We start from the raw sequence: 51,819 nt of genomic DNA on the forward strand, positions 1-51,819 counted from the left end.
TTTAAAAATAAGCAATACAATTTTTTAGTATAAGAAATATTATTTTAAATTGTGAAATTAAATTCCCAATTATATTTTAAATACTTTCCAAACACTAAAATGAAATTTCAATTCCATGGATTAAAATCCATTTCCAATTCCCCTTCTAAATTCATTTTTTATATATCCAAACACACTCTAAAATTGGGATAAATTCAGAAACAAAATTGAGATGAAATTATGTATAGTTTCTATAGATGGAAATAAATATAAATTAGAAATGGAATTTGAGACCACACTATTTCTTTTTTTAAAAAAAATCGATTTATAAAAATAAAAATTTTCAGGCTTAAAAACTAATTCATCTCTAAATTATTTGTACTTGGCCCAAATTTAGGATGTCAACATGACAGGCCGTTTAGACTGGGTTTGGCCAAATCTGAGACGCGTCTCACATTAAACTTGACCCACCTTGTAAACTCGACAAGTCCAATCTGAATTGGATCTCTTGGACCCGTCAAAATAATATCTTTGTTTTAAAAAAATTATGCAAAATATTTTTTTAAAAAAATATTAAATAATTCCTAAAATTATTTTCTAATTTTATATTAATAATATTTTAAAAATTATTATCATAAGCAAAACTCTTTAAATTTTTATTCGATTAATAATTAATAATAGAAGAAAATGTGTAATTATATATTTTTGTATTAAATATATTATAATAAAAATATTTCAATTTCAAAATATTATAAAATAAAGTTACGAATAAAATATTTATTATTTCATATGAGAAAAAATATATTTAGGCACCGTTTGGTTTGTGTGATATGATAAGTAAATGATATATAATAAGAATGATTATAAAATAAAATGCAAGGATAAACAACACATTATGATCAATTATATGATGTTTGACATGATTTTAACTTGCTTGATTATTTTTGTTAATTATTTACTAAAATTCTCTCATCATATATTAATTAGTAATATATTCTTAAAATGATTGAAAAAATAAATAAATTTATAGAATTAATTGATTTAAAAAATTATAAATAAAATTAAAATATTATATTAATTGTTAAATTTTCATTAATTCCAATTTCCGAAAAAAACTAAAAAAAAATCGATTAATATTATAGAAAATAATTAAATTTTGATAATAACATAAATAGGCATTTAGTGTGATAATTAAAATATTAATACAAATTTTAATATTAACTAATGGTTAATAAAAATTATAATATTATGGTTGAAAATAATATAATAATAAAAATATGATCAATAATAATTAAATTATTTATAATATTAGTCAAATTTAAATATATATTTAAATATTATTAATTTTTTTGAATTTATAATTATTTTAAACTTTAGGATATTAAAAGAAAATTTCAATTAATCAATCATCATCCCTTCTCCCCAAAGGATTATATAATCACCAACAAGAGGATAATAATGCATACACTGCGGGCCGGATGCGGGCTGAACGGGGCCTATCACAATCTTAATCATGCACACCAAACACATGATAAGTAAATGATTAAAAATAAATCACTCCTTATCATGCACACCAAACAATGCCTTATATTATTAATAATATATTTATATATACTTATATAAATATAATTGTTCGGCGAGTCTAGCTAAACTTGAGACTTACTTGGATATGCTTGGAGACCCATTTAACTAGGTCTAAACACGTCGCGGCGGGACATGTTTAATTCTGGACCGATTTTATACTCGGTTCATTGTTTTCTCTATCCAAATTCGTGTCACCAAAACACTTTTTCTACATGCCTCTCAATTCGCTCCTCTCACCTAAATCTCCAAACCAATTTTCTATCGGCAAAGTTGCGAAATTGGCTTAATAGATTTTCGTAAAAGAGTTGATCAGAAAAGGTAGATTCGTGAGGGAACGATTTCTACGGAGAGAACGAATGTTTCGTCGATATTTTACAGAGATTTTCAAGTAAATCGAGATTATATTCAATGAAATAATCCAATAGATTTTTATCATTTTTTTAAGGTTGGGTTATCTAGTTATATAAGTCTTTCAGATACTCGATTTGTTCAATATATTTAGGTTTATGTGTGTTTTCAGACATTTTATTCGTCCAATATATTATATTTAGACGTGTGTTTCTCAATTTTACTGTGAAATTTCTATGTTTTAATATGATAAAAAAAATTGTATTTAATAAGGAGGATAGATCTTTTAATGGAAAGAAATTATACTACGTACGAAAAGAAAATATAATATTTATATTTACGAGGTTGGTGTTGGTAGGTGCATTAAATGCACAAGTGGCGGCAAAAGAAAAAAAAACATGGGCTGCTCAAAGGTTTCGTGGAAAGATGGAAGACGCGTATTATACGCGTCTTCACACGGTCAAGGGGCTCTATAAATAGAGCTCCCCCTTCATTTAGAAATTATCCCCTCTTCGAGTTTTTTCTCATCTTATAAGCATTTAAGTGCTTAGTTCTATAATATTTGTGAGGTGTTTTGTTCTCCTGTATTAAGAGAGTGTGTGTTCTCTTTGGAAACACAGTGAGTGAGTTGTACACCACAAAATATTATAGTGAAAATCTTTTCATCTTGCCCGTGGTTTTTACCCTAATAATTTTTAGGGATTTTCCACGTAAATCTCGGTGTCCATTTTATTTTTTATTTTCGGGTTTTATTATCTCAAATTCCGCACATAGGACCAACAAGTGGTATCAGAGCCAGGTTTAAAATTTCTTAAAATTCTGAGTATGCTCTGTGGTTGCAGCCTAGACTGATCTTCCACATCAGAAAAGATTTTTTGAGATTTTTTATTTAAGGCGGGATTATTTTGTCCGGTCTACTAAAATTGTTGTAGACATAATGGCGGGAAGGTACGAGATAGCAAAATTCAACGGAAGCAATTTTATGCTGTGGAAAATAAAGATACAAGCAGTTTTAAGAAAGGAAAATTGCTTGGCGGCTATTGGAGATAGACCGGTAGAGATTACAGATGATGGAAAGTGGAACAAGATGAATGATAATGCTGTTGCCAATTTACACTTGGCTATAGCAGACAAAGTTTTGACAAGTATCTCTGAGATAAAAACAGCCAAAGTTATCTGGGATACTCTGACAAAGATGTACGAGGTCAAGTCGCTACACAACATGATTTTCCTAAAGAGAAGGCTTTATACTCTTCGGATGGCGGAATCTTCATCGATGACCGACCATATCAACACACTAAATACTCTATTTGCCCAACTCACTTCCATGGGGCATAAAATAGGGGAAAATGAACGTGCGGAGCTTCTACTTCAAAGTCTACCAGATTCATACGATCAACTTATCATCAACATTACCAACAATATTCTGATGGGCTTTCTAAGATTCGACGATGTCTTAACTGCGGTTCTCGGAGAAGAAAGCCGGCGCAAGAATAAGGAAGATAGATTGGTAACATCGAAGCAGGCAGAGGCTTTGCCGATGATAAGAGGAAGATTTATGGACCGTGACTCCAGTGGGAGTCAAAGGCGAGGTAGATCAAAGTCAAGAAGTAAGAAGAAAAATATTTACTGCTTTAAATGTGGCGGTAAAGGGCACTTCAAGAGAGAGTGTACGAGTATCGATAAAAGTTCTCAAGGAAATGTGGCCAGTACTTCAGGCAGTGGTGAAATATTATTCAGCGAAGCGGCAACAGTTGCAGAAGGCAGACACAAATTTTGTGACACATGGATAATGGATTCAGGTGCGACGTGGCACATGACGTCTCGGAGAGAATGATTTAATCATTATGAACCAGTCTCAGGAGGATCTGTATTCATGAGAAATGACCATGCCTTGGAAATCGCTGGGGTCGGTACTATCAAAATTAAAATGTTTGATGGCACCATTCGCACCATACAAGAGGTACGACATGTGAAAGGACTGACGAAAAATCTTTTGTCCTTGGGGCAATTGGATGACATCGGGTGCAAAACTCGGATCGAGAACGAGATCATGAAAATTGTGAAGGGCGCGCTTGTGGTTATGAAGGCGGAAAAGGTTGCTGCAAATCTGTATGTACTTTTGGGAGAAACACACAAAGAGGTAGAACTAGCTGTTGCATCAATTGGTTCAGGAGAAGAATTAACAGTGTTATGGCATAGAAAGCTCGGGCATATGTCAGAACGAGGGTTGAAAATTCTCTCAGAACGGAAGCTGCTGCCGGGACTTACAAAAGTGTCACTACCCTTTTGTGAGCACTGTGTTACCAGTAAACAACACAGATTAAAGTTTGGCACTTCTACTGCCAGGAGCAAAAGCATATTGGAGCTGATTCATTCAGATGTTTGGCACGCACCGGTTGTATCCCTAGGAGGAGCGAGATACTTTGTCTCGTTCATTGATGATTTCTCTAGGAGATGTTGGGTGTATCCAATCAAGAAGAAATCAGATGTTTTCCAGATCTTCAAAGATTTCAAAGCGCGGGTTGAACTTGATTCTGAAAAGAAAATCAAGTGTCTGAGGACTGATAATGGAGGAGAATATACCAGTGACGAGTTTGATGCATATTGTCAACATGAGGGCATCAAGAGACAATTCACGACGGCTTACACACCTCAACAGAATGGAGTGGCAGAGCGGATGAACCGAACCTTGTTAGACAGAACAAGAGCTATGTTGAGGACTGCAGGTCTAGAAAAGTCATTTTGGGCAGAAGCAGTCAAAACCGCTTGTTATATTATCAATCGTTCTCCTTCAGTGGCGATTGATCTGAAGACTCCGATGGAGATGTGGACCGGGAAGCCGACAGATTATTCTCATTTGCATACATTTGGAAGTCCGGTGTACGTTCTGTACAATGAGCAAGAAAGATCAAAGTTGGATTCGAAATCCAGAAAATGTATCTTCTTGGGTTATGCTGATGGAGTAAAGGGGTTTCGCTTGTGGGATCCTACTGTTCACAATCTTGTCATCAGCAGGGATGTTATCTTCGAGGAAGATAAAGTAAAGGGAGACAAAGGCACACTGAATTCAGAAACTACTATTTTTCAGGTGGAAAATAAGACGGACGAATGTCAAGTTTCTTGTGAAACAGTACCAGAGCACGAAGAACAAGAACATGTTGAGTCTGAGGTTTCCAATGTGAGGCAATCAACTCGAGACAGAAGACCACCAGGTTGGCTTTCAGATTATGGCACTGAAAGCAACATTGCATATTGTCTATTATCAGAGGATGGTGAGCCATCAAGTTTCACGAGGCTACTCAAAGCTTGGATGTATCCTTGTGGATGATAGCAATGCAAGAAGAGTTGGAGGCATTAGATAGGAATAAAACTTGGGATCTTGTTACACTACCACGAGGGAGAAAAGCCATTGGAAACAGATGAGTCTATAAGATCAAACGTGATGGCAATAACCAAGTGGAGCGGTATCGTGCTAGGTTGGTGGTAAAAGGATATGCTCAGAAAGAAGGCATTGACTTCAATGAAATATTTTCTCATGTGGTTCGGCTTACAACAGTCAGAGTGGTGTTGGCATTGTGTGCAGTGTTTGACCTACATCTAGAACAGCTAGATGTGAAAACGGCGTTTCTTCATAGAGATCTTGAAGAAGAAATCTATATGCTCCAACCAGAAGGTTTTGCGGAAAAAGGCAAAGAAAACTTGGTTTGCAGGTTAAAGAAATCGTTGTACGGTCTCAAACAGGCGCCGAGATGTTGGTACAAGAGATTTGATTCCTATATCATGAGCCTTGGATACAACAGACTGAGTGCAGACCCTTGTACGTATTTCAAGAGGTCTGGTGATGATTATATAATTTTACTGTTGTATATGGACGACATGTTGGTAGCAGGCCCCAACAAAGATCAGGTCCAAGGATTGAAGGCACAGTTGGCTAGGGAATTTGATATGAAGGACTTGGGACCAGCAAACAAGATTCTAGGGATGCAAGTTCACCGAGACAGAAGTAATAGAAAGATTTGGCTTTCCCAGAAAAATTATTTGAAGAAAGTCTTGCAACGCTTCAACATGCAAGATAGTAAGCCAATATCGACCCCTCTTCCTGTTAACTTCAAGTTATCCTCCGAGATGTGTCCTAGCAGTGAAGCAGAGAGGATGGAGATGTCTCGAGTACCGTATGCATCAGCAGTGGGAAGTTTGATGTTCGCCATGATCTGTACAAGACCAGACATTGCTCAAGCAGTGGGAGCAGTTAGTCGGTATATGGCGAATCCTGGACGAGAGCATTGGAGCACTGTTAAGAGGATCCTTAGATACATTAAGGGTACCTCGAATGCTGCATTATGTTATGGAGGATCGGATTTTACACTCAGGGGCTATGTCGATTCAGATTATGCAGGTGATCCTGATAAGAGGAAATCTACTACTGGTTATGTGTTTACACTTGCAGGGGGAGCAGTAAGCTGGGTTTCAAAACTGCAGACAGTTGTGGCATTATCTACAACAGAGGCAGAATACATGGCAGCTACTCAAGGTTGCAAGGAGACAATATGGATTAAAAGGTTATTTGAGGAGATCGGGCACAAACAAGAGAATGTTCCTTTGTTTTGTGACAGTCAGAGTGTCTTGCACATCGCAAGGAATCCAGCCTTTCATTCCAGGACTAAACACATTGGAGTACAATTTCACTTTGTACGGGAAGTAGTTGAAGAAGGAAGCGTGGATATGCAGAAGATCCATACAAAGGATAACATAGCTGATTTTCTGACCAAGCTAGTAAACACTGATAAGTTTGAGTGGTGTAGATCCTCAAGTGGTCTAGCAGAAACGTAAGCAGAAGGGAATGACAAGATTGAAAGGATGTGTGGAGATGTGTTTGATTCTCAATCAAATCTCCAAGTGGGAGAAATGTTGGTAGGTGCATTAAATGCACAAGTGGCGGCAAAAGAAAAAAAAAACATGCGCTGCTCAAAGGTTTCGTGGAAAGATGGAAGACGCATATTATACGCGTCTTCACACGGTCAAGGGGCTCTATAAATAGAGCTCCCCCCTTCATTTAGAAATTATCTCTTCTTCGAGTTTTTTCTCATCTTATAAGCATTTGAGTGCTTAGTTCTATAATATTTGTGAGGTGTTTTGTTCTCCTGTATTAAGAGAGTGTGTGTTCTCTTTGGAAACACAGTGAGTGAGTTGTACACCACAAAATATTATAGTGAAAATCTTTTCATCTTGCCCGTGGTTTTTACCCTAATAATTTTTAGGGATTTTCCACGTAAATCTCGGTGTCCATTTTATTCTTTATTTTCGGGTTTTATTATCTCAAATTCCGCACGTGGGACCAACAGTTGGTAGCAAAAATTTTTTTTTAGTTACAACACACGCCGTGGAATTCGAACTCGGAAAACTTGCTAATCTAATAGGGGTGAGACCACTGGGCTACAAGCTGGGTCTCGGTGGGTAGCAAATTTCTAAATGTATTTTCAGAAATCTTGCTGCACATGTTTCAGATCGGAATGAAGGATTCGTTTTTTTATTTTAGTTTATAAAATTTAAAGTTGATTAATTTTAATTTTTTTTAAATAGATTAATTTTAATTTATTTAATAAAAAATTAGGTAATTACTAACATGGCATTATTTTTTTAAGGAAAAAAAAAGGAAAAATAAAAAAGGGGATAAAATTGTTCGAGAGGAACACAAAGAAGCTGCAAAATTTGGGAAGAAGCTTATTGTCATCTCCGTTTGTAATTTCCGTCAAGCAATCTTCCATAATCCAAAGCCTGCAAGGTATGAAACGATGATTCTTGTTTTTGAATTCACTTTGATCTTGTACTGATTTTCTTCAAGGGATTCTGCTGTCTGCTGGATTACTTGAGCTCGTAGCTGAATTGAGAAAATATGACAGTATATAGGATTTAATTGAATTAAGTGTAATAGACAATCCTGTCGTATGTACAAATTGAATTTGATAATTTGGAGCTGCCGTAAATGATCGTTTAGTGCTGTTACGATGGCCGATTTTAATTTTTGGCTGAAAGGGCAACCTAAAATATGCAAATCGGATTTGGCAATGTTGCTACGTCATTCCGAACATGATTGCAAGATGAATTGAGATTTAGCTGCTGAAAATTGTCCAGGGTAAAGCTGTTTTTGGGAGGATAATTGAATTTAGCTGTCATGGTTGTTTGAATTGTGTTGTAAAAGTGTAGATGAATAGGTAAAATTTCACCCTTTGCTAGTTTTCAGATTTGAAGACTGTTTTGGGGTTGGTTAGGATGATTGATACACTGTTAATGCTTTCAAGATCTTCGCTATAACTTGTACTTTGTTGGTTATGACCTTTCGGGCCTGATTTTTTAGAATCACTTTCTCTTATCATGACTGTGCTTCCACTCCTATAACACGACTTATGAAATAGTTATTGATTTGGCGCAGCATATTAAGATTTTGTGGTCTCAGCCTCGGTATTTATTTGTTTTGAGGATAGGGAATTATTTTTGGCGATAGTGGTCTGTCTGATTGATCTCAGGATATGGAATTTGATGGTTTGGCCAAAATGCAACTAATATATTACCCATTTGACTTTTGATTGCATGGGCTAGACAGTTGAGGCAGATGGTAGTTTATGACAATATTTCAATCATCCTAAATCACATCTGTGTCAAGTTTATGGTGAACTGATCCCTGGGACCCTACGTGAAACAACTACCCAACGATAATTGCTTTTCCTCGTTCGTGAAAGGGAGCCATTTGTTCAAGTTGTGACACAGATGTGGTAGAGAGTTGAGGCAAAATATTGCTACTAGCATAGAAATAGTGGTAGCAGTACAACATTTATATCTGGTGCAATGTTACCATGTTTATCTCAATTTGCACCAGATTCATACGACATAGTCCTAATTGTGATATATTTGTGCCTTGTTTTGGCATTGCATCACCATAAATTTTAACACCATGTACAAATTAAGGCATGAATTAGTCCTAAAATTTGAATGCATGTGTAGAATTGTCGATCTCGATCATACGCAGTTACCTGCTATGAATACTTTCATCTGATCCATCATTTGTACGACATTAGTTATTTAAGATATATAAAATAATTAGATAAATATTCCGGTTATAAAAATTTCAAATATTATTCATTTTATAGAGCGTCCATAGTGAGGCTTCAACTCAAAATATGGACACTGTTTGAACTTTGACCTGATAAAACTATTAATTGGTTATTTTTTAGGCAGATGGAGTGTGATAAAAATGAAAATATAAATATCGGACTTGTTGATCTTACCTCGAGGATGTCGGTGGACTTGAGTGGAAAAGGATAATTTTGAGGTCTATAGATTTTTATTTTGTTAATTTTATAATCATTTTAGAAAATTTTGAGTTAAGGTGTTCACAATGGGGAAGACATTTAACCATGTTCTGAATTCTGATTAGACTGAAAATTTTTGATGGATTTTGAATATTTGAATTATTTGTTCTTATATAGTCTTAATGGTATGTACGTGTTGCAGAATTATCATGGTGAATGCCATCAAAGGATTGTACATTTCATGGTAAATATTATAATTATCATCTAAAAAGGAAAACATTGTTCTTTTTTCTTTTCCTATTTGTTTTAATTTTCATCTTCGAACTTGATCTGTCGTTGTGCAGTGACATTCCAATGGCACAATTCATCATCAACATGAATGCTTCACTGCCTCAATCCCAGAAGTTTATAATACATGTTTTGGATAACACACATCTTTTTGTGCGTTCGGATATGGCCGGTATGATACGAAGTGCAATGGCAACATTCAGAGAGCAGAATACATATGAGAAACCAGCTTGATTTACATGGAATTCGGTAATGTTTATGAAGCTAATTTGGAGTCACATTGTTGTACACCGTAAGTGAGCGAAGTTTATGCTACATCAATAAACACGACAAGTGTAGTTTTGATTGTTGGATCATCTAATATTCATATCATGTTTGCGGATAGTAATAATTCAATAATTAAGCTACATCCCCTGTATTTTTCTCGGTCATCTATATGACAGCAGTTAAATGAAACCATGTATTGAAGTAACTTATGTGGAAGTCGCTCTTGTGTTCTTATTCTCTCCCATTTCTTTTATAAGTTTGTCCTCCAACATGGAATAGAATATTAAACATCGTGCATCAAAGTCGAATTTATTTATTTATTTCTTTTCATTCATCCTAATGAAGATTTTCCAAGGGGAAAAAAAGAGTCCACCAGAAATGTAATAGGAAAGCGACATGGTAATTTGTTCCGACATGTGGTGGACCACATTCCATCTATTTCTAATCTTTAGATCATGTATATATATATTTTTTTAGATTTTCATAGTTGTAAATAGATGATTCTACCTACAAATTAAGTTGAGAAATATGCATGAATTTGTGAGTAAGTGAATTCATCTGCATGTGATATATACAGATTTTGATCCATCCAATATTATACAACACACAATGAGTATTTAGACTTGAATCAACGATATAATATTGTCTCAGCTAGTCATTTTCATTTAATGATATTTTACTAAATTCTCTTAGTTATGTTTGTATTTTTAGAGCATTATTAATTTATGTTACAAACCATAGATTTACGCTAGGATTTTTTCGAAAAATTATTATCTTATTAATTTATCGAAATTATTAATTTAGCAAACTGACTTCAGTCGGGATTGACGAAAAATATTATTTTAGTTAGATTATTAATTTATGGAGTATTGATCTATAAAGATTTTATTGTAGATATGAAAACATTGTTCCTTAATTCTCATTGTTGGGTAGATACATATTTACATTGATGAAATCATTGTTTGATATAATAATTGATATAAGCAAAGCATACGATCGGATGGGATGGAAGTTCATGGCCGCCATAATGGACAAGATGGATTTTAGCAACTCATGGATTCGGAAAGAGATGGATTGTATTTCGAGTGTTAGCAATTCCTTTGCACTCAATCGGGAAGTTGTGGGCAACCTTAAACCGAGCCGGGGAATCCGCCAAGTAGACCTTTTGTTGCCATTTCTGCTTGCAATTTGTGCCCAAGGCCTCTCAGCCTCACTATCCATGTATGCAACTAGGGGCCTTAAAGGGAGTTCGAATTGCTTCAAGATGGCCAGTGCTAACCCATCTCTTCTTTGCAGACGATAGCCTCATCTTTTTCAGGGCCACCATGGATGATGGCGGTAAAGGGAAAGAATGCATCTATGCATATGAGCTAGCATCGGTGCAGGTTATTAATTATGAAAAATCAGCACCATCTTTTACTCCCAATACGGAGCCAGACTTGATAGACAGGATTAAAACTCTACTAACTATTCCTGTGGTCCAAGGGCATGATACGTATCTCGGGTTGCCAACGTTCTCCCTTCGCAACAAGAAAATTCAAAAGAACATATATCTGCACCTATATATCAAGTGTGAGCCTTGGTACGGTTGGTGTGGCATTTTTCTATTTTTGGTTTTTTTTTCCCCTTTGATTATTATATATTTATGCATTTATGGAAATGCTACATTTTTTTTCCTTTTGATTATTATATGTTTATGAAAATGTCACTTCCTTTTTTGTCATTTGATTGTTATTTATTTTTGAAAATGCCATTTTGGTGAGTTATCAAATTGTAAAATGTTCCACGTTAGTTTTACAATTATGATATTATTTGTTTTATTATAAATCAAATTAACTATAAAAAATATATATAAGCTCGCATTAAGCATTAACATATATTAGACACCAAAATGGTACGGTAAATATGACTTTTTTTTAATTATATTTTATCATTTATTTTTAACCCCAAATTTCTGTCTTTTTTTCCTTCTCATTTCACCTTTCCTTTTTTCTGTTTTTTCTTTTCTTTTAGCCATGCACGTTTTAAACTGTTTTGTTTTTGGTTATAAGAAATAGATTATATAAATACGTAACACATGCACAAGAGAACAAATACATTATAAAACATGAAGATTTTACCCAAGCAATTTTTGGTATGGTCTATCATACATTTTTTTTTAATACTAATTTTGCCCCAACCTCGTTTGTTATATTTAGATTTCATTCATGTATTTGATAATTATTTCAGATTTTTCACTAATTTTTCACATTTCTCCTCAACCAGCTCCATCATTTTAGATAAAAACAAATCTCAACTCAATCAAGTAGTTAAAACCTTTTATTTTCATGTATATATATCTCTGTGTGTGTGTGTATGTGTGTGGATAGTATTCATATATTGTGCATTGCATAATGCATGTGCACTTGTGCTAGTATGGATAATGGTGTGATATCAATGGATCAAATCACCAAATAAGCATAGAACAGTGACCAAAAAACAAATACGGTCAAAGCATAACCTTGCTTTCTTGTGCAACCTACATTTCTAATCTAGGTGCATTTCTTGAAATTAAATTTAGTAACATTTTAGTCTTGAGATCCTAAAGGAAGTCTACTATTTACAATCATTTTACATTTGTACAGATATTTAATCTTCTTCTCACATTTTCCCCATCCAAAATGAAGGGAAAATATCAGGCATGAGCATGACATAAAAATTACCATGGCTCAGTATTGTTGAAAAGGGCACTTCTGTTATCTGACTGCCTACACCAACCTTCCTCCATCAATATCAGGTTCAGACGAATTATTAATTTCTCGACAGCTTCGTCTTCCTCCAAGTTGCTGGCTAACCGGGATTTCAAATCAAAGGTGGGAGATTCCTATGATACATTTATGATTTATCAGTAAAATCGAAAGGGACTAATTCCAGTGTTATGTACAACATTTATATATACACTCTCACACACGTGTATATATACCTTTTTATCTTGGTAGAGCTTAAGGTACTGAAGTGACTCGACATAGAATCCACAATGGTACAACAGAGCAGCATAGTCTCTTAGTTCTTTTGGATCAATTTGGAGTAAGATGAGCCGTTCGCATGCTGTTAAAAACACATTTAATGAGAGCAAAAAATTAGAAATCCGCACAAGCATGGAACCAACTTTGAACCTTGAAATAATTCTAATACACTAACAGTGCAATAATGGAAGAAAACAAAAAGAACTGCAAAGCCAAATTGTTGATTATGTGTTCTTCAGAAAGTAATCACGCTAAGACTTCGGATTTCAGTTCCAATAGAGTAAACCATCATTTTTCATATTCACACTCTCTAGGCTGTTCTGAATTCTCCTAATCTAGTAGACATATACCAGAATTATACAAAAACATCGAGTTCAACGTAGTCCGTGTGCTAATATTGAATATTGCAACCAATCGAAAGGACAGAGAGTCAGAGACTGAACTCCAAGTTATCTACAAACCTGACAGAGCACGGCGTATATCCCCAAACCGAACACTGGTCCAAACACCTCGTTGCAGCCTATGCCTAGCAGCCTTGGCAGATGCAAGCTCCAACGCACTGATCAAACAAAGAAACGGGCTCAATTTTCAAAAAGACAATCCGAAACGTTGGAGGGTGAGAAAATTTGAATTGGTCTTAAGAAACTACACATCAGTACCTTTCTTTATTTTCGCTGGATCCGTTGTAACAATGAGCAGCATATGCTGCCCTTAGGAAGAGACTTCTAGGATGATCAAGCTGAAATGGCCAGAAAGCATGCTTCAAATCTTGCAATATCTGTGATAGTCCACGTTACCAGATAATCAACAAAATAAATATGGGCAAGTAAAGGGGCAAAGTTAATTGAAATAAATTTGAGTATCACATGTTTTTCAGAGCTAAGAAAACTTTATAAACCCCAAGTAGACTTTTGATGCAGTTCAAATGTATCTAATCCAAATCTCACAACTATTATCGTAATCCACTCAGAAAATCACAATTGCACTGATTTAATGCAGAACTTACTAAGTTGGCTCGAAAAGACCAAATAAGTCAAACTCAGGATCACAGGCTTTTCAATTTTATTATAGCATGGTTGCATTAAATTCATGGATGCTATAAGAAAGCACATGACACATTTATTAGTCATAAATTTCATGAGATATAATGAACAATTAGATTGGTGGTTATAGATGACTAAAGCCATCAGATTGAAAAGTAATACACAAATGGAAAGGTAAGCCATGTCTAAAAGATGTCCAGTGCACGCTGAAGAAGCAAATATATACATCAACAACAAAGTAGGGACAGGCATGCCACAAAATGTAGTGGACAAGCAAGAAATATTACCTCCACCAGTAAAGCATGTGATGCCATAACATCTAGCTGATCTGATTCTTTGCTTTCTTGTTTGTGATAACAACTGGGAGAACCATAAGAATCACGTGGGAAGAAAATTTCCACATCAAAATTTAGGACTCCCCATAAACGAAGCATCTTTAGAATCTCCGAGTAAATAAGAGAAAGCATTGGAACAGAACCCGAACGATGTGTTAATACCTGGCGGCCAAAACAATCAGTACTTAATATAGAGTCATAAACTATTTATCGTATTTACAACAAAAGTAACCATGACAGAGATACATACTGAATTCAGATAAAGAGCACGCTGCTCCACCTGATTTTTCGCACTTGATCTTCGAAAAGCCTGAAAATCAAAAACCAAAGTTGCACTCAGAGGTAAATTCTAATAGCAGCAAGAAAACTATGGAGTTAACTAGTGCCATGAAAAAGAACAAGATGATTCCCAATACCGAGAAGGAGAGAGCCATGTTGCTTCTCAGGGTGTATGAAGACCAACTCTTGAACAATGATAGTAAACAACAAGAGTTCAAGCATCAATGATTTTTTATTTTTTCAAAACACATACGGGTGAATATTCAAGCGCTGCACTAGCAAACATTTTAACGGGATAGCCATTTTTCCTCCAAGCTGAACTAAAACCATCAGCATTAATAGTTATTCCTCTTTGCATAATGCCGTCCAAGAATTATATCAGAAACCTTTACCTGTTTTCTCTAAAATTTTAAAGTAAACACTGTAGATGATGCAGCATGCCTGAATTCTTAAATCAATTCAGCACTTGTATTTTAAACTAACAAGTAACACCTCTCTCCAAATAAAGGATAGCATAGATGAAAAGAGAAGCTTTTAACAGCTAAGGATAACAGAGAATCAGCTTTTGACCTTAGCATAGTTATTAACTGTCCACATAAAATAGGCACATAAACATAATATTCACGAAATATTGTTGATAAATGGAAAGAAATCGGACTCACTTTGTTCACATATAAGTATCTATTTAAACACTCCAGAAAATCCTCAGGGGAGGATCTAAGAGAAGAGCTGTAACGAGAGCAATATTCCACGGCAAGACTGTCCAACCTAAAAAGAAAATCGTCAACTGGAAGCGGAACAGAAGAGTGTGATATAAGGGAGTCATCCTCAGCGGCTATATGCAGAGCAGCTCTTCCCAAATCAACATCTTTATTTACTCTTGTACTCGTCTCTCTCTCGATATCAGTTAGTTTTTGAATCTGTGAGCAGAAACCTTCCCTTGCTGCCTGTTCAACAGATAAAACATTTAAATCTTCTTCCGAACATTAAAATACATTCTAGGAGGAAAATCCATTGTTGCGCTAGAATATTCTAAGTTTAGAACTAGCAACAGAACAGATTTAAATTCTTACTAATTTTACCAACAAAACATATCAAACTCGAGAAAACACGCCTTTCAATAATATGTTGATGAAGCCTTTTGACCACAGTATTTCAAACCATAAATGAAAGTCATATGTTGAACAAAGTTATTGGTGATCAAAGATCAATGTAGTTCACATTGAAGAGTGAAAATAATCTGGAGGAAATAATGTACATGGCCCAAGATGGTTTACGCCCAGTCTCCATCCAGATTAGCTCATGCAACCTATGAGAATTAGGTACAGAAGAAATCCTCACTTCTCTTCTTTCTTTTTACCTGCTGAATATACGTCTCCAAAAGGCAGTCATAGACTAATAATGTGAAATTTTATGGACATCGTTTCTCTCTCTCTCTTTTTTTTTGAGCATATTCCCATATCTAAATTCATGTCATATGATTTGATATATTAAAAATAATTGTAAACTGTAGCAACTAAGTTCACATCATTTTATCAGACTTCCAAAAAAATAGTCAAGTCGACATTTTTACTGAAGTGATGAGATATTCAAAAGAGCGATAAATTATTAAATAAACACCGTATTTCAACAACTATAAACCAAAAAAAAAAAAAAGAAGATGATTTATTGTATATAATTATGTAAACGCAATCACACAGCTCACTAACCTAGATGATTTAATGTATATAATCATGTAAATGCTAATTTCACCTCATATAAATCTAACAAAATCTAACAACTTCAACCAAACAAAAATCTTGAAATCACAAAAAGCTAACAATCAAAAGAATAACCTACCCGAGCATGAGTTGTATCGATGCCAGAAGAATCAAGAGCATCGTGGAGCACAAATTTCAACCCATTATCCGATGAATTCGATTCACATTTGCAGCTGCAATTCAAAATTCCAGCTGAAGAAGGATGCGCCCGGAATTTCGGAATCTTCCAAAGATCATTACGATCATTAGATGATGATGAGAACGCAGAAAAGGTGTTCGGGGAAATCCACGCAAACGCCATAATCAACCGATGAATTCCAAAGAAACAGCAAACAAATTTATTCTATCTGCTCGAAAATGGAAGTATCCCGGTTGCAAGGTGGAAGTTGGAATCGCCATTGTTGTGAATATAAAATATCTGATTTTTAAAAAAATATATATAATAGAATATAAATATAAGCTGATTCGACATCCATTTTAAATTTTTTATCATTATTTTTTTTAAAGTTATAATAAAAAATACATCAAGAAATAATATTGATAAAACAGAATAATTTAGTATTATATTAATCGTATAAGTAAATTAAAAATATTAATACTGTCAATGAAAATAAATATTTAAATAATAACAATAGTAAGAAATAAATTAATAATTAATATTTAATTTTCAAATTTTGTGTGTTTTTAATTCCTTATTGATTTAATCTTTGTAAAAAAAAAGCTATGTAAACTTCTAAATTATTATAAAAATAATATAATGTACTTTTTTGGGAAAAGTATTTCTTAAAATTAGATGTCATATAGAAACAATAATTTTGACGCTGTTTGGCTGAGATGATTTAAAATATAAAGATAATATAAATTATTATTTTTAACTCAATTTGAGTAAAAACGAAATAGTTCAGGAAATTATTTAACTATATATTTTACGCATATAAATATTAGGTAAAAATTCATGTGAGACGGTCTCACGAGTCATATTTTGTGAGACATATATCTTATTTGGGTCATCCATGAAAAAGTATTACTTTTTATTGTGAATATCAATAGGGTTGACACGTCTCACAGATAAAGATTCGTGATATCGTCTCACACGAGACGTACTCTAAAAATTATTAATGTAATTATGCACGTCATAAAGTTATTGCAATCACGTACATAAGATTTCGCCTTCGCAATATACTGTTAAAATTCTTACATAATTAAATAACAATTATATATTATCTACTTAATTTAATCAAATAAGTGATTCGACTCAAGATTTATATTTAATTATGGAATTTAATATGTATAAACTTTATACTATTTAATTAAGATTGATGAGACTCTAGTAAATGTAAGGGTCATTGATGGATGTTTTGAAAGCAACATTTGTAAAACTCGCAAATTTCAAACTTGATAATTATTTATTTTTAATTATTCGATATTGTATTGGATAAGTTTTCAAGTTTGTTTGAGATTGTGTCTGAGAATTCGAAATTTCAAACAGATAAATACATAAATTTTGAAATTGATGTACATTTATCAAGACATATATGAATTGTTTCAGTTATTGAAAGTTGCATTCGAGTATGATTACTTTTTTACAACATATTTCCTTGACGATTGGTTAAATTTTATGTTCAGTTCGATTGGATTTGAGAAATAATTTCCAAATTGACTCGTATATGATGAAATTATAACCGTTGTACGACCACACTCCTTATAGGATTAACATATAAAAAACCGATTTCAGTAAAACCCTAAAAAACAGATTAACTTTCGGTGCTTCCACGTGTCATGTTTTATGCTTCATGATTCTCATTTCTTGTTTAAAGTGCATGTTGTGCTCATATCCAAGATATGTTGTGCTCATTTTGAATTTAATGGCATGCCTATACAAGAACATATCCATGCATAAATTGAAAGGAAACAAATCAGCAAATCATGCACAAGGAATCAATAAGGTTTGACCCAAGATTCAGCAAATCCTCCCCACCCTTACACCTAAATTTCGAACCAATCAAGGCTATTGGATTAGGGAATGATTGGAGTCAAATAAGAGTGAGGTTTGGTGATGAAATGGAAAGAAAATCGGCTGATTTCGATGCCATATAGGTAGGATTTGGCTGACATATTAAACCTCCTTCCCTCACCTATAAATAGGCCATCTTCCCACGCCTCACCACACCACACCACAATCTCGAAATACTTAGCTGAAAGTTTCGAAATTTCCAGCAGCATTCCCTAGCTGAAACCCTGCTTAAAAATTGTCCCAAAGTTAGGCAAGAAAGTGAGCCTGAGTACCGCCCGAGTGAGGAGCAAGAAGTGATCCAAGCCAAGAAATCGTGCACCCTCGTTTTTAGCACTCAAAAACCAAGGTAATTAAGTGGGTTTGTTTTAAAGATTAAATTTCGTTTATGCGTATTTTTTTCGTTTTTGAAAAACATGGTCGAGTATGAATTCTTCTTCTACTCCGTTCTTGTGTTGGTTGTCATATGATTTTGGGCACTGTGAGGATTCGACTGTATATGAGTGAGAATCCCAATATGAGATATGTTTATGGCCCTTACACGGTGAGATTGTAACCGTTATATGGTATCGCCTTCTTAGAAGAATAAAAATTAGGACTGATAGAAAGTAGATGAATCTCAGTGTCTGGTCAATGTTATGCACGTGTTATGAATTATGTATGTAAGTCATGTGATTTTTCAAACTTTTATGCATGTTGTTACGTTGTGCTCGATTCGACCCCACTTGCTGAGTATTTCTCAAAATACTCACCACTTACTATCCCTTCCCAGATAAAACCGAAGAACAGGTTGTTAAAGAATAGTCCGAACACATTTGGGGCTGGTGATGTGCAAGATCAGTAGTAGATAGATTTTCGAATTTTATGATTAATTAATTGTAAAACGTTTATGCACTAGTATTTCAATTGAATTGTAAAGACAATGTTGTTTCTATTTGAAATTATGATATAAACTGATTTTGGTTTATATTGTACTACTAGACTAGTTGTTTTCGATTGTGTGATTGTTAAACAACGTCGGTGTCAATCCTGAGTTTCGGGGCGTGACATAAACTCTATATGTTATTTATGATTTATTTGATCTCGTTAAAAAATGAAGTTGGACTAGTTAGAAATAGGATTTTGATGATCACATTGCACGTAGTTTTCATGCGACAAATCCATATTTGATACGTGTCATTGAATATATTAGTAAGGTGACCATTGATGGATCTAGATAACTTAGATTCCATGGTAATATACTAGATGGGCCATATTGTTACTTAGAAAATATTTTTAAATTAGATAGTTATAGTTGATGCACATTCGAGGTTATACGATATAATTGATCAAGAAACATAAGAAGTCCAAACAAGAGATTGTTATTAATATTGTTTTCTATAATGGACATACATATTTTAATAGCAATTATACGATATAATTGATCAAGAAACATAAGAATTCCAAATGAGAGATTGTTATTAACGTTGTTGTTTTCTATAATGGGCTTACATATTTTAATAGCAATTATATTATATTCTATCAAATTTATTGAGTCAAATTAGTCATTTATAAAGTCAACTCAATATTTATATTTAAATATAGAATTTAATGCGTAAAAACCTTATACTATTTAATTAGAATTAGTAAATGAAAAGATGTCATTGATGGGTACTCCGAAAAGACAAATTGAGTGGACATATTTAAGAGTTGTAGTACTCAAACTAAATCCGTAAAACAAACAATTCATTTATTTTCTTCCACATTAAGGATATTCTAAAAAGGATTAAAAGTCAAAAATTGTGATTGATCCTATAAAAAAAACTAAGGATATTTGGTTGTGCAAAGCTTCATCCAAAAAAATTCATTATCATAGATTCCGATATGTTTTTGCTGAATTATTTCTAATAATTTGATATGAATGTTTAAAATTTTAGTGTGTTTAAGAAATATAAAGTTTAACAAGTGGTAATCAGATCAGATGACATCGTATGCCGGAGATTTTCTTGCCGCATGTAGCCAAATTATCATTCGTGCGTGAAGGTGTCAAAATTGTCGTCAAAACCAATGAACTAACAGTATAGTTGAGACAGAAGCAGTGAACGCAGATGAGGTCAATCAGCTCTCCATTTCCCTTTAATGCTAATGCTCTAATTGTTTTCTGTATCTGCCAAGTTTGTTGTCAAGAAGCTGATTTTGTTATCATCCGCTGTCTACAATCCAAAAATGAAGGTGCTCATGCCCTTGCATTTAAAACTGACCCATGGACCGGTTATTGCACAAGTGGAGTCAAGTCCTTTATTTTTGCACTATTTTGTATCTAAAGACTTGATGGGTATTTAATAAATATATGCTTCTTACTCAAAAGATATAAACATATATAAATCACATCATATATTTATTATTTTATTGTTATTATTATGGGTAAATGAGTTGAATAAAAAACGTATCCGATTGCCTGTCAGACACAACTAATTCAGCCTGCTTTTTTCGAGTCGGGTCAAGATAATATCGAAAACTCGATAATGACATGTTCTTCCATTTAACTCTACAACTGCATCATGACCAACTCCGGTGACGTGGTATTCAAAACTATTTATCTAAACAAATGTCCATTTTTCGCGACTCAATAAATCTTGATCGCAAGGTCGTCTCAACCCATGGAGTAAGATGTCATGTTAAAGCAGTGGTACTTTGAGATGATTATTAAACCAAGATGAGATAAAGCTTTGAATTTCATCCAACAAAGTAGTCGTTGATAGCTCTCGTGCAATCATCAACTTTGTGTTGATTGATTCCGATCCATTTGTTGTTATAATATTATACCGAGAGTCAAGAAAATATGCTCTTGCAAATTTTTCTCTATCAATGCTGCCCTCGAGATATTTTGTGATACATGGATAGCTATTTTTCATCTCTTCGTACAATTGATCAAACTCAACTTTCCTATAAGATTTAGCAGCTCACATAAACAATTCCTCTTACCTTGGACTTTGTCCCTAACTAGATGTTTTTTCCAAGATGCCTTATGCAATGCCCATGTCGTGCTTGCTTGTATACGTGGACAAGACCATTGATGATTCCTTTGTGCATGTTGAAATATAAACTAGCTCATCATCATCAGATATCAATTCATGCAACTTTTAAAAAAAAAGTACAAGAAGCTTCGCTTTGTGAATCAACAACTGCCCAATCAATATGATATTGGTGCTGGTTTCCATCTTGTGTTGTGTCTACCAGTAAAACCTACTTCATATATCTAAATCTTGCAATACATACACGATGAGACAAAAACATATATTTGAAGCTACCATTTTCGTTGACCTTCAATTGTGTTGTTGACCCTGGATACATATATGCATGAAGTAATTTGAAACTTTCGAAAGGATCTCCCCTCAACTGATTTATGGCAAGCTGATTCCCCTTCCACGCTCTTTAAAGTAGCTAATCTCAACGCCCTTATTTTGCATCATTGTTTGTATTGATTTCAAGGCATACATTTTTTGTTCACTACAAAAAAATTCTCTTACAGAAGCGGTTTTTTTCAATTTTAAGATCGGTTTTTAACCGCTCCAGCACTTGTACCACCGGTTGCAAAATCGCTCCTCTTATTGATGACCTTATATCTTATAGAAGCGGTTTTTTCAACCGGTGGTACAAGTTGAAGAACCGCTTCTATTGTTTATTTTAGGTGCGGTTTGATAATGCTCGTACCAATTACGCATATTACAACAGTTTCGAACCGTTTTTGTAGTTGTGTATTTAGGAACTGTTTCAAAGTGTTCTAAAAGACGTGAAGTGTAAGAACGGTCTTACACCGCTCCTACATATCATGGATATAAGAGCGATTTGCAACCGCTGTTGATGTTGCCAATTAAAGAGCAGTTTGAAACCAATTGTACATATTGTGAATATTACAACGGTTTTGGACCGCTCCTATAGCTGTGCATTTAGGAGCCTCTTCAAAGCGTTCTAAAAAGAGTGAGGTGTAAGAACGGCCATTCACCGTTCCTACACGCCATCAATATAAGAGTGCTTTGCAACCGCTATTGATGGTAGCAACTGAAGAGCGGTTTGACACCGATCATACACGTCGTGCATATCACAATTTTAAGAGCGGTTGCAAATCACTCCTATATGGCATCGATATAGGAGCAATAAATATAGGACAGGTGTCAAACCGCTTTGGACACAGTTGGCAATAAGAATGGTTTCCTCCATTCCTATACGTTGTCAATATGAGAGTAGTTTTCAACCATTTCTAAATATATGAATTTAGGAGCAGTTGTAAACCACTTTTGAAAAGATACTAGATGTAGGAACTTCTCAAAAACCGCTTCTAGAAACACTTTTTTTGTAGTGTGTTGTCCTCTAAAATTTTCCACCATCATATTGATATTATTATAGTTGACCTTGCTTGTTGGTGCCTCAATTTTTTATTAGTTATATAACAATTAATTATTGCAATAAGTTCGAACAGAAAACCGTGATGATCCCTATTTTTGTGTTGTATCATCTACGTATTAACGCCTTTTTATCATCATATTTATTTCACAAAGACTTGTCGGAGTAAGGACAAATGGGGAACAAGCACACTTGGAGAGTGCAGTACAATAGAGGTTGTATGCCGCGTTCCAGAAGGATGAATCGCTCCCATAAAAATCTGTTGATTATCTCCCAATTGGTGCGATGATTTACTTCACGATCTTAATGAATTGAGTCGTGGTGGATTCTAAAACTCGCATCTCAAATGAAGCTTTCACTATATATTATACAATTCTCTTTTAACATCTATTTTGTTGTCGAACTCTTTACCAACTAACAAATCAGACTCATTGGTAAAACTATACACATGCTCACTAAGCAATAATAGGTTAACCGACAGTTTCACTTTTTAAATATATCAGACAAAAAATATGATCACAAATATGTGTTAAGTAACTGAATTTAAATTCAGTCTCACTTTTGTTCAAGCCACAATTGACATATACTTGATGTTTATAATGAAATTATTATAATTTAATTAGGAGAATATATGCATTATTTTTTTTATTAGGAGAGTATATGCATTGCGTTTTTTATTTAAATTATTTTCTTGTTAATGTGAATATTAGTTAAACGAATTGATTTGTAATAATTTGGATAATATTAAATATAAATTCGTCCGTTCATTTTTCATTGCAATATATGTGTTTACTATTTAATTTACGTTATTTATTTATTTTATATTTGTTACTATTAAATTTATATTTTTTCATTTCATTATAATTTAATTATTGTTCCTAAAAAATAATATATATTAGTAATTATTTTAATTAACTTTAGCTATTTAATTGTAAAAATCCCAGATCATCTACATAAATCAAAAGACCTTTTAGGGACATTATTTAAAGTTTTAATTAATATCATAAGAAATATATGGAAATTGTATTCTATATTATTTTTATTTTTATTAACTTTAATTTCTGACATAATTTATTCTTAGGTTAATGAGTCAATTACCATGAATATCAAATTAAATGTTAATATTAATCACGATTTAAAGTCTATAATCATTGTTGCAACGATAATATACGATTGAGCTCAAACTATAAATTTGAATTGACATATGTTGTATTATCTATATATTCTACATGTCATTTCATCTACATTTAAATTGATGTTTATGTTATGTAGTGTGGATGGATAAATATTTTTTTTTAGTTTGTTTCAATCAATATTATTTTATATGTGTTTTGTTTAATATCATTTGTTAATAATACAAGTTTTTGAAATTGAGTATTTAGTTTATAAATATATATATATATATTTAATTCATGTTATATATAATTAATGTTGCACGTACTCCATATTAATTATTAATAAAATAAATGTGTGGACCTGCATGCCCTATTTATCTCTTGTATAATGAAGAATTGGAATATACATAGGTAAACGAGCCTTGAGCGACCCAAAAGCTGCAGCATTAATCATTCATTATGTATCCTAATTATGCAAGGAAATACATCCAAAGTAAGGACATCTCCAACCTCTGTACCAATTTGCCGCAGAGGGAAGCCTTTTTAAAAAAAATTATAAATATTTATATTAAAAATTATAAATATTATTTATATAATAATATGATATCATTATATTATTTTAATAATTAGATATATTTAAATAATAGTATAGTATTTATTATATTATTTTAATAATTAGATATTTAATCAGAAAAATTGAAATATTAATTATAAAAATTTATAAATAGATTTTAAAATTATTTTATATTTTAATAATTAGATATATTTAAATAATAGTATAATATTTATTATATTATTTTAATAATTATATATTTAATCATAAAAATTGAAATATTAATTATAAAAATTTATAAATAGATTTTAAAATAATTTTATAATTAAACATCTAACACAAATTTATTAAATAATATTTAAACATTCAAGCACACAGTTAATTCTAGGTCAAACTCATCTATCAATCAAAACTCATCTATCAGTCCAAACGAATCTATCACTCAAAACTCATCTACCAGTCCAAAACTCATCTACCAGTCCAAACTCATCTATTTCACCAATTTTAATTATTTCTATTTCAATTCGTATAACATAGATTTCAATAATATATTTAAAATAATTAAATTAATCATTTTAATAATATTATCGTAATTATTAATAATATAATATTAATTAAATATAAAATATAATTATAATTATATCACTAAATTTTAAAAATACACATTTAATAACTAAAAAGAAAAATTAAATAAATCGAATCCGAGAATATTTTTTTTTAGAGTGAGATTTGAAGTAGATGAGTTCGAAATGAATATTGTATTTGGTGCAGAAATTGCACTATTTTAAAATAGAGTTGCTTTGAAATAGAATTTTGGGTTGGAGATGTACAATAATATAAGTGGCCCTTTTCAGGATAAACAAAAACTGTCGAGTGTAATAAATATGAGACATAAGAACATAACAATGATCTGCATCATTTTCTCATAAAAGAAGAGAAAGAAAAGTATACTAGTAAGTAAAAAATTACATCACTCAAAATCAAAGGAAACTGAAAGTCAAAATTAAGATTTTCTATGCATTTTATGTATGGACCTTTTCTTTTCTTGAAAAAAACATTAATACAAAATTTATTTTATTTGCCTTTTGCATCCAAAATTCTCGGATACATGCTTATGACTTTGACACCCATTTAGGCTATTCATTCAAATGAAATAAGATGCATTCAAATGATTTAGAAACTCAAGGTTTAATAATTATTAATAATATTAGTGTTAGAAAGATACTAGTGCTACTTGAACAAGAATAGATATTTTGTGAGATGATCTTACGAATCTTTGTGTGAATGATAAGCCCAAATCTTATAGAGATTTTAGGGATCTTATTTGTGCTTATCTACAATTTTTATCTCTTATTTGTGTTTCTCTGAATTAATTTTATAATAATTATAAATTTGAATAAAAGAGGAAAAATGCTTAACTTGAAAGATAAGATGATTGTACAAGGTTTCAAATGCAACAAAATATCAAAAGTTATTTTCTTGAGAATATTGAAGTTTTGGAAGAAAATCTGTGCAGATCTTGATAGAGAGGAAGCCTCGCATTTGAAAAAAAAAATCTCTACAATTTTATCTACAATTTTTGAACTTAACATGTGCTTTAAAGATTTGGAGGATTAGGTCCATCAAGTGAAGATAGAAAAACGTTAAACAAACGTGAAAAGGGAGATAAGACTGGAGATGAGGCAGAGGTAGAGGTAGAGGCGTGAGAGCAGAAGGCTAGGCAGATACGTAAAGAAGGTAGAGAAAATAGAAGGGAGGAAGCAGAGAATGAAGAGAACAGAAAACTAAGCAGCAGACAACTTTCTCTTAAGAACTTGGAGGAAGAAAGAATTGAGAATTTGAGAGAGAGGATGAAGATAATTTCAAAGGGAGAATCACGCCAACTACGTTAGATTTTCTTATTCCTCCCTAGATTTTATTCTTATGAATTCAAACATTGTGTCTTTGCTTTGTTTAATTTTATGGAATAAATTTCTTTAGACTAAGACAAAGATAGGGCTAAACAATACTTTGTTTGATATTTGGTTTATTTTCAATATATTATTTTTCTCGATTTTAATTATTGATTGACGTTGGTTTAGTATTTCTTGTTAATAGTCTGATCAACTATTTACATGTTTGTTGATTAATCACGAATCGGAAGATGATTGATTTAATATAGCAACAAAGATGTCATCAACATGTGGTTAAACTGACTAGAAATAGTATTAGGTTTCAGTGTGCGGTTTTAGGTGAAAACTGAAATTCCACAAAGATTCAATGCATTTAGATCTAATTAAATTCAATTAGAAATAATTGGACTGTTAGATTTAAATAGGTTTATTAACTCGATGAATCGTTTAATAAATAAATTGGGGATTACACCGTGATTGTCAAGAATTAAATAACTAATTAAATTTTAACATGTGTCAACATAGTAGAGTTTGATGTCGTTGTGTGTCTTAATTCTTTATTTGAAGTTGAATATCTCCTTAATCTTTGAATCTATCGTTTTTAGTTGCAATTATTTGATTTAATAGTTTAGATTAATAATTCACATATCATCTTTTTATTTATTTTGTCTAACTTAAGTTAAGTGATAAAAAGTTTAGTAATTAAATATTAGTCTATGTGGGATCGATATTTGGATTCATCGTCTATCTATTACAACTTGACTTAGTTCGCTTGCTATATTTATTTTCAACTGAAATCGTCGATAAGTTAGTAATTGGTCTTATATAAAAATAAATAAAATAAATAAATAAATATGATGGGACGGATAAGTGTTGGCAAGTCACGTGCTCTTAGGTTTTACTCTTTCACGTGGTTTGTAGACAAAGGAACAAAAATATCATAAATAATCAAAATAAACAAATAAATACATAAGAAAGATGATAATCAAGAATAGGGATGTAATCGAGTCGAGCCAAGCCGAACTCTTGAATGTTTGAGCTTGGTTCGTTTATAATCGAGCCGAGCTCGAGCTTTATTTAACGAATATATGCATGGCTCACGAGTTTATTCAAGCCTTTATCGAGCCTAAACAAACTTAATAAATATGAATTATACATTTAAATTTTCATTAAATTAATTAAAAAGTAAATTATATATATATATAAAAATATATTATTCTTATTAAAATTTGTAAATTTATTATAATAAATAAATTTAATAGATTTTTCTATATATTTCATAAATAATATTCAAAATCAATAAATCAAATACCAAAATTATTTTTTTCATCTAAAAGATTACTCATGAACTTACCAACAAACATGTTCACGAGCTAATGAGCCGAATACTGTAAATCTTGAGTTTGGTTTGTTTATCTTAACGAGTCTCATTAAATGAACTCAAACGAGCTTTTATCGAATCGAGCTTCGAATAGCCCACAAACGATTTGGTTCGTTTACATACCTAATCAAGAATATGGGAAAAAATTTAGAAAAAGGAACGGGGAGACACACAGGAATGATGGGCTTAGGAGGGAATGAGTTATTAGATTTGAGCAGAGTAAGGACAATTTTGACGGAAATTACATTGAAACTTTCAATGGTTGGTTTACAAGATTTGAGCAGAGTAAGGACAATTTTAACGGAAATTACATTGAAACTTTCCATGGTTGGTTTACCAATTAAAATGATTAGAGGGTTAAAAATGGATGAATTGTCCTATATTTCACCCTCAGGACTGGACTACTGAAGTGGAATATGTGGGGAATCTTTACTGGAATTCCGGCAACGATCTCTGGGTGATCCTTTGACTTTCCCAACTGACAATCTTGGAAGAGTAAATGATCGAATCGTTCGAGGGAAATCCTACTGGTCGAATGTTCTCTTGCTTTTCCTTTCATTCTTAGTTGGGTTTCCTTTCATATTGGTGAAAACGTTTTACGGATGGAGAAGAAGAACCACTTTTGGTTGGCTGTGGCGGCTCTTATGTTGGCGGTGCTGTTGAGGCTGAATGAAGCTACTATTGTTGCTTGTTCTGGGACTGATAATGAGCAGCCTTTATCAAAGATAGCTATTCATAAAGCCACTCTGGCTCTCAGTGATTCGGCGTCTGTTAAAGCAAAGCCTTACGTTCTTGGACTTGAGGTAGTCAAGAAACTTGGTGTTCATTGCGTGATTCGTTTGATTGGATTTTTTTCTCTGATATTCGAACTGTTTGATCAGCTTTTTATGGTTTGAAGTTACTTAACTACATGATCTGGATGTGTTTTTTCTCGACCACTTTTGGTATTGGAAATGTTGAAGTGCATTTGACTAAGCATTAGTTTAAAATATATACAAAAAAAATGAAAAGAAGTCAGCTACTAAACCTTTAAATATGTTGCTAAAAGTTTCATGTTTTTTTTTACTCTTTCTACCCTCACACGATGACTTGAACGCGCCTATTCTTTGAATATTGATGATTGTTGCTTTGTTAATTGGCATTAGTGATGAGAAGGTAACTATTCATTCAAATAGAGTTTCTTTAGATTTCTTTATAATTTATCAGAAAGTAATCTTCAATTATAATGGGCTGAAGACTGACTTTGAGTTATTGTGAGTGTTACAAATTTTTAAAATGACAAGGGCGAGCAGAAAATGCCCAGACAAAGAAGACAGGTTTTAATGAACATGTTTAATGTTATAGAGTGTTTTATGCTTCATATGAGTGTGCTTTAAGTTGTTTTCGAATATTACAGAGGTCATTTCACTCAGTGTTTAAAATACAATGATTGTTATGATTGTGATGTGTTGATTGCAGGGTCAAGATACTGAATGGGTTGTGGTGGATTTTGAAAATGAAGATCCATCAAATGATGATTGGATTGGTGTTTTTTCTCCTGGAAAATTCAAGTAATACCTACACTTCTGTAGCTTTTCAAGCATCCACTCAAAAATTTCTGCTTAATTATTTTTTATGCGGATGTTTGTTTTTAGATCTTTTCTTGCTTCACTGATAAGTTGAATGTTGGCTAATCAGTGGATCAGACTGTTACGTAGAAAACGACCCACGGGAACAAGTCCCGTATATTTGTACTGCCCCAATAAAGGTGTGTAAGTATACGAGTCATTTTAGTGGGAACTCAAAAATATGAGTAACTATACAAGTGGTGGAGCCACAATGTCAAGTAGAGGGGATGAAACTAAACGCTAAAAAATTTGAAAAGTTTGCCCCCCTGTTGGCCACCTTTCCCTCCACCACTGCTTTATGATCAATTCGTACTGATGCATGATAGGATGCTTGTTAATGTTACAGTACCAATTCGCAAACTTCTCCAATTCTGACTATACAAAGACTGGGAAGTCTTCAGTGAAGTTCCAGTTAATCAATCAGCGAGCAGACTTCTCCTTTGCGTTGTTTGGAGGCGGGTTATCAAATGTATCTTAAGTTACTCTTCTTTGAATTTTTAATAATTTGTTTGCAGTTAAATTTAAGGTGTATCTAGCTGGTATGTCTTGGCACTTCTTATATGTTTAACATTTATAGGTCTGTGATTAAAGATACAGTATTGAATATTCAATTGCCAAGTTGAAGCAATTCTCAAAATGTATATATTATGTCTATTTCTACCATATCTCCTATACCTGTCTAATGCAAAATCTTTACATCGTTGCAGCCAAAAATAGTGGCGGTATCAAATTCCATATCTTTCATGAATCCTAAAGCACCACTTTATCCTCGACTTGCTCAAGGAAAGTCTTGGAACGAGGTAAGTCTTCTATAATTACGGGTTTTGGATATTCTTTCAAGAGTTTGTGTTTCTAGGCTGTCACATCGTTGTGACAAGTCTTTTCAAAATAGCAAGCTAAAAGTTTGCCTTAATTTCCATGTTTTCTTGCTCTGCTAGTTGTAGTATCATATCTACTGGAATTTTACTTGTTCTTTGTCTCCATTTCGTGATGAAATCAAATGTCAGTTCCGTGTTGTACTGTGCAGATGACAGTGACATGGACTAGTGGGTACAATATAGATGAAGCGACGCCTTTTGTGCAGTGGGTTAGCAAGGGGCATAAAAATAAGCGGTCACCAGCCGGGACTTTGACTTTTGATAGAAGCAGCATGTGTGGTATGATATATTCATGCAATGAGTTACACTGATAACTATTTATTACCTTCTTATTTTGTTCAATTAATCTATGATTCTATTGGTGATAATTGTTCCAAAATTCCTAGCACACATTGCTCAACATATCTTTCATGTGGTTCGAAAATCGATATTCTATCTACTTGTCTATTTAGTAGTTTTTTTTGAAAAAAAAAATTTGCGTTTTGAATTGTGTGCTGGACATATCTTTCATGTGGTTTCAAAATCGATATTCAGTTTACTTCTCTATTTCTCCATTTACATCGTATTTTGAACTATATTTGGGAGTTCACTCACTCATCAGCAATGTCAATATTAGACTACAAGCTAGAAGTGCGTCCATTTTTCCGGCAATGATATCGAGTTCCAACTCTTGTATATGTCCAAAAGTAGAAGAAATTTACTATTTTAATATTGTTCTTTTAAATTTTAAGATTTACATGTATAACTATACAGTGTACTGTGATTACAGATATAATGCAAATAAATTGAACATGAATGATGGTAACTGACAAAAATCTTTGCAATGGCTGATAGGCTCACCTGCGCGAACAGTTGGTTGGCGTGATCCTGGTTTTATACATACTAGTTTTCTAAAAGATTTGTGGCCAAATACTATGTAAGTTCCGAAAAGGTTATGTTTTGGCAGAATTAATTCCACCACCCTGACCTGAATTGTTGCAAACAAACATGTACACTATTTTGTAACCGCACTGTGTTCTGCAGATACACATACAAGATGGGTCACCTCTTATCCAATGGTTCTTGTATTTGGAGCAAGACGTATTCATTCAGGTCTTCGCCATATCCAGGGCAAGACTCTTTGCAGCGGGTCATAATATTTGGTGACATGGGAAAGGTACGGAGTAGGTGTCTGAAATTAACGTGCATTATTTTCCCTATGATTGATGTTAGAAAATTTAAGAAGAGAAAACATTACCAGTCTTTCCACAGGTATGGTTTTCATCACTTGCGGACCCAATATGGTTTGCATCCTTGATCCTTAATGGAAAGCAAATACCCTAAGCGATCCCTAAACTCTTAACAATCTTTTAATTTAAATTATTTTTTGGGTCAATCACTGCATTGCTTTCAGGCAGAGCGTGATGGTTCAAATGAGTATAGCAATTATCAGCCTGGCGCTTTGATTACAACGGACCAGCTCATTAAAGATCTTGGTAACTTTGACATAGTTTTCCATATAGGAGATATCGCATATGCGAATGGCTATATTTCACAATGGGACCAGTTCACAGCACAGGTGGAACCTATAGCATCAACTGTGCCATATATGATTGCAAGGTTTTGTTCATTTGATTGGTCATACAAGAATCGTTTATTACTTTTTGTTTTTTTTAAATAAAATTTGATTTAATTGTGGTATGATAGTGGAAACCACGAGCGCGACTGGCCTGGGACAGGGTCATTTTATGACACCAGGGACTCTGGAGGAGAATGTGGTGTTTTGGCTGAGACGATGTTCTATGTTCCTGCAGAGAATAGAGCCAAATTTTGGTGAGTTGAATTCTTTCATAATTTTGCCTGGTTGAGCGAAAATTCTGTAGTGTTTGTTGGGCTGAACAATGACTATTCATTTGATGAATTTGATAGAAACTAATTCTTCTAATACAAGTACCAATGCAGACAGTTTAAACATAACTTTGCAATCACAAGGATTATTACAGAAAGATGGACACCAACAAATAGAGTGGATGGATTAAGGACACAAGATTTAAAATATCTTCGATATAACTAGCATAATGTACCACCTGAGACTTCAACTTGGGATTTCCGTCAACTTCAATATGATATAAACATACATTATCTGTGCTTGCTACTCTCCACCCATAGTTATTTAGGGCGCAAGGCACACTAAAGCGCTAGAGTACTCTGGAGCCTGAAGCACAAGACGCAAGGCGAAGCGCACGCTTTATCAAAGTAAAGCGCGTTTGACTTAAATTTTAAAATTCAATATATATAAATATATTTATATTTGAAATCTATAACATTACATAAATTAAATATTTTTCACAAAGATAGCAAACTTTATAAATAAAAATTCATTAATAGATAATGTAGCATGAATCATAATCAGAAAAAACTTTAATCATCTAAACTTCATTAGTAAGTCAGCAATTCTTAGTTTATTACCAAAAAAAAACTTCAAATATCTAAATCATTAAATTCTTCTTCATCTTTCTCAACTATATCATCATTTTCTTCTTCCAAAATAATGGTGAGTCATGAGTGTAGAAAAAATTAGAGTAAAAATTTGCTTAGAGGATCACAATTTATATATCATTTCAAACAATTATGATTTAATTTATCCAATTTTTTTCTTGTTTGATTTTTGAATAATTCCATATATTTTTCATCTTTTTTCTATTTTTCTTACTTCTTTGTTCGATTAAATTCAGCAATCTCATCATCATATCTTATTTCCATTTTTTTCATCATCGAATTTGATGTTGATTAATTTCTTTGATGCTCGCCTTATTTTTTCTTATGACCTTCTTATTTTGTTTATTTGAGTAGTTCACACTTCGGGTCTTACTTCATTTTATTCTCTCTCTTTTTTTTAAATCTCACTTGGTTTCTTCACATCTTTCACCACCATTGACAACACATCATTATTCTTAGTAATTAATTGGTCTAATTTGAAATGAAACTTGTGATATTTCTTGTTTCGTTCTCTAAGGTTCTTTTTATATTTAAACATATATTTTTCCTGTTAATGAATTAAATTCATACTTCAATAAATTTTCAACCTTCTTAATTGGACACATGCAAAAAATTTACAATCATTAAAAAATTTCAGTCTCATATTGCACTCACATTGTTCTCATTTATTTCATGTCCCAATATATTTATATATTCCACAAAAAAATCTGTTATTTCCAGATTATTCTTTCACAAGACGAATGAAAAAAACTACAACCTCAAAACTTGTGTATGTTGCCTTATATTTTAGGTTACGCAGCCCTCTGAATCAAATAATGGTAATTTAAGTTTTTCCTTCAAATGTGTTGGATAATTATGTCGCAAAATAATAAAAGTTTCAATGAATAAATAATAAATCATCATAATTGAAACATATGAATCAATTATTTAAAATCAGAGGATATAAGTCCATTTTATAATGTCTACAAATAATAAAAGGTGAAAGAAATGAGGACATATCTATATAGCAAATCTAAAATATAAATTAAATTTTTTACTTGTATAGTTTGTATTTTTAAGAAATGACATTCACTTCGATGTCATAGTCTAATTATTCATGGGTATGAACTTTGATTTACATTCATGTTTCAAAACAAATGAGTGGAAAAAGAAAGGAATTAAGATAATTAAGAATCAAGAAATAACCATATTTTTATTTTTTTTTAAAAATCATGGTTACATCACATCTTTTCATCATTTTCATCGAATCAATGATATTAAAAATATATTAATTGACAACTCAATATTCCACTCCAATGTATAATTTTTCAATAATAATAAAAGATAGTCATTATATATACACTTCCATTTGAATGAAAAACTCTGATTTGAAATCTAAAAAAAAGTTAAAACATAGAGAAATCATAGTCATATAAAGTTTTTTTAAATAATATCAACTTAATACAGTGATAATTAAAAATAAATTAAACAATTTACATATTCAATATCGGAGGGAAAATAATCTGAACACATGTTATATAAAGTTTAATTGTTCGGAAAAAATGAAGAGACCATACTATTTCACATTGAATAATATGTATTGATTGACAAAAAACCAGTTCAAAGTACCCGAATCATCAAATGAAATTATTATAAAATGAAAAAAACATGGTCGAATATACCTACTTTATAAGAATAATAAGAACATGCATTGTAGTTGCATAAAAAAACCAAACAAATTTTTGTTGATAAAATATCACGTACAATTAAAATTTTACTGCTAATTAATTAAAAATATTGTGAAATGAAGTAATAGATATAATTATAATCAGATTTACGAAAATTGAAAATTTTGTGATAAATAATTTACCATGAATATGTTTTAATTTAAATAACATTATATTTCAATTGACTCGAAAGGACAATATTAAATATTGAATTCATGAACATTTTAACAAAATACACAAACTAAAATAATAAGAAGACATATATATTAGAGATAAATTTATTATTTATGAGAAATATGACAAATCTAATGCATATGAATGCAACTTCCTGATTCAATTTTTGTAAAAAAAAGTTAAATCTATCGTTACTAATATAAAAATCTATGTACCAAACAAATAAGTAGATGAATAAAAATTGAAGAACACACATTACTTATACATAGTTCAATCAAAGTAATATACATTAGATTACGACTAACATGATCTCGTTAGTACATTAACTCATTTGACTCAAAAAAAGCTCAACACATTCACATGAGAATGAAAAAAATGATCATCATCTACAAAAATTTATTAAAGTTAAATGTGTAAATTGAAAGCACGCATTATTTAAATCCGATTGTTTTTTTAACATAGTTGAAGTGGGAAAACTTCCAATTTTTCAAAATTTAAAATATAATAAAAAAATTTGAACATTGAGATTCGAGATGTAATTATGGAATCAAATAGTTTAACCAAAAACAAATAAAGAAGAAAATTCAAAGTTAAATATTCGAAAAATAACAAAATTATAAAAGTATGTTGTAGTAGGAAAAGAAATACGTGCAAGTGGATTGACTCGTCTAGTTTTCATTGAAATAGGTTTCATACAAAGAAAAACACTTGTCATTCGTTAGTTATTGTGGCATCCCGAAAATGTTCGGGTCGAAATATGACTTTCAAATTAAGTTTCGAATTAGTGGATGTTGACAAATAGAGTGGCGATGCCAAGATTGAAACTCGAGATCTAACCTTAACCAAAAATAAATAATAATGAAGAAAAGTCATAGTTGCGAATGACAACTTTCAAATTAAGTTTCGAATTAGTGGATGCTAACAAAGAGAGTGGTGATGCCAAGATTGAAACTCGATATGTAACTTTGGAATTAAACTGAAGAAAAGTCAAAATTGAATAGGCAAATGACAAAATAATAATAGTGATACTCAAAGACAAACACAAGGCATACCAAAAGACAAATATAAGGCATCAGGGCAATTTAGTAAACAAACAATGAAAACTCACACTTTAATAATAATAGATGATAGATAAAGCAGCCTATGCCCCATGATTTTCATTGCTCTATAACAGAACAATGACTGCTCCTCAAAACTAGTGATACATAAAAGGTTAAATTACAAGGATTGATTATATTAGTAGACATGAAAATGTGTTGCAAGTATATTTTATGAAAGATAATTACAAATGGGATGGATCGATTATTTGTTTATTGGCATGAAGTTACGGCCTGTAAGTAACAAGCTTATTGAAGATAAACATTTATGTTCGCCGTATTTCATAAGAAGTTGAAAATTACAAGTGTCTGGATTGGAACCTTCCTTTTATTAAGACAAGTTTCATCCATTTGCTAATTTTTCAAAGTTAAATCTAATGTTACAATTTTATAAACTTGCTCATATCAGGTACTCGACAGATTATGGTATGTTTCACTTCTGCATAGCAGATAGTGAGCACGATTGGAGAGAAGGATCCGAGCAGTACAGGTTCCTTGAGCACTGCCTTGCATCAGTAGATCGAAGAAAGCAACCTTGGTTAATTTTTTCTGCTCATCGAGTTCTTGGTTATTCTTCGGACAAGTATTATGGCTTAGAAGGTTCGTTTGAAGAACCTATGGGAAGGGAAAGCCTGCAGAGGCTGTGGCAGAAATACAAGGTGGACATTGCATTTTATGGCCATGTCCACAATTACGAGAGGACTTGCCCGATATATCAGGTAAAATTTTGTTAGTTTCTGCATGATAATGGTTCTTATAGTATCTTAAACTATTTTATACAAGTATCATTGCAATATGTGTAAATTACATTGATCCCCCTAGGTATAGCTATAAACCAAAACCAGACCGAAACCAATTAAGCCAAGTTAGTTATCTGGTGGGGCTTTTTATTCAGATAATTAGATGATGGACCAACACGATTACGTAGTATTAAATAAGAAAAGTCTTGGTTTTTAGACGTCTTTTCTATACTCTTTTTAAAAAAAATTGTATATTTCTAAAAAAATATTGTAAAAACAAAATTACTTCTTGTGTTTAGCTGGTTCAATGATTTGATTTTATTTTGTATCAATATGATTAGATAAAATCTGAAACGATACCCTAAAACCAGGTTAAAGTTTATAAGATAAAAAAAGGAAATCAGACCTCTCAGATCCAGTCAAACCATTGATATGTCTTTTCGTAGGCTAGAACAGAATACAATTACCTGTTGTGGTGTTTGAATTATGAAATCACCTGAAGTTGGGCTAAATTCTCATTTATACGCTTATAATGTTGTAGAAGCAAACTAATTTTTATTTTACTGTTTTTATTTGAAAAGTATTGGTTGGTGGAAATGATTCAAACCTATGGAATGCCCTTTTTTTATATAACACTTTCTAATTATGATTTTTATCTGTGTGATTTACATCAGATTAACATAGTGTTTTGCAAACAACTCAAACTCCAACTTGAGTTATGGTAGTAGATGAAGGACAAATTTCATTTTATTTTCGTAGACTTCATAACAGGCAGCACTTTCTTTTTAAACGAAGATAAAATGATAAACTCAAATAGTATTAAAAAAATTAAACTCGAGCTCAAGTACTTAAAACTTGTTGAGCTCGAATCAAGGTGCAACTTGAGCTTCATCTTGACCAAGCTGTTTGCTAATAGCTCAGATCCTCTGCAGACGTAATCTATAGACACATCACTTGGGGATGGGGAGCAAAATAATTCAGTTGATTTTTGTGCTTCTGGAGAGGAGATATAATTCTAATTTTAGGAAGATTTATATGTGAACGCCTTTGTTCAGGACTTTGGTTATTTCATTTTGCGATATAGAAGACTGATAATTTTGGCATCTCCGCAAAGGACTCCAATAGTTCTTTTAGGTTCTCCATGGACTCCTGTGTGTGGAAGAAAATATGCTAACCAGTTCCAATCACTAAGCACTGATCTAATTGCACCACATCCTAAAGTGCCAAGCTTGTCAAAACCTGTATTGCAGTATAGGGACATAATCTCCGGTATTAACATGTATTAACACTTCAACTTTTCTTTCCTTGATGCAGAACCAATGTGTGAACCCCGAAAAGTCCAACTATTCAGGCATAGTGAATGGTACGATACATGTTGTGGTGGGTGGTGGAGGAGCCCATTTATCAGAATTCAGTTCAGTTAACACGAGTTGGAGTGTTTATAAGGATTACGACTGGGGATTCGTCAAGCTGACTGCGTTTAATCATTCGTCCCTTCTTTTCGAATACAAGAAGAGCAGCGATGGAAAGGTTTACGATTCTTTCACCATCTCCAGAGACTACAGAGATGTTTTAGCATGTGTTCATGATGGCTGTGCATCAACAACGTTGGCAACTTGAATTAATGATACCTACAACAGGACATAAAATGGCCTGGCTTGCTGGGATTCAGTTTCTATATGTTTTGGTGAAAAAATATTGGAAACATATTTTCGGAAATATGATGTTTCTTTTTGTTTGAGGGAAGGTAATTTTTAATGTATATGTCAATTTGTGTATCAAAATTATCTGATAATGGTGTTCTATGATAATATAAAATGATTTTTAAATAATAAAATATGTTGGATTGAAGCAAAGTGCTGAGAGTAAAATATCTGGAATGAAAGCCTAACAAGGCAGGTTGTGGGGACAATTTCTTTTAGGATATCTGCCACAGAGAAATTTATTTTAGTGCAAATTATGTATTAAAATAGTGTAATTTATGCATTAAATATAATATTCATCTTTAATTCATTTACTTCAAATCTTACGCCTAAAACCTAAAAGAATATTCTCTAAATGTTTCTTTTTATTTTACATACATTAATTATTATCCTTATTTTATATTCATTTATAAATTTAATGATATAACTATGATTGTTAATTTAATTTAATTATTTATAATACTTGAAATAAATTAAAAATTAACATCTATTTATAAAATTTAATAATATAATTATAATTAAATTTATATGTTTGAATATTTAATTTTCAAATTGAAATCATGAATTAGACATTATTATCTATCAAATTAAAATATTTATTAATTATTTATAGTAACTAAGAACTAAATAATTTTTTTTAAAAAAAAAATTACACCATAAGCAGGGGCGTTATTTTGGAGCTCACTTCCCATCACCAAAATAGCGCTGTGTTGGAGTTGCTCTTAGTTCATAACAAAACAATTGACATAAGATGCATTGAACGATAAAGTATTGATGTATTTATTTATCTAGCAAATAAAATTATGGGTCGGTGAATCAATTAAGTTTGCATGAATTAACAAGGCTATTGATTTAAAGAAAACTTACAGAGCCTAGTCGAACTAAATTCACGAGGGAAACTGATCATTCATGAGTTAAAAATTTGCAGAAGCAAAACTGATTTTTTAGAAGCCCGACCGATTTCTAAGTATAACTGATGGAAGCTAACTTATAGAAAGAGCTATTGATAAAAGATCACTGATTAGTCTTCATTATTAAATGAGTCAGACTATTCGACGAACATTCTCTGAAGATTTTCAGAATATTCCTTGAAGAGCATAACCAAGCTGACATCGGATAAAATCTTCATAACAACTTTATCGGTCTGTTAGAATGTCAGAGTCCATGTGAACTAACCAAATTATACGAGTTGTTTATAAATAGATCAGTTGAGTAGACTCTCGAAACTATATAATCCTCTAATCTTCAAATCTTTATCAAGTGAATTTTCTGAGAGCCTGACTGATCGAACAGTTATTCAAGCATACACTAAATTTTCATATTATGGTTATTAATGATCATTTGTGCTTAGAGTCTTTAATTGCAAAATTCTTGCAATTGACAATAAGAAGTCTTACTTTATAATCTTGATTAAGTTGTGAGCATACTAAACGTTTCGGTAAGGTAGTGGTAAGTTCTGCTGAAGTGGGTAGTTGCAAATAGTTGTAATTATCAAAGTTCTTTAGTGGAAATCTTTCCTGGAAGGAAGAAGATGTGACGTAATAGTTATTCAAATTTTCGAACATCCACAAACATATTTATGAATTTACATTTTTAGTTACCTTATTTTTGCTTACAGGTTTGTAGCATAATTGTTCACTAGTATTGTTGTTTTTTCTGTTCAGACTAGTTCAATAAGCTTTTCCCTCACAGTACTCAACTATTGGTTTATTGATACCCAACTGACAATAATTTCTATTATGTGTTGCTAATCCAACCGAGTTATGCCCCGAATTTTTTGAGATTATTTATTCACATTCTAAACCAATTTTTCGATCTCAACATAAGCCGTAAATATATTTATTCAGACTGATTTAACTTTGCCTCCAAATCTGATTAACCGACACTAAAGTCGTGAACCACTTCAGCTTTTTAGGATAAATGATGCATTTGATAATAAAATTATAATTAAGTGGTCATTGACTCATTGGGTATAATTGATGGAAAAATGGTAGATGGAGGCAAAGGGATTTAGTTTCTATTTTTATCTATTTATGCATAGCAGGGATAGATGAACGTAAGAAAGCAAGCTTGTAAAAGAAGAAGAAACCACAAGAAACCAAATAAAAAAAATTAAAAGAAAAACAAAAAGGAAAGAAAAAAATTGCAAACAAAAAATGAAAACAAAAAGCAAGCAAGCAAGCTTGGTAAGTCTTAAATGCAAAAAAAAAAAAAAAAAGATTCATCAGCAGTGTCATCAGAAGAGATGACATCTTGAATTGCATCATAAACTTCTATCCATCTTGTATTTTACACTGCATATATGATTTTGGAATACATTAAGACGATTTCTCGAGGTAATCGACAAGCATGATGCGATAAGTTTAATTTTCTGATAATCTGATATACAAGTGAAAGAATAGAACACCTCCTGCTACACGCTAGCAGTAGCGAGCACGCATAAGGTATCTTTAACCAACCATGTCCGTGTCGGAAGTTCTGTTTTCCTCTTCGTGCGACAAACTGATCGATGCAAGAAGATGCTCGATTTTGAGAGGACTGTGTCGATCTGTGTGCTGGAACATAACCTAAAAAACAACAGCAACGTTTATGATATTTTGTCAAATTCGATATAGATTCAAATATCACATAAAGCAAAAAACAAACATGCCAGACAAGCATTTAAAATCGAATAAATAAAGGTAAATTCAATCTTGAATCGAGATCTTCATAAAAAATGTATCATCGTGCTACAAGTATTTGTTTTTATCCAGAAAAGAGTTTCATAAAAAATGGAGAAAAATATGCTTAAAACTATGTTACATAATTAACGAGTAACTACTGATTGGATGAATGAGTTAGGATTTATACAAGATACAGCAAATTAATACAACCTACTTACCTTGGAGTAACTATCAGCAAAAGCACGTGCACGGTTGGGTTTGCCTAGGTAGTGCAAATCTGCTATCTCTAGCTTTCCATCCGCGAAACATAATCCTCCTTCACTAATGGCAAAACGTAGGAGATTGCCAGCCTGCAGTCTTGTCTGAAAACCATAAGTTAGCATACAATCAAATTTATACCTGTTTTCCTCATTTTTATATTTTTGTTCATGTTGTGTGCTAGAACATGCACAGGCATCGCTCATGGTATTCATTTTCTAAAATCCCTTTAATGATAAGGTCCATAACTTGATTCAAGTATGCATATTTAACATACGCAGTAGGTTCGTTAAGCAATTACTGAGATCAGGTAAATGTAGTGTCATGGCTTCTCATTTGAACTGATGAAAAAGCAATCTTACAATAATGTCATTGAGCATTTTTGTGCACTAAAATTATAAAACCTTTTGTATGAAGTCAATGTTCAAGCATCCAAAACAACAGGAGGTTCGTCACATGTAGCCAGCCTCCCATCAACAAGCAGCTCCAACACTACCTGATTATTTAACAAAAAAGAATGATCAAGCTCACAACAATACTCGGTCTATTCCAGTCATCTTGCCATCATGTAGCTCCACAGTTCCCGATTATTTGATAAAAGTGAAAGATCAAGTCAAAACAAATAAATTGACCATCGCGTGAATGTAAATAAGTAATGCCAGATGAGTTTAACAAAGGAGCGACGATGTTAAAGTGGCAGCTCGTAGCAAAATAATTAGTTTAATAGGTTGGCCAAGTATCGCCATAAATAAATTGTTCTTCACAGACACTCATTTGAGATTGATGACAAACTATTTGAACTCTTCCAACTATTCTAATATTGGCTAAAACACAATTTTAAAATAGTTGTAGAAGGATAATGATATATTGTATTTAAATTTTTATATTAGGTTGTTATCAGTTTCTCTTAATAGAGAAGTTAGGCAAATTAGATTTTTATATAAATGTATGACGTACCTCTTGATTGGATTATCAACAAAACAAACGTTCCCTATACTATGTAATCTTCTGCTTTTACAACATGGTATCAGAGACGTAATTGATCCAGTTCGTCCGATCCATAACAAAATACGGGAAGGCTTCTTTGTCGTCGGCCAGAGTTATTGCTCCATCATCTCAGAACACGACAAGCCTTGCTAATAATACATACATCCCGACCACCTGCCACAAATTGAATGGGCATAACTATCTCCAATGGTCCCAATCCGTGATAACGTACATCTGTGGAAAGGGAAAGGATGATTTCCTTTCCAGCGCCGCCCGCTGTCCAGAAAAAGATGACTCAGGCTTTAAGATCTGGAAATCGGAGAACAGTATGGTGATGTTGTGGCTTATTAATTCCATAACAACAGAGGTTGGTGAAAACTTCCTGTTGTATCCTACCACAAACGATATTTGGGACGCTCCGAAGGAAACCTACTTGTGCAAGGAGAATACGGCCGAACTTTTGAGATCTAAAGCCTCATTCATGGCCTAAAACAAACTGTCCTTACAGGCTACTGGCAGCAACTGGACTTATTTGAAGTCTCCGATTGGAAGTGCCCAGATGACGAGGCCCGTTGGGCGTTACAAGTCTATTATTGAAAATAAATGGTCTTTATATTTTTTATCGGCCTTACCAGTCAACTGGATGATGTCAAGAGTCGGATTCTTGCCACAAAGCCCTTGCCCGAATTGCAAGAGGCTTTTTCAGAAGTTCGACACGAAGAGAGATGAAGAAAACTGATGGTGAGCCTTTAATCTACTGCCTCGTTTTCAATAGAAGGATCGGCTCTTGTTTCTCATCGCAATTCCTCCTCTGGATTCGTTGAGAATCCTTCTCCCTACTCTGTCCGCAATCCTTTCCCTGCTGCCATGAATGACCAGCCTCATCAAGGTCGTCTTTGGTGTGAAAAGTGCAAGAAACAAAACCATGCCTTGGAAACATGCTGGAGAATCCATGGGAAACCTGCTAATTGGAAATCCTCTTGCACGAAGCGTGCCAATTCAGCTATGGCAGAAACCTCTGCATTGGATCAGCAACTCTTAGCAAGGACAACCGGAGATGCTCCACAAATGTAATTGGTTCAGCCAGTTCCAACACCACCAACAACTCTTCACTTATTGGCGCAGGCAGTGTGGCGCATGGAGGTAATATTCCTATTGCTTTCATCTCACAGAAGGTTTTATCCAAATATTGGATAGTTGACTTGACTCAGGTGCTTCGCAACATATGACTGGAAATTTGGAGCTTTTACATTCCTACAGCCCGTGTACTACTAGACAGGCTGTCTGCATTGCAAATGGGTCGAGTGCTACAGTTTTGGGTTATGGAATCTGGATCAGCACATATTTCTAAGGATTTATCTTCACATTCCATTTTATTTGTCCCTGATCTTAACCTTCTATCAGCCAGTAAACTCAATAGTATTCTGAAGTGTATCTCTAATTTTTTTCTCCAATTCTAGTGTTTTTCAGGATTTGGTATCGGGGGAGACGATTGTCAATGCTGATTTTTGTGCCGGCTGTATCTCCTTAAGATGCCTTCCTTGCGACCACCAGCATCCCACATTACTATTTGTTCTTTAAATTCTGCTGTTCCAACTAAAGAAGGACATTTATTATTGTGGCATTATCGTTTAGGGCACCCGAACTTTGTGCATCTCGAGAAATTTTTTCCTTCATTGTTCCATAATTAAAGTTCTAATTTTCTACACTGTGATGTTTGCCAATCTTCTAAACATACATGTACTTCTTTCACATCGGAACCTTACCAGCCTTCACAACCATTTTCTCTCATTCACAGAAATACATGGGGTCCCTGCAATGTGAAAAATATTACGGGTTCACGCTGGTTTTTATTATTTGTTGATGATCATACAAGACTCTCTTGGGTGTTTTTAATGAAAGACAAATCTAAAACCAACACCTTATTCCAAAACTTCAATACAATGATCCAAAATCAATTTTCAGCCCGCATTTGTGTTTTGAAAACTGATCGAGCCTGTGATTACTTCAATTCAATCCTAGGCACATACCTTCAAAGTCAGGGTATAGTCCACCAAAGCTCATGTGTGGATACTCCACAACAGAATCATGTTTCCAACAGAATCGTGTTTCAGAACGTAAAAATCACTACTTACTTGAGGTGGCCAAATCTTTATTCTTTACCCAGAATGTTACTAGACATTTTTAGCGGGATGCCGTCCTCACTGCCACATATTTTAATAATATAATGCCTTCTTTCTTGTATTCTCAACTACAAATCACCTGTCCAAACTCTCCTTGAATCTTACACTACCACCCGTCTGTTCTCTGATATACTCTAAAGTTTTTGGGTGCTCTGTCTTTGTCCATGTTCATTCTCACCTTCGAGGCAAACTTGACCCATGCGTAATTAAGTGCATTTTTCTTGGGTATTCTCCAAATAAAGAAGGTTATAAGTGTTACTCCCCAGTGGCAAAGAAATTCTACACCTCCTTGGATGACACTTTCTTTGAAAATGAGCCTTTCTATCCCATTTCCTCGATTCAGGGGGTGACAACCCAACTTGAACCTCAATATTTGGAACCTATCACACCTGCATTACCACAGTTGGAACCCATCCACCCCATACCACCTGCAAACTCGACAACCTATATCGACAACAAGTCATTACAGGTGTACACTCGGAGGAATAAGCATCAAAAGGAGAACTAACAGCGATCTGTACAAATTCAGAAAGTTCATGAATCTTCCTCGGCATCAAACTCTATTGAGAACACACAAGGTGCAGATTGTGATTCCCTTGAAAATAATGATCCTGATAATAGACCCATTCATTAAGGAAAAGGGTAAGATCATGTACACAACATCCTATACATAATGTTATCTCTTATTAAATATCACCTGCATTTTTGTGTCTGGATTAGATCAGATTCGAGTTCCATGCTTCATAGAAGATGCTTTGCAGGACCCTAATTGGAAAGATGCTGCCTTTGATAAGATAAAGGCACTCGAGAAGAACAACACTTGGCATATCACTGATTTCCATCCAGGAAAACGGACACTGGGCTGCAAATGGATCTTCTCAGTTAAACAAAAGGCAGATGGAAGTATAGAACGTTTCAAGGCTTGATTTTAGCAATACCATCGAATTCTCTTATCAATTGCTACTAACTTGGATTGGCCTTTGTACCAGTTGGACGTCAAGAACGCATTCCTCAATGGGGACCTCGAGGAAGAGAATCACATGGATATCCCACCAGGATTTGAAACATTATGGCATTGATTATCAAGAAACATTTGCACATGTGGCAAGACTCAATACCATCCAAGTTATCTTAGTTGCTGCTAAGTATCAGTTGGACGTCAAGAATGCATTCCTCAACGGGGACCTCGAGGAAGAGATTTACATGGATATTACACCATGATTTGAAACGACATCCACGGCCAACAAAGTATGCAAATTAAGGAAGTCTCTTTACGGGTTGAAACAATTACCTCGAGCATGGTTTCGATTCACCAATGTTTTGAAAAGTCATGGTTAAGCCTAGGGTTCAATCTGATCACACTTTATTCTACAAACACTAGGAAATAGGGAAGATTACAATCTTGATAGTACATGTTAATGACATTGTTCTTGCAGGAGATCGTGATGAAATTACCCTAGTCAAAGTTTTGCTCTTAGAAAAAATTTGAAATGAAGGATCTTGGGAACCGAATATTTTTTAGGAATGGAAGTTGCTAGATCCTCACTTGGGATTGCAATCTCACAACGAACGTACGTTTTGGACATCTTAAACGAAATTGGTATGTTGGGATACAAACTTGTGAAATTGGGGTGAGAAAAGAGTGTCCATTAGTTGACAAGAGAAGATATCAAAGATTAGTCGGCAAACTAATCTATTTCTCCCACACAAACCCAGACACTAGATTTGTTGCAAGTGTTCTTAACCAATTCACGAATAACCCAACAGAAGATCACATGGAAGTTGTATGTCGGGTATTGAGATATCTAAAAAGGATTCCAGGCAAAGGACTGCTTTTTAGAAAATCTTTGAGCAGGAACACTATAGTGTACAGCGATGCTGATTGGGTAAACTCTCATGTTGATAGACGCTCTACATCTGGCCATTGTACATTTGTGCGGGGAAATCTGGTTACTTAGAGGAGTAAGAAGCAATCTGTGGTGGCACGACGAACCAGCACCGAGGCAGAATATCGAGTGTTAACTCATGGAATTTGTGAAGGGATGTGGCTAAAAGACTTCTCTAATTAAAACTTTAAGATGATAGACCGGTTGAAAAGATGTGCGACAACCAAACAGCTATAAGTATAGCCAAAAACTCAGTCCACCGTGATCGAACAAAGCACATTGAAGTGAATCAACATTTTATAAGTGAAAATTTTGAGAAAAGGGCCATCAACCTCAAATATGTTCCTGCTCAAAGGCAACTTTGCAGATATCTTGACTAAAGCCCTTCATCGACCAAATTTTAAAGACTTAAGATCCAAGTTGGGCGTGATCAATGTATGTGACGCAGCTTGAGGCGGAGTGTAGAAGGATAAAGATTTTTATCTTTAATTAGTTGTTAAGATAATAGATTTATATTTAAATTGTTAGATTAGGTTTTTATCAGTTTAACTAAATAAGGAAGTTAGGCAAATTAGATTTTTATATAAGTGTATGATGTACCTCTTGATTGAATCATCAATAAACACATGTTCCTATACTATGCAATCTTCTGCTTTTACAACAGTAGTTAATTGTCAAATTGCTTATTTGAAGCTTCCAATGAAAATTTTGTTTAACCCTTCCTAAAGGAGTTTACCCCAAAGCACCTCAACATGTTCCCAACAGAAACACCAACCAGTATCACCTTGACATGCTAATTGCTATGCAGACCAGCCTCAGGGACCAGTGCACTGGGATGCTTTTTAAAATACTCATTCAAATTTAAATTTCATAAATTTTTACGGATTATGCACGGAACAGCCCCAGAAAAATTCCTCCAAATATATTATGATGCTAGCCCCTTCCAGCTATCTATGTTAATGTCATATACCACCATCAGAGACTATAAGCATACTATATACAGTTGATCAGCAGTATAGAAAGTTACAAGAAAAGACGGCCTACAATCAGGCTACATTAGAATAATGATCAGCCGATTCCCTTAATATGAAGTGAGTCCTAGAATACAGGTGATTTGTTGCAACGCAAACAAAGTGATTAGGCATAAAAATATACATACCTGCTGCTGATCTGGAACCTGTCCTTTACCATCTGTATCACAAACATATTGACTACAATTATCATCCTTCCAGACCAGGACCAATGGTGTATTTCCTGATTGATAATGTGCAAGCCTGGGAAAGAATTAGAGCGAAAAACGGAAGGTGTGCCATGTAACTACATGACATTTATAGAAGTGTAATATAGTAAATCTTAATGCAAGTTGCTACAATTTGAGGAAGATAGAAGTCAAAAGACTTGTTTAATCCAATGATGGAGAAAGGCCGAGCACAAGCACAGGAAAATAAGTGTTAAAAAATCATTCTCTACTTACGTGGATTCACTGAGTTGCTATCTATTTGGTTTAACAAGAAAGTTTGACTTTAGTCAGATTCACCCATCAAAGCACATCATATTTCACAGGTTCATAGGTCTCTCATAAAGTGAAACTACCTCAGTTATTTGAACCAAAAGTTTTTAACTATTTCTAAGTATATTGAACATTCAATGCTTATACATGACGAATGCAACAATCATTTTTGAATGTGTTTCAAGCCTAAATCTTTATCTCAGTATTGTTTCACATACTCTGGAAGCATGGAAAAAGATAAAAAGTTGGTATTCTTGCAACATCATAGAAACAATTATAGCTGCATATATTTTCTGAGTGATGAAGAGTTTTATCAGCCACAATTAAATAAAGACCAGAAAAGAATATCTTGAAATTTAAAAAGCACATATGAGACAAAATCAGGCAATATTTGAATCCCTATGATACCATAGCTTCAAAAGTTAGGGAAGTATACAATGGGATCAAAGATGTATTCAAGTGATAATGCATGAGCTGAAAACCTAAATATTCCATTAACTCTACCAACACAAACCTTGTAGAATAATTTTCTATCCAGTCTGACAGTAATATATGTAACGTTACACCTAAAGGCTTTCCCATCGAGAACCTAGGCACTTCATTTACTGAATAAACTTTTAATTTGAGTTAATTTCTTCACTGTCTCCTCAATCTTAAGCAAAGGCAGTTTTTTCAACCCTGGGCCAGCAGATATATTCAGAAGTTCGTTTGTCGGGGAACATAGTCATAATTTTTGTGGAAAAGGAAAGCATTTCTTATGACATTGATAGATGAAACACGTAAATTTTGAACATTTACAGCTCCTATCATATTTTAAGTACATGCTCATTGAAATCAGATAATTTTCAAGGGAAACTCACTTATTGTAGAACAAAATTCCATCCTTCGCATACGGCATTGATCCAGTGTAAGCTGCTTTAACACCGTCCTCGTCACAATTGAAAACGGGAACCGTGCTGGACCTATATTTATGGTGTGCAGATGGACCATTGCAAGCTTATGTCTCCACAAGCTTGCTGTTTAACCAGAAAAATCTGAACTCAGATGTGCACTCGTACATTGACATTCCCCCCCAACACACCAGGTCAATTACATAATATGTTTGATCAGGCTGTAAATCATAACACAACATGCAAACAAATTAGAGTTATTTCAGATATTCAAGCAAGTACCTCAAATAAACTGAGAAATACATTCATTACCTCGTGAAATATACAATCAAGGATACAATAAGATTGGCCTGAGCGGGAACTGTTGCTGCTCCGTGAACCATTGGGCAGAGCAGAAGGAAACCGGTGCAGCATAGTTCCATTACGCAATCTGCTAACTGTCGTTCCATTTGATGACACCACGAAACAACGTTTTCCAGATGGCCTGGCAAATACATACCTATACAAAGAGCAAGACCCGGTGCATGGAGGTACAAGAAAATTTAAATTCGAGACATGAATTAAACTCGCACAACATTGAAGAAAGGGCTTTACAGTTTTTTTCCTTTCAGATTGGTAAGTGTCTCACAATTTGTTATCAATCCCTCGAAGGGTTCAATATAAAAATCTTTGAGCCATCATTAAAGCAACTTTAACATTCAAAAGACCGAATAACTAGTTTTTTTAAAACTTTTTGCACCAGAAAAGATGCGGGGAAAAAGAAGTACCAGTCGGTGTTTAATCGATGAGGAACGTCGATCATCCACTCGGGAAGCATCAGCTGCTTAGCATACCATCTTCGGGCATCGGGCCCTCTAAGCTTGGCGGCCTGACGAACATCATTTATTACTTCTAGACCTTCTCCGCCCTCGGGCTTTATTCCGGGTTCTATTTCGAATTCCGCGGCATCATTTTGAAGTGAGAGGACAGTATCAGCTAAACAACGGGCCTGTTTCTGGGCGCCGCGGCGGTTTTGAGACTGACGTTGCAATGACAGCTCCCGGCGCCGTTGTTGGTCGGAGATTGCCGGCCGTTTGAATAGCCGACGGAGATCGTGTGGAGCCATTGGTTTACTCTGACTCTCTGAACCTCAATGACAGTTTCTCGACTTTATTTCTTTCCGTTTGAAGCAAGTACGCGATTTGACGATGAATCAAAATGTTGGTGAGAAATTGTACGATCACGAGATTGGAGAGGGAACGTTCATCGTCAGATTGTGAACTCGAGGAAGAACTCATTTACGAAAAAATATTTTACTTGTTATATATATATATTCGAAATTAATTTTATATAAAAGTTCCACTCAATCACATAAAACACTTTAAAATATTTTATTTGACCATAATGTCAAGATAACAACCATAGGGCGGTATTTTGTTTTTTAACCTTGTGAAATATTTAATCGAAAAATGACATTTTCATGTGTATTTCAAATAAACATGAAAGATATTAATTTCTTAGTTAAATACTTGACCGATGTTATTTTATAAATTTTCTATGCATAGAGACGGTGAAAAATCGCTTTAAAATATTTTGTTTCTACAATAACTGCAATGACACGATCTTAAATGTTCTCAGTATTGATAAATCGAATGGAAAAAACAACCTTCTAAAAATTAATGAAACATTTTGAAAATAATGCAAGTTAAATGTACAGAAACAGTTTTGTTGAAATATTTTATCAAACACTTTGTATGCTAGATTTTGGTATTTAAAAGAATACATAAAATGTTTCAGCAATACCTACAAAAACAATAATGATAATCAAATGTGATAAAAAAATGCATATATATTTAAAGATGTTTGGATATTAACAACTCATATGTCATCTCTCCTTTCATTACCAGAAGATATCCACTAGAAAACTTTGACTAATACAACCCCTTATACAATCTCACTTCGACTTAGAACTTGTCTTCTGCCTAATCAAAATTCATAGTACACTTTAGATTATAGATCACAACCTCACAATCTGTATAATGTTCGATATCTCTTATGTCGAGACTACAAATATAATTTTAAACGTCTTTGTGTAAAGACTGTAATCACATCACTATCTTTTGCATGAGCAAGATCTCTTAAAATGATGTATTCTTCAATACTTGAACATGAAAGAATGTTCTACAAACTTGATTTGGTGTAGATGATTTGTATTGAAAAGCTCATTTCTCTTTTCGTTCCTCACACTGTCACACATCACTTTTTCATTCTAGCTTTTTCTCTTATTGTTTTCCAGTGCTTTGAATGCCCATCAAAAGCTCACTTTTGATCTTCAAAAGTGTTGTATATATGACTTACAAGAATGATATAAACGTTTGAAACAAGAATATGATCGTTTGTAAATGTTTTGTACGATTTCTAACATTGAAACTGTTATACTCAAGTTGCTACCATTTTTTGAGATCGAGTTGATTCAGACTAGATATGGCTAGATGATGTCTAGCGGATCTGCCTGGATGGTGTTTAGCCAGCCCGATTTGATGTTCCAAGTCTGGTTGATCACTTATCTTGATTATAACTCTTGATTCATTGATTTTATTGGCAAAGTGAAGAACATGAACAATATACTTTATCATAGATTTTCACATAATAAAGAATCACTCAATTTTGTATTCATATGAGAGAGATATGATAAAAATACTAGATTGTATAAGCTGGAATTCTTTATTCAGTCAATGCAAAACCAACAATTTCATCATGGTTTTCAACTACTTTATGATCCGATATGGGCATCGAATTTGGAGATTATTTGTATATCATTATCTTAGCTTTGTAACACATATTGAATCGTTCTATTTTGATAACCAAGCTGAGAGATATAACCATATGCTAGATTTGTTCATGTCAAACTTCTTGTTGTTTCAATTTCATCTTGCTGGATCTTACGACCACTGGTTTGCCTAGATAACATCGAATTCATCGAGACTTGTATAATTTGAGTTTATGTTCACCTGTTTTGGTTTCTGGTCATTTCGATCACTGAATTATGCGATATTACCAAAAAAAACTTCAGTGCAGTTGGTAGATATCAAATTCGATTACTAAATTATGCGATATTACCGAAAAACTTCAGCTCCATAAATTATGTTGTGTTGAAATTATATTTCAGCAACTTATTACTTCTAAATTGATATCTACCAACTACACACTTAGTGAAATATGTTAACAACATAATTACAAGTTTTGTCATCATCAAAATCAAGATTGTTAGCATTTATACAATCTAACACTTATTAAGCATTTAAAAAAATTGAAAAAGCATGAAAACAGAATTTTTTAGATAAAGTTTTATGTTGATATTTTATAATATTTAAATTATAATTTATATTTTAAATAATAAATATTTAATAATATGAAATTTGTAAACACTATAAAAACTTTAAATGTATCGAAATAAAATTTGTCCATAACCCTTATTTTCTCAGTGGCTAAGGGATGACACTTGACGTGACAATGATTTACAAAAGTTTTACTCAAGACTTGTGTG

The 51,819-nt window shown here is 33.2% G+C and overlaps 3 protein-coding genes and 1 pseudogene across 3 annotated transcripts; 2 read left to right on the forward strand and 2 right to left on the reverse strand.

Annotated features, from left to right (window-relative positions):
- The first annotated feature begins 7,562 nt into the window (after window positions 1-7,562).
- On the forward strand, window positions 7,563-10,010 carry LOC142527779 (general transcription and DNA repair factor IIH subunit TFB5). Its single transcript, XM_075632710.1, has 3 exons — window positions 7,563-7,696; window positions 9,424-9,465; window positions 9,566-10,010. Exons 2-3 carry the CDS (start codon window positions 9,431-9,433, stop codon window positions 9,741-9,743), a joined length of 213 nt encoding a protein of 70 aa, XP_075488825.1. The 5' UTR covers window positions 7,563-7,696; window positions 9,424-9,430; the 3' UTR covers window positions 9,744-10,010.
- A 2,271-nt stretch (window positions 10,011-12,281) lies between these two features.
- On the reverse strand, window positions 12,282-16,619 carry LOC142527631 (uncharacterized). The gene is made up of 8 exons (XM_075632476.1): window positions 16,278-16,619; window positions 15,101-15,385; window positions 14,410-14,469; window positions 14,112-14,321; window positions 13,441-13,559; window positions 13,243-13,340; window positions 12,739-12,863; window positions 12,282-12,639 (listed from the first exon to the last, which is right to left on the reverse strand). The coding sequence occupies exons 1-8, from the start codon at window positions 16,497-16,499 to the stop codon at window positions 12,475-12,477; spliced, it is 1,284 nt and encodes a 427-aa protein (XP_075488591.1). The 5' UTR covers window positions 16,500-16,619; the 3' UTR covers window positions 12,282-12,474.
- Window positions 16,620-27,820: 11,201 nt separating this feature from the next.
- Window positions 27,821-37,975, forward strand: LOC142526457 (putative inactive purple acid phosphatase 27). The gene is made up of 12 exons (XM_075630870.1): window positions 27,821-28,336; window positions 28,992-29,083; window positions 29,211-29,280; window positions 29,487-29,609; window positions 29,848-29,940; window positions 30,168-30,297; window positions 30,853-30,934; window positions 31,042-31,174; window positions 31,412-31,617; window positions 31,705-31,830; window positions 35,883-36,192; window positions 37,528-37,975. The coding sequence occupies exons 1-12, from the start codon at window positions 28,136-28,138 to the stop codon at window positions 37,831-37,833; spliced, it is 1,872 nt and encodes a 623-aa protein (XP_075486985.1). The 5' UTR covers window positions 27,821-28,135; the 3' UTR covers window positions 37,834-37,975.
- A 2,161-nt stretch (window positions 37,976-40,136) lies between these two features.
- LOC142526654 (uncharacterized) lies at window positions 40,137-49,576 on the reverse strand (annotated as a pseudogene).
- Window positions 49,577-51,819: the final 2,243 nt, after the last annotated feature.

Source organism: Primulina tabacum, chromosome 15 (assembly GCF_025594145.1).
Source record: "Primulina tabacum isolate GXHZ01 chromosome 15, ASM2559414v2, whole genome shotgun sequence".
Taxonomy (NCBI): Eukaryota; Viridiplantae; Streptophyta; class Magnoliopsida; order Lamiales; family Gesneriaceae; genus Primulina; species Primulina tabacum.

Excerpts from the sequence above, each read along its gene's own strand:
- LOC142527779 (XM_075632710.1), top strand. The coding sequence starts at position 9,431 with ATGGTGAATGCCATCAAAGGATTGTACATTTCATG. Across the intron at positions 9,466-9,565 it reads AAAGGATTGTACATTTCATG|TGACATTCCAATGGCACAAT; the intron begins GTAAATATTATA and ends GTCGTTGTGCAG.
- LOC142527631 (XM_075632476.1), bottom strand. The coding sequence starts at position 16,499 with ATGGCGTTTGCGTGGATTTCCCCGAACACCTTTTCTGCGTTCTCATCA. Across the intron at positions 13,560-14,111 it reads CACATGCTTTACTGGTGGAG|ATATTGCAAGATTTGAAGCA; the intron begins GTAATATTTCTT and ends GGACTATCACAG. Across the intron at positions 13,341-13,440 it reads TCCAGCGAAAATAAAGAAAG|TGCGTTGGAGCTTGCATCTG; the intron begins GTACTGATGTGT and ends TTGTTTGATCAG.
- LOC142526457 (XM_075630870.1), top strand. The coding sequence starts at position 28,136 with ATGGAGAAGAAGAACCACTTTTGGTTGGCTGTGGCGGCTCTTATGTTG. Across the intron at positions 29,281-29,486 it reads TTTGTACTGCCCCAATAAAG|TACCAATTCGCAAACTTCTC; the intron begins GTGTGTAAGTAT and ends TTAATGTTACAG. Across the intron at positions 29,610-29,847 it reads TTGGAGGCGGGTTATCAAAT|CCAAAAATAGTGGCGGTATC; the intron begins GTATCTTAAGTT and ends ACATCGTTGCAG.